Source organism: Chelon labrosus (genome assembly GCF_963514085.1).
Source record: "Chelon labrosus genome assembly, chromosome: 18".
In the NCBI taxonomy this organism is placed as follows: Eukaryota; Metazoa; Chordata; class Actinopteri; order Mugiliformes; family Mugilidae; genus Chelon; species Chelon labrosus.
Genome location: NC_140351.1, coordinates 7,201,929 through 7,274,017, shown reverse-complemented (window position 1 = coordinate 7,274,017; position 72,089 = coordinate 7,201,929). Strand labels below are relative to the sequence as shown.

Genomic DNA, 72,089 nt, shown 5'->3' with positions numbered 1-72,089 from the left:
CGTGTCACATTCTCACATCCATGCTACTGTATATCTCTTGAGTAACCACTCCCCCATTAATAGAAGATGGCCTTGAAATAGAACGGGTGAGTGGGATTTACTTTCCTGAAATCCTCCGTAAGCCCTCCCACAACATCTGACTGTGGTCCCCCCCCCCCCCCCCCCTTTCTAGGGTGTATTAGGGCTGGCTACATCAATGAGTAAAATATCACTGAAAATAAATGATTTGATCTGAGTCAACAACACCCTTGCTATGCTGCAGAACAGTCATCACAGATGCTTTCCAAACAGGCTGCGCTTTATTCCATCTGCATCCGATGAGCTACAGACACACAAGCCTCAAAGCCTTTTCACTGTGTTTGTCATCAGGTTTATTTTCACATTCACATTATTTAAGGCACATTTATTTAGCTGCATTATATTTATTTGAGGTTTGTGTTTCACTTGTGATCTGACAAGGGTGTAACCTGCCTCTCACCCAGTGCCAGCTAGGACTCCATCACTCTGTAGACCTCCATGATAAATGCTCTGCGTGTTCATATAATGGTCTGGTTGCAACACATGTAGGAAACACATATAACGCTAAGTTGCTAGGCAACACAATAGTTGCATCAATAAGTGAGAGTGTTAGAGTCACCTGTCTGAATGCTATTCATTGCAAAGTCATCCCCAATCAGCCCCTGGGTGTCATTTCTCAAACGCCTAAATATAACCAGTCCACCCAACCTCTCAGTTGTCTTAGTGTGCTCAATGATTTCCAACACTGAGCTGAATGAGAGAAGGGCACCTCTGAGACAGAGGAAAGGTTGGACACGCCTCACTGAAGGGAGCAGTTCGAAGTTAACTTAGAAGTCACGGCAGAACCATTTAGCCACACCCTGCATGTAAAACCATCCTGGTTTGATTTGGGTCACTTAGTATGCTGGGTGATTCCTGCATTAAATCAATGATTAATTAAAGTATCTTGCAACGTTTTTAAGCCACACAAAAGCTAATCTTAACCAGGCTGTTCATGACCATCGAATTGTACTGCATTGTTGTGGATTGTTTGTAATTTTCTAACTGCTATCCACCGGTCAGTGAACATTCATGGCATATACACCAATCAGCCACAAGATTAAAACCACTGACAGGAGGAGTAAATAACATTGACCAACTTGTGACAATACAATGTTCTGCTGGGAAACTTTTAGACCTGGCATTGGTGTGGATGTTACTTAGACATGTAGCACCCACCTAGACCAGACCAGGCACCCCCACCCCATAGCAATGACACTCCTAATAGCAGGATGCAGCCTGACACAGACACACACACAAAAACACTTCAAGAACAACTCAAAAAAACATGAAGAACAGCACAAGGTGTTGACCTGGCCTCCAAATTCTCTAGATCCCAAACTGATCAAGTATCTGTGGGATGATCCACAGAGACCCCTCCCCTCCAAGGCCCCCCACTAACGACATCTTGTTGCCAGACACCACTGGACACCCTCAGAAGGCCCATGTCCATTCTCTGATGAGTCACAACTGTTGTTGGAGGCACAAGGGAGACCTGCACAATATTAGGAAGGTGGTCATAATGTTATGCCTAATTGGTGTATAATGGGGACCTACAGGATTTCTTAAATTTGAAAGCTTGGTCCTGACGCACAGTGGGAATTGAGTGACCCATATAAACATGTGTTTATTTTTACAGTATGTTCAACAGGTTGAATTTGACAAAGGAGGACTCCAGTGAAATCTCTGACACATATCATCTCAAATCTTGGGACTCATTTGTTCATAGTTAACTTAAGTTGAAGACATAACCTTCCATTAGTGCGCAATTATGCGTTTCACATTATACAGTGTTTTTTCCCCATTAGTGTGTGCAACTGATAAAAAAAAGAGCTATATCCTTCTCCTCATACTATTCCATGAGGAAATTGCCTGTATAAATTACAGGCAGAGGTACTGTACGTCTTCTTGTAAGATTAAGACGATATCATAGACAAGGCGGTGAAGCTCTGTCCGAAGGACGACAGAAAATAATAAAGAGCTTGTTATTGGAAAAGAGAAAAAGTTCATCCCAAAGATTAATTGGTTTGAGAGAAAGGCACCATGTTTCCGAGTTCAAGGTATGACATTTAGAGCCAACAGGGGAGTGAACTTCATTATAAAGATTTATGAAAATGATTCAGGTGGAAAATTCCATTCACCCTCCCTATTATGAATTCCATCTTGAAAAGCAAATTGAATTAAGTGGTGAATTATTCTCTCTAATTATGATGTCCATATTGGTTCTTTTTAAAAAGAAAAAAAAGCAACTGATGTTGAATAAAAGAGATGCAAAACATAAGGCACTCTAACCTGACCAAATGGAAAATGAATCAGCTTTTGTACTGGTAACTCTTTGTTGTGTGAGTAATACCACATAATTGAAGAAGGAAGCACAGACTATAGTTGTCTCTCTCAGCACAGCCTTGTTTGTTTCTGTAAAGCCAGCTTTGGCCATTAGCACACAGGGGAGATGAGGATTTATTGAACCATTATTGATTGCATGCTAGGAAAAGTCCAGTGATTTATATATATTGTCCTTTTCCAAGGTAAGCAACCAATAAGAACGGCTGAATTCTATACTTTCGTGTTTGTAATTATGACAGTTTATCATTTTCTTTCTTGTGGAGATCGTGTTGCAGCCGTGCAATGAAGATTAGAGGCAATAAACAAAAGTGGAACAACGGTGGAAAGCTGCAAACTTTCCTTTTCGTTTGAGTCTTTTCCGCTTCTAGAATTCAAGTGTTACAATACACATCATTCCAAATTCAGAGGCGGTAATGAAAATGTGTAGTGCATTCAAGCTGTATAAAGTCCCTCAGTTTAGCATGACAGCACTAATGGTAGTACTTAACAAGAAATATAGCAGTGTGCCAGCAGGAGGAGAGAAATCATTATTTGGATGCACTCTGATGCACCGGGAAAGCACAGTGTGCAAAATATTCAGGTGGCAGTGTCCCCAGTTTTAGCCCGGTGTTGATTGTCACTGGTTGAAACAAGTGACAAACGTCAGGTCACATCACTGATGCTTTAAAACTGACTCCATGGCTAATTTGATCACAGGTCAAAGAGAAAATCTGGGACATAAACTCCTGAATTCTCATTTACAAGCTCATCCCTGAAGCCCCAAGGCCATCATCTATCCATGACCTTCCAGAAACACTGCTAAACAACAAACCGACAGCCACCACCCAAAGTTTTCTAGCCCTAAGACCTCACGCACAATCCCGACAGAAAATCTCCTCAACAGGTCAGCAGTCTATCGCAGGGCTAACACAGACAGGCCCCAGTTGGCTTGGATTCAAACCCAGAACCTTGAACCAACTCCAAGTCCCTAAACTTTTTGGACATCCATGGCAAGACCCAGCTTCACGAGTTTAACCACTGCCTCGCCCCTTCAGAAGGCTAGCGGCAGGCTCCAAGTCTACCAGCCCAAAGGACAATACACTTGAGCACAGATTCTGACTGGTTCTTTGGAAACAAACAAAATATTGGACCCAAAGATATAATTTTTCAGACCCTCATATAACAGCAGCACAATCTAACAACACTGGGCAACAATAAATATTCCAAAATAAGCGAAAAACGAGTCTAGTGAAAGCCGACTATGTCAAACTTCTATGTATGCTAATGTTAATTAACAATTACGAACGCCCTAAAATGTTTTTTTTTTTTTGTTTTTGTAATACTAATGCTAAATACAGCTTTTACTTGCATGAATAAAATTCCAAATTTCTGTGTCACAAATGATTCACAAAATGAGCGATTCAATAAAACAAGGACGACAGACTCTGTATGTTGTCTCTTCCTCCAGTTCACCATGAGCCACTGAGTCACTGAGATTTAAATGAAACATAACTGTTGAGCTGTCTGGTTTTCACAAGATATTCTGACTATACAGATAAAAGAACGATGGTTGTGTAGGTAACTGCATTAACATAGAAGTATTTTAGTCATCTTTCTGTGTAAAAAATACCTACAGTGTAATTTAAAATAGTATGTATACAGTAGTAGATTTTACACACAGTGCACATCTGTGAGTCTTATGCTGACCAAGTATATAATATGAGTCATGGAGATGGCAATTAAAACCAGGTATTACCGGATGGAGTGTGTATAACAGTTTACAGTGTCCATGTCAAAAGCACAAGCCAGCATTATTTTCTGCCACACACTATTCAGTGGAAGAACACGTACTTAGACTCATTTTGGTCCATATTTGCCTTAATTTGCCATCTGTGCTTGTTTTGAAGGAGGTATCTGGCGTCAGATGAGTATCCACGAGTCCTGCTTTCAAAGAGCTGGAGGGCCCAGAGAGGGCTGACATGTGGGGGTTTCATGATGCAAGCGATTTCCATTCACACAAAAGCCAGCCGACATTCAGACTTTTTTTTTTTTTTTGCTTTCCCTCTCTGACTGATCTGTAGTTGGCTTTAACAGTTAATATTGAGGTAATCCCCGACCATTCATCCTGAAAAAGGCCTTTACACCAGCGCTATTTGTATGCATCATTTAACAGTGATATAACCAGGAGCTGTGAAGCTAACATTTTTAAAACCTGACAAAACATAGAAAATCTATTTTAGACCACATTTACCTCTAAAATACAAACACTTGGATGCAAATATTGAGAAAACTGACTGTTTTCCATTTCCCAGTTTCAAAGTGAGCACTGTCGTGGAGACATCAGGTTTCTTATTACTTGGCTAAGCAAGCTGCCTTATTAAGGATTCTGGTTGGACGCATCTTCCCTGAGAATCCTAATTAGTGCGACTTAAACAAAAGACGGAGGATTGTGCCAGCTGCCTCACATAACGAGGATTCCTCACTAATTAAAAACACCTAGGAGAGCAGTTAGGAAGTAATACCTGGTTAGGTTTGTAAGGTTAGGGAGATCTAATGAACATGAAAATGAGTAATACAGCAATAAGTTCTCGTTAAGTCCTGCCTTTGTAACGGCAGGCTTTGTCTCTTTGCGGAAACTCGTATGTTGATGACAAAAACATTCTTCCTCCTTATGCTAGGTTGTTAAGACGCCTGAAACTGATTCACAGAAAAATACTTGATGATTTAAAAGCAAGGTGTGACAACTGTGGTTCAAGCATGCCCAGCACACAACTTCAGATGAACACACTCCACACAAAGCCTTGACAAAAGTATACTCGGATCATGGTTCAACTAGTGTTTTATATGTTTGGCCCAATGACCACTACACCTTTACTTTTATCAAAATGTATAAATCCGAAGAAAATGCCATTGTGCTTCTTAAAGGGGAACTACCATTTTTTACAACCTGGACCTTATTTCTGGCATATAATACAATCGTTTACTCACCCATATAACTTTGGTGTCATTTGTAGTCCTTCAGAAGATATTTAGCTCCAGCAGAGCGGCGCGTATATCCATATAGTGGGAGTGATTGGGGCACCGAAACGCAGCGTCTAAATAACACATTATCTGCCGCAAAACTCATTCATTTCACCAATATTTTGTTATGATACGCTAGTGCTATTCCCTGTTGAGTCTGGAGTTATCTGTTATCTATTCCATCTATTGTTGTTCTTTGGCCAGCTGTTCCTCTCTCTGCCTCCACATCCTCCTTTCAACGACCTCATCATCCGTATACTCTGGCTCAAAACAGTAAGGACGTCCATCATAAACAAAGTCGTCTTCCACAACTTCAGAATCGGAAAAAATATTAAGCCATGTTACAAAAAAAAATAGCAGTAGCAAATTACAGGTAAACAAGCCGCGCGGGGTGCATGCAGCGCTCAGAGATGACATCATCCAGGTCAGAGGTTAGTAGGTCAATGTACAGACCCCGGATGATGATAACAGGTAACTCTGGACTCAATGGGGAATAGCATTAGCGCATCATAACAAAATATTGGTGAAATTAATGAGTTTCACAGCAGATAATGCGTTATTAAGAGGCTGCGTTTCGGTGCCCCAGTCACTCCCACTATATTGATATACGCGGATCTAATCATCTCCTGAACGAGTGCAAATGACAAAAGTTATATGGGTGAGTAAATGATCGTATTATATGACAGAAATAAGGTCCAGGTTGTAAAAAACGGTAGTTCCCCTTTAAATCTAGATTATATTAGCATAGCACAAGAGTTACAACTGCAAAGTTTTAGCAATAATTATTCGTGGTACAACCGCATATTCGCATTAACTTCCATAACCCAGAAGGGACTAAAAGAAAAAAAAATAAATTCATTACTCAAGCATAACACCCAAGTAAATTTGCACCCTTTGCATCTTTGAGTGGAGCTGTGTCACCTTTCTGCAATGATCCACATAATGACGTGCATGTGAGCCGACCTCAGAATGATTCCTATGTGGAGGGAGCAAAGCGAATTTCTCGGGCCTTAATTGATAGCTGAGGCTAAAAAGTGTTCCACTTGAAAAGATAATTTGGTAGAAATGAATTAGTCACAGAGTGTTTAGTCCTCTGTGCGTGTCAAGATAAAGGAAACGAGGGTCAGTATCTGTCAGGCCACAGCGGCGTTCCGTTTCATGCCAATTCTACCTGTGTCTAATTGGATAAAAAGAGAGGAAAATAAATCAGAGCATTAAGTGTTTTGTTGGTAATGTGCTACACGGCGCTTTTAACTTCAATAACTGTAAATCTATTTACATATTGCAATGACTATTGAGATATTATAATTGCTGTCATGATCAAAGGCACTTTTCTTTGAGATATCTTTTATCCTGGCTTAAAGCTACATGAATGGCTGTGTCCAGCACACACCCGCACACACACACACACACACACACACACACACACACACATATCATCTCTACCATACACTGCAAATGCCCTCCAGACACAGGTTTCATTTGAGCACATTCATTACCTTTTAATTGCCTCTAAATTGCAATGTGACCCATCACATCAATAACACTATCTCTGTAAGAGGAGAAATGAACCTCAGCAGGGTTCAGTGCATATGTACGCACGTACCTCGTTTGTGTGAATGCATGCAAGCAAATAATTGTTTATATGATATTTTCGTCTGGGCGAGAGGTTTAATTTCTGTGGAACAGTAGCTCACACTGTGTGTCCTGTGTTCTGAAAGGAGCAGATATTACCACGATGAAGGTGAATCAAAATGTGTTTCAATTTAATCTCTTCTGATTACACACTGTTGTGCCCTGGCTAAGCTCGCCGGCAATGCTGATCTTAGACATTCACCCTGACCTTCAGCCTGCACAGACGGGGCGTCCTGCTGGCTGAAAAACCTTACAGAACTCATTAAAACAGCAACAGCATCACTAGACATTTACCTGCAGTATCAGGTTATATGAACGGCAGAGAATATAACACGTTAAACTGAGAGAACTTTTGGGAGTTTGCAACAGACTAGAGGAGTCGTACTCCTGAGCTGTAGCCGTGCTGCATGATGTTAATTCCACATAAACACCACCCTGACATACAAGTTAAACTCTGTGTGAACTCTTCAGGAACAAAACTGCTTTATTTAGCAAATACTTTAAAATTAAACTTGTGGATTTATGGACAGGGTATTATGGTAATATATTAAACATTACCACTGCTACCTCTGTTAAAACTGCTGCCAACAGACAGCAGTAATAACCATCAACAGACCTATAGGCCTTTTGATGTGTCGCAGTCAGAACATAGGTATAAAACATGATATTCGTGATGGATTATATCCCATATAATGATGATAATGTGCCCGCCTGCATGCTGTCACACTGTCATGCCTCACTGGTCCAGAGCTGTCATGAAAGTTATTCATCATTCCTTTTATGATGAATCAAAATATATATATCTACTACTAGTCCTGCTTAAAAATACATTTAATACTGCTACAAATGTTTTTTGCTGTCATTATTACTACATTATAGGATTGGACAATTATGTTAAAGGGGGACTACTGTTTTTTACAACCTGGAGCTTATTTCTGGCATAAAATACAGTAATTTACTCACCCATATAACTTTTGTGTAATTCGTATTCCTTCAGGAGATAATTAGATCAGCGTCTCTGAGCGCCATCGCGGGTGCGCGCGGCGCTCAGAGATGACATCATCCAGGTCAGAAGGCATCGTCCGGGGTCTGTAGGTCAATCTACAGACCCCGGATGATGATAACAGGTAACTCCAGGCTCAGCGGGGAATAGCACTAGCGTACGATAACAAAATATTGGTGAAATGAACAGGTTTCGTGCCCCAGTCACTCCCACTGCATCTAAATATCTACAGAAGGACTACAACTTACAAAAAAGTTATATGGGTGAGTAAACGACCATATTTTATGCCAGAAATATGGCCCAGGTTGTAAAAAACAGTAGTTCCGTATAAAAATTATAACATAGCCGGAGATCATTGGCACAGGATATTATACACCATCATTACTTATTTTAAATGTCACTATAGATGATTTTGTTAATGGATATTTTTACCTAAACAGGAAAAATAAACAAAAATAATGACTTCACGGGGGTGGGCATTACACAGTTGGTGGCGATAAATTAAGTCCAGGTTTGACCATACCGTTTAAGAGACATCCTGAATTTCTCTCGGAGGTTGTGACTTATTACAAGTTGTATGAGGGAAAGTGATTATACCCAAAAGAAGAATACAACTGGGGCAACCACAGTGAATTTTTAGTGTTTCAATTAGCGGGGAGGTTATAAATCATGTCCATCAGTAGAATAATTCATGCAATACTGTTAGAATAGGTAGCTAATGATAAATTTAAATACAAACACAGACAAACCACTCTGAAATTTGCAATGGTCGCTCCAACATTTCATCTTGTAGTCTGGTGACTGTACTCCCCCAGCTGACACACTCTGGGTATTCTCAGTTAGATGCATGAGACCGAGCACAGAAAGTCACCATTTCTCCTTGCAGCGTCACCTTAAATGCAGGCAACTTCTACACTAAACATGGCATGAACTTTCCAGGCCACCCGCAATCCCTCAAATCAAGCTCCTGCAGAATCCCACTCTAAACTCTGGTCATGTTATTCATTACACTGCTGCAGACCTGTGCTGTGAGTTGAATACCTGCATCACCATTACCTCAGAGTATTCCTAGCCACAGAATTAATTAAAATCTAATATAGCCTTGTCTGGAGAATGTGGCGGTCTGAGGGGTTGTTAAAAGCAAATCAAGACTGGAGCACCTTCCTGGATCTGAGAAAATGACTCTTAACAGTAAGGTGCAATTAAACGAGAGAGCAGTGTTACCTGCTATTGAGGGTCTGCAGGGAAATCTTCTGTTAAGCTACACTTTTCCTTTTCACTCTTTCAGCAGTGTCTCTCAGCGCTCATATCTCAACGTTTGACACGGCGGTGGCAGGATGGATTTTCTGAAGGTTGGCCTCCGCGTAAAGATGTTCACCCTGCGATGGAATTTGACAAAAACTCTGGTGAACTCTGCGGGGTCTTGGTTTTATTTCTGAAATTTGGTTTCCGTTCAGTATTTGTCGTGATAAGAACTTGCTGCAGTGATTCCTTCAACTTCCTACCCATCGCCTATCAATCGCTGTGTGTCCTTTCCCTTGAACATTTGATAAAGAATGATTTTCTGCAGCCCCGGCTCAAGCGCACTTATTCTGCTCAATCCAAAACAAACTGAAAACCATTACTTTCTGGCTACAGCTATGGTGTCATTCTAGGGAAAGTCAAAACAGACACTGAGGGGCAGATTTAAACCTTCTTTGAAAGTGCTCTTCACATTTGCGCTGCACCTTTTATTCAGTTTTCAGCCCCAAAGTGCATATAATGAGCACCTGCCAGCTCAGATTCCAAAACATTGCACATTTTAAAATTTATAGTTTCTATAGTCTATTCATAGACAGGATCTGAGAACATCAATTCATATCTATATCATTAAGCTATATCTTGTACGCTTATAGTCAGATGTATGTTTATCTCGTCCCTCCTATCCTCTCTCTTCTCTTTCTTTTCCGTCTTTACCCGGCCGTCCTTAGGCAGATGGGTCCCTGCATATGAGCTGGGTTCTGCTCAAGGTTTCTTCCTGTTTTTCCTTGCCACCGTCGCCTTCAGGCTTGCTCTGGGGGTTTCAGGCCGGGTTTCAGACCGGATGTGGTAAAGCGTCTTGAGACAATTTGTATTGTTATGAACGCTGTATAAATAAAATTGCATCGAATTGAATTAATGCAAACAGGACTCGGTAAATCCAAATTAAAACCAGATGGAACGACATTCAGTAATAAGATGTGCCAACAAAGGAAAGCCGAGCAGAAGCCGTGCAGGAGGATGGATGGCAGCGTGTACATTTTAAAAAAGGAACTGCATCCAAGAACACAGTATACATGTTTTATCAAAAAATTATCCAAAGACAAAATTATCCACAGCCACTTGGTGATGGTAAAGTCTAACTTCAGGGGACACAACTCCAGACCTTCTCCCAACCCGCATTGTTATTTATACTGGACTTATTTTGTGGCGTGCTCACATCAGGGTGAGTTGAATGCAGGTTGCACATGATGCACCTTGTTGAGAGGAAGAGGAATTACAACATACAACTCCCGGCACTTAGCTGCGGTTAAGTTCAATCCTTTATTTCTACTAAATGCACTAAAATGCGACATTTCGGGTGAATGTGGTACACATAAATCCGCATTCAAAATTCCAAAGTAAATATTAAACACACTCTCCTGAGGCTCCGACACCAACCCAGCAACACAGGGGTTTGCTTTGGTGATCCTTGCACCCCGACTGTGCAGCGAGCACCCTGTAGTTCCTCTCATCTCAGCTCAAAAGTTAATCCTCAAGGCCATCCTATTTGTACAGCGGACGCCTTTTCAGCAAGGACTGAAAGGTGACTGACATCAGTTTACTGTATTTAAGTATAATTACGAAGCTCCTCAAATTCACTTCCTTCCTTCTAACGCGTCAGTTATTTCATGGTGTGGCACGAAATAGCTTGTCTAGATGAAACTATGGGACTCGATTAACACGGATGTGGTTGGGTCCAGTGGTTTGAGTTATACTATACACTGATCAGCCACAACATTAAAACCACTGACGGGAGAAGTGAATAACATTGACCATATTGTGACAATACAATGTTCTGCTGGGAAACTTTTAGACCTGGCATTCATGTGGATGTTCCTTAGACATGTACCACCCACCTAGACCAGACCAGGCACCCCCATCCCATAGCAATGACACTCCTTGATGGCAGCAGCCATCCCCAGCAGGATGCAGCCTGACACAGACACACACACAAAGACGCTTTAGGAACAACTAAAAAAAAAAAAAAACATGAAGAACAGCACAAGGTGTTGACCTGGCCTCCAAATTCACTAGATCCCAAACTGATCAAGTATCTGTGGGATGATCCACAGAGGCCCTTCCCCTCAATCCATAGGACCCAAAGGCCCCCCCACTAACAACATTTTGTTTCCAGACACCACAGGACACCCTTAGAAGGCCCATGTCCATTTTCTAAAGAGGCACAAGACAGACCTACACAATATTAGGAAGTTGGTCATAATGTTTTGCCTGACTGATGTGTCCTTCTCTTGTGAGTCACAACTTAGAGGGGATCTTTTATTGAATTAAGACTTAAGTGTCTGGAATTGTGAGACTATAAATCAAATCAAATTCAGTTCTTTTATGCATCATCTTTTAAATCAAATGTGCATCAACAACACTCTCAAGCAACAAGCGTTGGGTAGTACGACGTTTTGTCAGCATATTTATTATTAGAATTTTTCCAGTAAGAAAGTATTATATATTCCTTAGAGTATGCATGTGGTTTTTACCAGAATCAAATATGTCTGACTGCTTAGATGAGCTGATCCATGATTATTAACCTCCTACTAACATGTCATTTCTTCCAATTAAGTCTTAAGACCTGTAATACTCACATGGCTCATAGGGGTATACGTATAAACTGTCATGACATCCATTATTAATGAAAGATGTACCACCGGTCTTAATTTCGCAGAGAACCAGTCATTTTGAAGTAAAAGCATCAGAAGTTCAACTGTGAAATCAGAGTCCAAGTCCTTCGCTTGGCTCCAGATATCCTTCAGGAGCTGATTACCAGTTCAAGGAAGGCCCTCTCTCCTCCCTGGAGCAAGTAAAGGTCACAACCCTGTTGATCCATACAGAGGAGGAAGTGGACTCATCAAAGCCTTCCGAGCTCTTTGAAGACACCTTGTTCAGACCGTCCCGAGTCCTTGCAAGACACTGCACTCAAGACAAGATAAAAAAGAAACAGTTCCCATAATCTCCCTCCTCAGTGCAACACAGCTGCAGTGATTATGTAGGTATTGAGGTGTTTAGACCGAAGGAGAGATTAAAATGTATGACGTGTTTGACACTTTTTTTTTTTTTGAAATAATGCACGGCTGTGTGTGAATGTGGTGCTAGTCAGTTTGATAGAATGAGTAATTTGTGCTGCTTCTTTCGGGGATTACTTCATGGAAAATGTCAGCTTGAAGACATTTCCCCCTCACATTGAGTTGTTGATTACCTCCAAACTCACCTCCTGTTCGTATACGATTCGTCTTTGTGTGGCCCTCAGGTATTAACAAGATTGTCTAATATTTCCATCTTTACTGCTTCAGCCTCTTGTAAACTTAATCACTTCAGGCACCACTTCCTTTCTGTATTCACCCACAGCGGAAACTCTGAAATCACAATTCGGCTACCTTTGCTTCGGCCTGTTCTATGTTTAGCTGCACTGGTTATTTATGGTTACTTGCTTGATAACCCCTCCACCCCGTTCACACTCATTATGACTAAGTAGGCAGCTGAATATTTTATTTATCTACAATTCTTCCTATCATGTAAGTGTAAAAAAAGCATCTCCGGGATCAGGAATCAGCCATGATTCAGGAAGAGTGATAAAAAGGAGGCTATATATAGATGATGAATTACTATCCCAGGGAAAAACAGCTTTTTGAATATTTCATGGGACAGACTTTCATTTCTCTGGTGAAGAGAAAGAAGAATTCCCGTCCTTCTTCAAGAACGGTTCCAATATAGATGAGTTAATAACTTTATCATCCTCTATCGATTCATTAACTCAATACGGACAGAGTCTGAGACACACTCTTCATTCTGTTTTATTATTTTTAGAGTATCCCCGCATGTCCCGCGACTATACTGTTCACTTTGCAGACTGAAACGTCTCCGAATTTGTGGCAAAACATCAAAAGTAAACAGGTGTTTATAAAACTGCTGCCTCTTGGCTCGGTGCAGAATTTCCATAAAACGATACATTAACATTTTCACTGAATATTCAGCTCCTTCTACAAGCACCCACTTGGTCGGGCTTGTTAGTCATTCAAATTACATTATAAAAAATGCAATGTTTCCAAGAGACACTGAAGTGTCCTACACATAGGCGGCATATGGTATTGGGAATACCACTGATTCAAGTGGTTGATTGATTGGTGTGCCATTGCCATCCGACTGTCAATCAGATTTTCTGCTCCGCTGAATGAGACTAGTGGACTCAAAACAATTGTAAATATAAATATTCATAACATGCTCGTGTTTTTCTTCACAGTTTCTCTCGTGTTGTCTTTGATCTGTACGGCACTGACTGCTGGAAAGTGGATGTAGAGAAAACTTTAACTCTTTTGTACTGCAATTCATCTTAGTTTCCTAATTTTTAATGCACCACTGGTGACAGAAATTCCAGACTGTAACAACCATTTGTTAGAATGATTCTTTCTAAATACACTGCCTGGCCAAAAAACAAGTCGCCACACTCTAATATTTCGTTGGACCGCCTTTAGCTTTGATTACATTCGCTGTTTTATTGTTTCAATAAGCTTCTCCAATGTCACCAGATTTATTTCCATCCAGTGTTGCATTCATTTTTCTCCAAGATCTTGTATTGATGATGGGAGAGTCTGACCACCGCACAAAGCCTTTTCCAGCACATCCCAAACATTCTCAATGGGCTTAAGGTCTAGACTCTGTGGTGGCCAATTCTGAACCACTCTTTCACAATTTGAGCCTCATGAATCCTGGCATTGTCATCTTGGAATATGCCCGTGAACATCAGAGAAGAAAAAATTCATTGATGGAATAACCTGGTCATTCAGCATATTCAGGTAGTCAGCTGACCTCATACTTTGGACACATAATGTTGCTGAACCTAGACCTGAGCAACTGCAGCAACCCCAGATCATAGCACTGCCCCCACAGGCTTGTACAGTAGACACTAGGCATGATGGGTGCATCACTTCATCTGCCTCTCTTCTTACCCTGATGCCCCCATCACTCTGGAACAGGGTAAATCTGGACTCATTAGACCACATGACCTTCTTCCAGAGTCCAATCGTTATGCTCTCTAGCAAATTGAAGCCTTTTTTTCCGGTTATCCTCACTGATTAGTGGTTTTCTTAAGGCTACACAGCTGTTCAGTCCCAATCCCTTGAGTTCCCTTCACATTGTACATACTTTCACTATTAAACATAGCCCTGAGTTCTACTGTTGTTTTTCTTCCATTTGATTTCACCAAATGTTTAAGTGATCGCTGATAACAATGAATCAATCACATTTCTTCCTGGAAGACGATGGTTCCCCACTATCCTTCCAGTTTTTAATAATGTGTTGTACAGTTCTTAACCTAATTTTAGTAGTTTCTTCAATCTCCTTAGATGTTTTCTCTGCTTGATGCATGCCAATGATTTGATGTTAGTCTTCTCAAACAGACTATCATCTTTTCCACGACCACAGGATGTGTCTTCAGACATGGTTGTTTAAGAAATGAGAAACTACTCATTGCATCAGTTGGGGTTAAATAACTTGTTGTCAGCTGAAAGATAATCACCCATGCAGTAATTATCCAATAGGAGGCTCGTACCTATTTGCTTAGTTAAATCCAGGTGGTGACTTTTTTTTTGACCAGGCAGTGTTAGATGTTAGATGGAAGGAATAGGTGCTTGTATACTTGACTAGTCTTGTATGGTTACCTGCTATAGCACAAAGCATGGCAACCTGAGGAAGAAAAACAAATAATATAAAAAATAAGCTCCCCTATGATTACCCGCTACAGCATTACTGCATCCCTCTGTGTATATCACTTTTTTTCGAGCAAGTGGGCGACAGCTGGAGGTGCTGTTTGATTAAAACAGTCCTCAACTTCCACCTAACACTCCCCACCCCTTGTGTATCTTGCCCGCCAACATGCAGGTGGCGAACATATGGGCCACAGACTTGATTTTATGATGCAGCATGACGTAACCTGTTATTGCCCACTCCTCAAGTCATTCTAGGAGAATTACAGTCACGTCGCTGTGCACTGCATTTTCTACAAGGCAGTAATCGAAGATAATCTGCAATTTTCTAAATAACATCAAAGCCTTTAAAAGGGTTGCATCTCCTGCCCGTCTGTGATTAACTGTCACTCAAGAGGCATTTATCATTATCCATAACAGGGTTTATTGCGCTCAAACAGCATGAAAGCCACACATGGTTCCATTCTGCTTCAGGTTTACCTCAGCAGAAACAAAACTTCTAAAAGGAAATTATTGAATTTTCAAATTGGTGAATCATCAAATCATGGGCAATTTGTAAGATTAATAAAGAATAAATGTAAAATATTCCAAAATATATCAAAATACAACAGAAGGTAAAGAATAGTAAGTATGCTGCTATGTCAAAGACGTCTGGTCCATCGATCATCACAACAATGTTTCATCCAGAACCTAGATTATTCTGCAGATCACCGTGCAGGTTGGTTGCTTTTTGATTTTTATGCTGCAGCAGTGATAGCCAAGGGTAGACACAACGTCTGTTGCTCCAGTGTCCCTGAGCCACATGTCTATGAAATGACAGAAAGTAAGTTGTGCAAAGAATCAAAAATACTGCAGTTTATGATCCCACTATATCCTTGCCTTGCTGTTAGTCGGTTATTAAAAATGTGTGCATCATGGTGCATCGTGATAAAAGAGGCTTTAGTATCTTATTATTTAAGTGCAGGTATTACATCCTTTTTGTTTTACAAATTGCTCCTTTAACGACAGCTGCAGAAGGAGCTGGGTCTGACTATTCAGAAATGCTCTTTCTGTATTCTAGGACATAAGAGATTGTATTAAGAAGGAAGCTATACATCAATACTAATTCCCTTAGCACATGGCATATGAAGTCTTCGTTGTACAGTTATGTCACAACGGCTGCTTTTGAAATGATGACACCAAATACAAACGAACCGGAGACGCATTTTCAGTTTCAGGAAATTTTAAGCTGTTGGAAAATGACTCACGAATGAGCCACACAAAGTCAGCCACTCATTAATTGGAAGTAGGCTGCCTGTTCATCTTGGCTGCATCACGCATCAAAGTCTTGGCTGTCAACGCTTGGCTTCCTGGCTGCGAATGAAAGTTGCTCATGTCTACAAATACAGATTTGAAAAGGCAAAATAACATGTAAGCTCTGAAACTGAGTTGTGATCGGTCTTTAATGTCGCAAAAAGCCTGAGCTGAGGCATTGTTTCACTGCCTTTAGGTTCCACTTTAACTTACCACTTACAAGCAGGAAAAAAATTAAAAGATTTGGAAGTAAAAAAAAAGTGCTATAGCCTTAAATGGTTAACTTGGGAACTGCCACAAGAGCTGTGAGGACAAACGTTATCCATCACATTGATTAAATTCCTCTTAGCTGGTGTCCTTGACCAAGTAAGTTTGTGTGAGCTGCTAACAGCGGTCCCACAGAGAGTTCGTGGCTTAATTAGAATTGGATCAAATGGCCACTCTTGTAGGAGTCAATCTGCCTCTAGTTATAGTGCATGTGGTGTGCAGTGAATGTTTTTATACAGTATGCAAGATACGCAGGAAAACTGGAGCTGTCTGAAGAAAAGCTTGGTGGAAGAAACCTCAGACTGAAACTACAGTAGACTTGAATGCAAGTCCTGTGGTGGTATGCAAGCAGCTGCCGTTAATTCATCTTATGCATATTCTCAAGAAAGGTTCAAAGAGACGATTTCCTTTACACGATTAAGGCTTCGCCGGGTGTGCCAACTCTGCACTAGTATTCCAACGGCACATCTTATCGTAACCCCAATCTCCATCTTAAGTGCCCCCGGGTTACGTTCATATTGAATTAGCTCACATCAAAGTGATTCCGCACGACAAGCCTTTTAAGACTAAATGCTCTTAATTCTCTGATTACAAACTATTTACTCCATGGGACACTGTTGCTGGGATTAAAAATGAAAAACAATTTCAGCGATGTTTTGAACAAACCGACAAGGAGCATAGTCAGAGCCTCTCCCCCATTTGAAAGAATTTAAACAAGAACATTGTATAAAAGCTTAAGATGAAGACTTTAACATCTCTGTGGAGTCATAAAAAAAGCAAGAACAGCATCAAGAAGCCTGAAACCGCCCCGTCGTATAGATCCCTCTTCGTTTTGATTCACGATTGCAAAAGGCAAGGATTAATAGAAAACCACAGGCTAATAGAACCGTCCCAAAAGGCTAACGCTGTTAACTGCCTATGAGAAACAAATGCAGATGGATGCTAACGTGATCGTCGGTGTCGTCTACAGCAGACGGATCGCTTAGCTGTCCGTTACGAGCCTTGAAAATTTGTCAGAGTTGGTTATACCACGAGTCACTTGGACAGTCAGCATCAGTTGTTCCAGGCATTCACCTAGATTGATTCATTTGGAGGGAGGACTGGGCTCCACTGTTCACCTAATCTTGATAGATGTGACAGTTTTTGGAAAGCAGAAGAAAAGGGCCCAGACAGATTAAAATGGATGATTTTCTTTTGTTTGTATTGCCTTTACAGGAAACCAGAAACAACAGAGGCGCATATATTAAACACACATTTTAAGAAAATCCACTTAGATTACTACAAAATGCCCTGTCTTCTTTTGCCATTCTCCTCCCCTTTGTCATTAAGCTGCCAATCAGAGTCAGGGAGTGGCTTGGGATCCAATCAATCAAGCTGATTGGGAGTGTCAGGAAGTAGCTGCTATAAGCAGCCAGAGGTTGCGCCTGTTGCAAACATCATTTAACCGACACAGCATGTTTAGCCAGCATGATAATTAAGGAAAAGTCCTTGCTCATCTACCCTCTTAAGGTGTAACTCAAGCTGCAAATGGCTACGGTGCTACTAAGAGTTTCAAATGCAAACACTGATACTGTAGTTTGAGGTTTTCTGTTCAGCTAATACTGAAGAAAATAGAGAACGTGACAATATTCAGAAAATAGCATCACGTCAAAGGATAACTGAATATACAGTAAAAGAAAGACAGCCATTTAAAAATTGGCATGTGTCTCTGCACAGAGCCACAACCAATGTAGACTAAGAAATATCATAATATCTTCAGCTGCAATTGATTTAGATGGTCGCAATGTACAACTGTAGCTGCTATAAAAGCCTGTCAATATCATTCAACAGTAAGAGGATCCACCATGTACTCTATAGTCCACAATAACCCAAAGCCCAACACTCCACAAACATCCTGTTCATCCAAGGCGGTATGACTGACAACACTGAGCATCCTAAATATCCAGATATGATTCTACAATAGGGCTTCACCACCCATTATTAAAAATGGCCCATCCCTTTTTGAGCAGTCAATGTACAGAGCACACTCAAGTCATACAATGATATAAGGTCAGCAAGGAAGCTAACCCGCAACGTTTAGCAAGCAAATACCTTAAAGTTCCTAGACCGTATACCCATTAACTTGGTGCTTCCACGTTTTGCATTATTTGTTATCCAGTACATCGATATTTGACCAATGTTTGTTGGTGAAGAGGTCAAAAATTACGTTTCTACAAGCTCTGCAGACCTAGATTTGGGCAGTTCACCTGGTAGTTGTCATATCAGCCCAGTCTCTGAGTCTGATACCTTCAATCTGATGTCCAAACAATTTAGTTTGCCACAGGTGGACTCTAGTCAAGTTCTAGACATGTCTCAAGGATATTTAAAGCAAACCGGATACACCTGATCACAATACAGGGTGTGAAAGCATGGGTTTGAACACTTTCGTAAAGGAGATATCAGACGTTTTAGAAATATTGCTCATTTAAAATAAAGTTTATAACACAATGAAGCAAACCATAAGACAACTGGTTAGAATACATTTTGAACCCAGTGTATCTCTTAACTGCAAAAATGTAATAGTCACCAATAACAACAACATATTGCTTTACAGTTGTCCTATTTTTTGCAAAATTCAACACTTGAAATATCTATAAATATCTATTTCTTTGGTTTACCGGTTTTGACATTTTCACAACTGTAAAGCAGGTACTTAAAACAATAATAGCAAGGTTATGAAGAGAGTTTAAAGCCAGAGGAATAACAGGTTTGCATTGATTTCCAGAGTGGCCAGCTTCAGCAGAGAACCTGACCCAAGCCCCCGAGCCATCTCTCCATCACTCCACCCTCCATTCCCAGCTGAACCAGTGCTGTCTGTCTCCCTGAGCTGCCAATAGAGCCTGATGGGCCTTTTAGACACTTATCAATATTTAACCAGCCACCCCCATTGACTCAGCAATTACTGCCTAATTGATCCGAGATTGATTATCATTAGCACCATAATGGCAGTGTCGGTCAGAGGAGAGAGCTGATAAAAATCCTCAGTGGAAAATTAAATAATATTTTCATGCAACCAGTGTGTGAAGTGCTTATAAAAAAGAAAAGAAAAGTGACTGTACCATGTTAAGATGGAAATGCCCAGACCTCTTCTCAGCTGCATCCAGTGACACGTCCTCTTGGTGATGACAATGAAAAGCTTTTATCTCAGCTTGTTGCTCGCACACACACTCACTCCAGATGTGTTTACCTTCCCTTCCTCTTCAAACACTGAAACACAAATTTTAATGAGAAAAGTTAGTTATCTAGGTGAGAGTGAACCGAGACTGTAGATGTGAAAGACAATGCTTTAGTGACGTACAACACAAATACGGTACTACTTAAAAGGTTTTGCACCCCTCAGAATTTTAAATAAATATTTCCGGTAACTGCTGATCTGCCGTCTACAGCCACTTGGAGGGATTTCTGCCAGTTCCTCAGTACAGAACCACTTCAGTTCTGAGTTGGTGGGTTTCCTTACATGAACTGTTTGCTTCAGGTATTGGGTGTAGTGGAAAGAATTGTCCTTGCCACTCTGCCACACACACCATAGTTTTTCAGTGTTCTCCTGATGGTGGATCCATGAACATTAACATTAGCCAATGTGACAGAGGCCCGTAGTTGCTTAAAGCTTACCCTAGGTTCATTTGTGATCTTGGTTGGTGGACCACTCCTCACTGCTCCATTTGTTCACAATCTGTCTGTGGATTTGTGGATTCCAAACTCTTCGGAGATGGTTTTGTGGCCTTTTCCAGCCTGATCATCAGGCAAATGTAGAAAATTCTGAGGGGCTCTAAACTTGTCTGGGTCAAAAAGTTATATACACAACGCGAAGGCTACAGCAAATGGCCAGCAGGTACATATGTTCTACGCCCGTTATAAAGAACCAGCAACTAGAAAAGGTACTAGCTGCGAGGATAGGAAGATAGGAAAACTCTGGTCCAGAGCCGGCTTCTTCTGAATTAAGCTAATAAATTGGTCTACGGTTTATTAATTAACAATGATCCCGGCTTTATGACAATATTTGTGATTTTGAATGTTAGGATTAGACATGCAGAACCAGCCAACAAGCCATCAACGGGAGTCCAACTAGTGCCAGTGGAAAAATTAAGGCTTCTCACCCAGTGGCCCGACTATGAGCTTGGGGTGTCACAGCCCGTAAATGTGAGCACCGTTTACCTATAGACAGGTCATTTTGTTTCTGAACTTAAAACTTTGTCAAATTACTTGTTAGAAGCCTAACCGTTGCACTTGATCAGCCGACCAGAATTAACCATATCAAACATCGTCTGTCCTGGAGTAGAGATTCATCCTCAGCTTCCAGGTTGCACTGATTGTAAAGCTACTTCAGACTAAAAGAAGACTAAAATAAAATAAGGGAAACTAAGCTGCACATCAAAACCAAAGTATTAAAGCAGTTTTACGAATCGATAACTGAAGGAGACATGTTAACATTTGCTTGATCTTGAGGCTGGGTTGTTTGTTCCCAAATCTACAGAAGCATTCAGCATTTTCCAACCACATTACAGAATGAAGTGGTCCCACAGTCGAATTCAAATGACTAGACTACAACGCATCCTTTCACAGAAAAGCATGGTTAAAGATGCGTCATTTCACTTGTGAGAGCTGGGAAACAGCTCTCTCCTCTTAGGCCACAGAGCTGTGTTGTTGATGCCAGTAAGAGGCCTGAACTACAGACAGAGAGAGAGAGAGAGCTATCCAACTTCTGATTAATCAGAGTTTTCTCTACTCTGTGACTTCTGTCTTATGTACGATCGACAGTGAAAAGCTCTAGCCAAAGCTTTGGATGCGTCAGTGATGTTCCCTCTGAAATCTCTCTGGATGTTATGACTGCTTACGTCTATCATTTCGGTATAAAAAGACTTTCACTTCCCCCAGTTCTTTCTGAAATGCCATGGAAGTGAGTGGAGAATGATTAAACAGATTGTACATTAAACTAAATTCTATTAGTGATTTTAGCACAGGAGAAAGGGGAGGGTGTGACCACAGCTTTAGATAGTGATTATGAGTATGAATAATACCAAAGAGAGATCCACTGACTGCAGCTGCTAGACTTCTCATAAATGAACCAACAACTTTGAGCTTAAATCACATGAACAGACAACTCTTTGAGGTTCTCACTAGAGACGCTGGATTTGTGGTAGAAAGGTAAAATGAACACAAACCAGAAAAAAAAAGACCAATTTCCGTCTCTTCAAATTATACAAATGTTTCAGGACACTTACTTTTAAATAATTTACATACAGTTTAGAGGAGTAATAATGACATTCATCTGGACACAAAAGTAAAAAAAAATGGTTTCAAATTGTGAACATTTTTCTATAACACCAGCTACATTATTAAATAACTACACTATTGAATAATATTCAAAGGTACACATTATATGAAATATTCTCTCTCCCAAGATATAAATGATGCAGACAAAATTATTTGTGGGGGTTAAAAGACAATCCATGCAGTCGCCGCATTTAAAGTCCTGCAAGTATTCATTACAACATTACAAGTCACATTTATTGTATGCACTCACTTGCCAGTTCATTAGGTACACTAATGAAAACAAATGCATTGTGATATAACAGTCACGCACTAAATCTTAGCTTCACGTCTGTTATAATGTTCAGTTTATGTTGACACGACATAAGAAAGGTGATAATCATTCTGGAGGATGTAGTTTGTGGTTCTGGATTGAACTGAACACAGAAGTGTTTGTGGTACAGCCTACTGATTAAAATGGGGTTGTCAAAATAATAGAAACATGTCAGACATCAGTACAACACAATAGTACTACAAACCACACTCTTAGTTATTTTGAACAAATGCCATTAATAATACCATAATCTTCAGGATACGACCTTTGGTGCACGACTGGACTATATTAGAATGCATTCTTTAGTACCCAGTGTAACTCTGCAACATTTCCATCTAGTGAGTTGACTTATAGGTGTGCTTTTCTTAGGGGGATTGGGAAGAGATCCTCTGGCTTGATGAAGTGTATTCCCATCTGTAGCTTCAGCAAGGAGATTATCTTTTTGTTAAATTTATAAAAGAAATAATGTATTAAAGGCTACAGTTAAGTGGGAATCAGAGATCTGCAAAGTTACTATTTAAAAACTCAAAGAGAGTGGGGATAGGTCCTGTTCAATATGTTTCCAAGAGGGGGGAAAGGATCACAACCACTTTAGTGTCCACAACATTGCCTTCTAATTCATTCATCTTCTGTAACCACTTGTCCTGTGAAGGGTCATGGAGGGGCTGGAGCCTATCCCAGCTGTCACTGGGCAAGTAGCAGGGTACACCCTGGACAGGTCTCCAGTCTGTCACAGGGCTAACACAGAGAGACAGACAACCATTCGCACTCACACCTACAGCCAATCTAGAATCACCAATGAACCTAACCAGCATGTTTTAGGAGGGTGGGAGGAAGCCGGAGTACCCAGACAGAACCCACACAGACACAGGGAGAACATTAAAGCTCCACACAGAAAGGCCCCAGTTGGCCTGGATTCAAACCCAGAACCTTCTTGCTGCGAGGCATCAGTGCTAACCGCCATTCTACTGTGCTGCCCAAAAACATCAAAAACATAATTGTGAAACACTGGCCTATCTTTCAAAATGACGCATACTTGCAAGAAACGTCACGTAAATGTAAGGGGCAGGACCTTAAATGTGGAGACTGCATGGATTGTCAGTATACCAAGAACCTTCTGTCCCAAGTTTCCCACAAATAATTCTGTCTGTTGGAAGTGAGCATATTTCATCTAATGTGTATAATAGAGAGGGAGAGAACCCACGCAGACACAGGGAGAACATGAAAACTCCACACAGAAAGGCCCCAGTCGGCCTGCATTCGAACCTGGAACCTTCTTGCTCTGAGGCATCAGTGCTAACCACCACACCACTTCAGCACCACATTTTCCACAGCTAACAGGTGTCAACCGTCAAAGCAGACGAGTTCCCACCAGTTATACTTTAAAACAAAAGCAATTCACAGTAATGACTGCCACCAAAGCATTTTTCAATAACATTATAACAGTTAACATAAGAGAAATGTAAAACAAAATAACTCTAACATGTCACACTCTAAGCTAGCAAGCTAGCTAATGCACAATTGCACCAAGAAAACCAGGAAACTGTCATAACTACTATGACCAGCTATAAATGTTTATTCATTACTTACATGTTGCTACAGCAGTTCCCATTTAAAGAAATACAGAACGGTGCTGAGGGAGAAGAGTTTCTCCTCAAACTTTGCGAGCAGCTTAGCTAAGACGGTGGCATCTTCTCCTGTTGAAGGGGAGCTTGGCGCTGCAGCAGGAACACAGGTGGAAGTAATGCAGCTCATTATAGCCTCATTCTAACTAGACGTGTTCAGTGTGTGGATGTAGCTTAAGCACATTTGGTTGAATACTATAATTGAGCCTCTGGGGCATAGGTTTTACTTGAAGTTTTCGCCCCTTTCTGCTAGTCTATACATGCGCAGCCCTAACATACTGTTAGTCATTTAAATTCTGTGAAACAAAGTGCAACAGTAGTTCTATACAATTCTGCTCACTGGACATTTTCTTTTTTCCACAGCAGACACATGGCTAGTCTCAGTATGTATGTGTATGTATATACACACAGAGTTGTATTAAAGACTGTCGTATCTATAATTATATATATATAAATAATGCTTATACCAAATACATATTATGGAAAGCTTTTACCAACAGCTAATGCTAACGTCAAAAAGGTGTCATGTTTAAAGTGCTCACGAGTAAACTACGTAAACTCTTGATGAACGGCGCCCTTTTGTGGTATTTAGGACATCACTGTGTAGGGGTCAGAGTTCAACGGCTGTAACAAGTTTGCCTTGTTTTATATATTCTATGGTTTGCTGATGTTTTCAGACATGGGGGAGGTGGATGGTAGTTGACATATTGTCGATTTCCTTATCAATTTAATGCATGTATGAGTAAAATGTTGATATTCCCAATTGCCTTTCATTACACCATTTGTGTCACTGCTTATGGGCCAGTATGCATCACAAAAGGCAATTTAAGCCTATGGAGCTATTCGTCATGGCCGCATTCAACTTAGAGGTTTTGCTTCTGAGTCTACTGATGCAACCTTCAAATGGGGTTAACTGTGTTCATGAACATCCTCCTCTTGTGGTATTCACCCGTCCTATGTTGGAACCACAAGCTCACAAGTTCCATGTAAGGACAGCATAATTTCTCGCCGGGGCTCTTAATGGGTCTGAGCCACTAATGCATTAGCACACCTGGTTTCCCTACTGTGACATGTGGAAGTGTGTGCTGTGAAATAGGTCAATAAAGGGACTCAAAGAGACAAAGCCATTTTTAATTAGATCGGCACATCTTCTGACGTGTTCAGGGCGAAAAGGTCTGCGGAGGCGAATGACAACAGCAGAAACAATGTGGCGCAAATAACAGTTATACTGCAATTCTGTATTTGGTACAAAGAGGAAACTGGAAAAATAAAAAACAAACAAGAGGAAAAGACAACATGTGACCAGAGCAAAACGTTACATACCGCATGGGATGACAATTAAATAATCAACATCAAACACAGAAATGTCAGTCCTATTAAGTCTGTTTAACCCGTGCAATCGGAGACAGTCTCTCAAAAAGCTGAAAACCAGAACTTCAAAAACAGGAAAGCACATTCTTCGTCCCTTGGTGCACACACACAGTTGCAGCATAATATATTTACCCACAGAGCCACAAAGAGCAACAAAGCAAGTGCTATTCATTGCCCCTCTTTCGAACATGACAGCTTAGTAGAAGAGGGCGGCTGTGAGGACCAATGCAGGTCATTAGCCTGCCGAAACACCTCCGGCTTAATTTATTTCTGAAGTGATTACGACTGCGTGATGGGCTAATTAGGACCTCTGCTCAACATTTTACAGAGACTGTTTGTAAAGCATTAACTTCCACTGATTAAATGGAGGATCCTTGATGAGTGTTCACCTTCCGCGTCGGAGAGAAGAACTTTCCTCAGCTGCGTTAAAACCCAAACACTGCCTCCACGTGTTTTATTGAGTTAAGAGCAGTCGACCGAAAAACGCGAAAAGATCTTTCAGTTTCGGAGGATTTACGACTGTGTGCATACAGGTAAAAGAGACCAAACCAAACCAAAGCCTTTTATGTTGTATCATTTTATTTCTTAGCTTCATATTTTCTCTCTAACCTTTTCTGCTTAACCTATCTGCTTACGCTGATTTGATTTTGTCCGTTTCGCCGCCGCCGTCCCCCTCATCCTCCATCTTTTCCTTCCATCCTCCCCGCCGTCCTTCACTTATCCATTCTTTAAAAGTCATCTCAGGTTAGCCTGGAATGTCACATCGCTCAAGTTTGCCCTCTGGGGCGGCCCCTGTTATTTTAAGGGGTCGTGTACGTTTATCCGAGCAATGAATAAAGAAGCACCCAGAGGCTGGGATGGGAGGCCCGAGCAGAGGCAAAGACGGAGAGGACGGGGGAAAAACATTTACTTTGGCGGAGCCCGCCTCAACAAGGAGGAGCCTTTTTTTTTTTTTTTTATAAAGGTCAAAGATCATAGACGGTTCGCCGCCTGTCATTAGCTGACTTTAGGCGAGGCTCGGGGGACCTCGGATCCTTGGTGCGGCCCACTCCTCCAGAGACCCAAACTTGTGGCTAGCAGAGATATTTCAATGAGATAATAAATGTTTCACGCGCGAACAGAAATACCACCGTCACACTGAAACTCCACTAAAATCCACATTAACGAATTTCTTTTTTTGTGGGTGAGCAGCTCCTTGAGATGGTCCGACACATAAGTGGAACTCTGGAGAGAGGCATTAAAAATTCGGAATAATTTATACCAGAATAAGACTTGAATCAAGTCATATTATATTATTTCGACTAAAGAAAGCTGTTCAGTCCACTCACACTATTTACAGCATGTAAACATTTTAATTAACTGAACAGGTATATACACACACACACACACACACACACACACACACACAAAGGAAACAGCAAGTGAAAGAAAGTGAAGCTTTTTCGACCATTAGCTGCAGCCTGGAATCCTTGCAGTGGGTGCAGTGCTCATTAAGCAGTGATATAAAGCACAATCTCATAATGACTAAAGATCTGTTGTCTGGTAAGCACTAACAAAACGATTGATTCGTAAGCAGAGGAAGAGAGGAGGCCAAGAGGAAAGGGAGAAAATTATAATGAGAGTGTGAGAGAAGGAGGGAGGGAGGGAAGGAGGGAGGGAGAGGCATTTAGTTGGCAGACAGTTTCCTGATTCAGCCAGGCTGGAGAGCAGGGGTAGCTGTCTTCTTCCATGTACCTCATCTATCACTGCCTATTTCTAGGAGACTCACCCGTTTCCCCCCCCCGCCACACACACACACACACGCGCTTGCGGATGGAAGGGAGGGAGAATTCAATCTCTCCTTGCCTCACAGTCATCTGCAGAAATGCATTCGTTCAACCCTTCGCGGCGGAACCCCAAAACCTGCCAATAATCGTCCACCAGGGCGGGAAAGAATGACTGCAGGTAGCCGGGCTCTCCTCGTGTGATCTGTTTCCAATCTGTGAAGTCCCACAGGTAGATTAGGGACAAGTGGAAACGGGCTTTAAGGAGCAGCGGCCGTCTTTGACAGCGGGGATCCTGTGGCGCTCGTGGAGGGAAAAAAAAACACATTTGGTTTAACATTAAAAAGTCATGTTCGTACTAAAAAAAATACTAATTACAGTTCTACAACTGATATAATGTCTCTTTCACTGAATACAAAGATGTGAAAATATAAATATAGTTTCATAATGTGTAAATGTTGTACAACCTCATTTCTTTAATAAGTTTCCTTCCTTACAAACCAGCTGACCAGGGGGCCTGGTTAAATCTGCTGTGAACGTTCACCTGTTATGTTGATATGCAGGGGCGCATGGTAAGGACAGGACACCAAGCTGATCTGTGGAGGAAAAAAAAAAGGGGGGGGGGGGGTTACCTTTCAGCATATTTTGACAATGACAACCATTAACCACCATAAATCTATGGAGCAGCCTGCAGCCCCCAGAACCTAAGAGCAGCCACAACAACCATCTTGTGACAATACAATGTTCTGCTGGGAAACTTTTGGACCTGGCATTCATTCCTGTGGATGTTACTTAGACATGTGGCACCCACCTAGACCAGACCAGGCACCCCCACCCCATAACAAAGGCACCCCCACTAACAACATCCTGTTGCCAGACACCACAGGACACCCTCAGAAGACCCATGTCCGTTCTCTGATGAGTCACAACTGTTGTTGGAGGCACAAGGGAGACCTACACAATATTAGGAAGGTGGTCATAATGTTATGCCTGATCGGTGTAAGTGTTTACATGTTGCTTAAAAGGCTGTAAAAACCTAAACATTGAGCCGATGGACGCCAAGAGTCGGGTGATAATTTTCCTTCGCACCTAGTTATCATGTGATTCGTTGTAAATATAAAAACACTGCTTGCAGCTGCTTTACCGCAGCACGGAAGGACTCAGTGTTGGTAGGAGTGCACGGACTACCTGGCAACATTTGGGCATTGAAGGTGTTAATAGGACAGCTTGCACCTGCGTTGTATACTTGTGAAAAAACAGTGCTAAAGGGTCTAATATCTTGTTGATATCAATTCACAAGCTCCAGCAGCTGTTTGATAATGAATCTCATGTATGGAGAAGTCAAGTCACTATCCACCAGTTCTTTCCTGTAGCACGTTCAAGAGAAAATCAGAAGAACTTGAGGCCCTCAGGGGAGATTTGAAGACAATAAACTGTAATTTTATCAATTTTTTTTAATGTTTCCACAGGTTTATAACGCTGGTGCATGCTGTCATATTGACATCCGGTGAGTTATGTGGCTCGGTGTGGCCCATCATTACTCTGACAAGCCCAGAACCGTCCAGAACAAAGCGAACCGCGATCACAGCCTCCATCCAAACCCTTCCCAGCAGAAGGTTTCCATCTCCCTCTGGTGAATGCCAACACGAGTTTGCTGACGTCCACACTCTTCCTTCTCCCTTCCCCTCAGATTCCTCTCTCCCGCTCTTTCTTTTCCCGTCATTTGCATAATCCCTGTGACACGTTCCCGATTAATAACTCCCGTGTGATTTGCATATCTTCGCCTGAAATTGAGGACAGACGCGCAGTCCGGCGAGAAACAAACCGTCAGGATGCGGGACTTTGGATGTGGGATCTCCGGGGAGAGGGACGAATGTGGAATATTCCTTGGTTAAAAAATAAATACCACCGCGAACCCGCAGAGACATAAATACACTTACGGCGTACTAACTCTCCATCTCTGATCCTTTTCCTAAGCCCTTGGCCCCGGCCAAACATAGAAGGGCTGGGAAAAAGGAGACCTCACTACTCCGACAGTTCCTGGTGCCAGGAGAAGATACAACCCCCCGAAAATATAACCAAGGCAGCCTGTGATTAAACCGCTCAGATTGGGTTTGTGTTTGCTTCAACAGTGCCCCCTAGTGGAGGAAAAGAAAAGAGTCTCCTCAAGGTTTCTGCTTGATTTATCATCAGATCATTGCACTCTTTGGACGGTATCAACAAGTTAAATGTCCATTAACATAAAACTTAGTGGACGGCAACAACAAATACGTTTGAGTATGAAACATTTTCACATTTGTGAGTGTTTCTGAACTGCATATGTCTCCTTTAAGTCACTAAAATAGGCCGTGTGCTGCAGGTGGATTAAAAAAATCCAGATTTTGTGACCCCCCCTGACTATTAATCTCATGCATATTTGTAAAAATGATTTTAATGCAACGATTCGTTTGTAATTGTTATCACAATTATGTTTTAATGAAGATGTTTCCAGTCCTCTCTGGCCTTCCAAAGGATAATCAGCTACAGTTAATGGATCTTCGGAAATGGATGAAAAGATTTAGTTTGACAAAATCTAAATGTTTCAGCTTAAGTGCTTTTAGTGATTCATTATGAAATCAGGTAACCTTTGAGATTGATGATTCAAAAGAGTGAATCTGTCTCCACTGCGAAGGCCGTGTGCGTCTGTGGTGTGTGTCTTAGCTGGGCGCGCACACACACACACACACACACACCTCGTCGCGCAAACAACTCCTCGCTGTCCCTGGGAGACCAAAGGCTGGAAATGGCAAGCCTGCAATGAGGTAATGACATTTCCTCCTGCGTAATGTGGCCAAAGGCATGTCTCTCTCCCTCAGACGACAAGACGGAGATATCTGGCCGGCTCCGGTGACAAGCCCTCGCTCTAATCGGCAGGTACAGCTTTCACTGCAGCTCAGCACCGAACCACAGAGTAGAGGCTAAATAATTGAACAGGTGCAATATGTTGAGGCAGGGCGGGTGGGAAGGGGGGGGGGTGGGAGTTCGGTCGCGTGTCGGGCTCAACCCAAAACGTCTGCAGTGTCCTCTGCTCGGGGTAGAAGTCATCAAATGTTGGTTCAGGGGGGAAAAATGTCAAAGCACTTGCCTCGCGTTTTGTGCTCCTTCCTTCCACGCGATTCTCCCAGAGGCACCGGCTGTCAGCAGCTGTTCCTTTTCTTTTTTAGCTTTCACGTCTCAGAGTCTCCACCGCACTTGCCCCTTCATGCCAACACATGATCTACACTCATCAGGCATAACATTATGACCACCTTCCTAATATTGTGTGGGTCTCCCTTTGAAGCTCCAAAAACAGTTGTGACTCATCAGAGAATGGACATGGGCCTTCTGAGGGTGTTAAGGGTTGGGTCTAGGTGGGTGCTACACATGTCCACACGAATGCCAGGTTCAAAAGTTTCCCAGCAGAACATTGAATTGTCACAAGATAGTCAATGTCATTCAATTCTCCTGTCAGTGGTCATAATGTTGTGGCTGATTGGTGTATATTGTAAAGATTTATTTTTTTCACTTTTGCATGTTTGCTTACAGGATTTTCATCAAGTCTCCGGGTTGCCACGGCAACAAATTGGGATGTCATACTGGCATTTCACCGTCGCCTTACCTTATGTGTGCAGCGTCTTCACGGTCATACCGATTCCTGATTTCACGGAAAAGGTTGTCAGCGCTTGGGAGCATTGAGGGAGAAAAGGTGTGTGTGTGTGTGTGTGTCTGCGGCAGCTTGTCTGACCTTGGGAGTCTGTCCCTGGGCAGCGTATAGAGAGAGAGAGAAAGAGAGAGAGAGAGGAAGGCATCACGGATGGATTCAGCCGAAGCCGGGTACCCGCTCTCCCTCCTACACATGGCGAGTGCCACAGCAGCAGTCAGCTGAAACCGACGTGGCCTCTCTGTGAAGGCGAGGCGCTGCCCTCTGACACGAACAACAGCGCTCCGGTGTACGGCTACAGGTATCTGTTTGGACAGCATGTTAGTTAGAAGGCTCTTCAAAGATGAAGCGCGCAGGAAAGTTGAGGAAGAATTAACCGAAGAGAGAAAACATAACTTTGTCGCAGAGAAAAACCTACGCAGACACATCTGTGGCGTTGAGATGGAGCAGGTCAGTTTTAAATTCCTGGGAAAAAAACTTTTTCATTGACATATTTTGCACATGGATATTTGCATTATTATATTATATTATCATATATTATTAGGTTAATTGGTGATTCTAAATTGGCTGTAGGTGTGCATGTGAGTGTGGATGGTTGTCTGTCTCTCTGTTTTAGCCCTGAGATAGACTGGAGACCTGTCCAGGGTGTACCCCACCTCTTGCCTGATGACAGTTGGAATAGACTCCAGCCCCCTCACGACCCTTCACAGGAACAAGTGGTTACAGAAGATGAATGAATGAATGAATGAACAATGCATCCAATAACAATCCCTTTCTGCTGTTTGTCAGGACAGAAACACTGGAAATGTCACTTTTGAAGTTATTAATGGACCATGGTAAACATGACCCCGTTTAAAAAGCAGCAAGGTTACTAAGGAAAAAAGTGAAGTCCGTGTCCATGCACATGAATCAGATTAAAAATCTGCATGACTATCTCACAACCGGCTGTGAATGCATTTAAAAACCACGGTGCAGGCACAAAAGACACTGCCAACTGAAATACACTTTTTGCAAAGTTGCGCTATGTGTCAAAACCCCGACCTAAGTCATGTTAATGTCAACAAATTAACAAATTACAGTGACATGTGCACATCCAAAGACGATTAAATCCGCCCGGAACATCATCTGTACCCGTCGTTCAAGTGTCAGACAGTTGTTGAGACGATGTTCCTGCGCGTAGCCCACAGGATACGAAAAGACTTCAGAGCTCAGACTGTGAGATTACTGAATTCATCCTCAAATCCCCACCCTGAACATAGTTGTAATGATTACTACTTGATCATGTATTAGGTCACTTGCCCACTTTTGTATTTTTTGTGTGTAAGTTTGCAAAATTTGCATTGCTTAAACACAATTAAATGAAATGTTGAGGGGAAAAAAATGCAAAAAAATAAAAAAGAGATTTATCATTTGTTTCCATGTAAGCTGCACTTGAGGTATCTGGTACACCTTGAATGTGTAAAATGTGTAAAAATCTGCTTTTTTTCTACTGTTAACTTTTTGTTAATTTGACGACTTCTGCATGTGATTCACTTATTCTATCCACTTTCTTTTAATAACTGCACATGGAAGGTTTGCATTAAATTACACATCCAATCTTTGTGATGGCAGGGCGCACCAGTCCCTACCTACAGGAAGGTGCATTAATGGTAGCGAGTTTCAAGTGTGTTTATAATCTGTTCCGAGCACTTCCAAGAGCCTGAGTGTTGGAGGACCTTTAAATGCGTTTATGATGTTCTCCTGGGGGACTCTTTAGGGCCGTCTTATATCCTGGCCAATGTGATTAAAAAGGGCCGTAATGTTTCTAGCACCACATGAGGCCAGTGACCAAACGCAACCATAAAAAAAAAAAATGTAATTGTGCTTCAGCTGCTGTAAGTGACACAAATGAAAGGCGCTCATTAACAGCTTTTTCTTATTAAACTGGTATTAATGTGGTAATGTTTTCCTCTATCTTCTCCTACAAGTGTGAATTCATTTCAATACTTCATTTTCTGCAACCACTTGCGAGAGGAGGGTTACACCCAATTTAGAATCACCTATTAACCTAACCAGCATGTCTTTGGACGGTGGGAGGAAGCCGGAGTACCCGGAGAGAACCCACGCAGACACAGGGAGAACATGCAAACTCCACCACGCCACTGTGCCGCCCTACAAATGTAAATGTTCTTTAAATTTCATGTGCTGCTGTTGTGTATTACTGACTCTCACTGTCAGACTTGGTAATGGGAATTCAAACTTTTTTGGGGGAAATAGTTCTTCTACCCGGAGTGAGCCTGAATAACACATTCAGTATTCATGCATTTTTCACTGGGACTCCTTAAAAATAAATAAATAAATAAATACGTGTCAAAGTCTTCCATGCCATCTCTCACTCCTGAAAGTTTGACTGTGCCAATCAATCAGATTCGGGGCCCGTTATGGCAGAATAATGTGTGTTTTCTCTCAAGAACGCCCGTCAAAGCTGGCATTGTGCTTGAAACCTCCTCTGGACCCACAAAGGTGTCACAGTAAGCAAGGGTTGTCAGAGGCTTGTCACTGCCGGCTGGTTTGAAAGCATGAAAAATACCCTCTCTGGGGATGGAAGGAGGACGGGCGGCGGCGGCGGCGGCGGTGGTGGGGGTAGAGAGAGAGAGACAGAGGGAGAGAGGAAGGGAGTGCGTTGGCGTGTGAGTGTGAGTGTGTGAAGACCTTAACTCACTTTAGCCTGTTGCATCAACCCTTGTCAATCCTCCAGACAATAGGTCTCCATCCTCACAGCGGACCCTTTTCCACCTCCAGGGGTGTGACGGCTATATTATTCAGCCTGACAAGCACTGCCACGGGGAGATCCGAATCTTTGCCTAATTGAATGCTGACAGTTTAGGCTCGCTCACACTCGGGGCCATGCCGAGACTGATTATTTGACTGAATAGTATTATTATGGGGTGAAGATTCCATCAAAAAAGTAATTTTGGCAGACTGAGGTTTCCGATTCAACGTCACTTATTTCTGACAGGAAGGCACCTTTGACACAGGTGACAATCTTAAAAGCAATATCCGCCTCACGGGAGATTTAGCACGGGCTCCATTCGTCTTGGGCTTTTTAAAACTGTGTTAGGCGGCTTCACATTTTTCACAGCTCAACGTGGCGGCGACTGATGACTACTTCTGTTTCCTCGAACACTTAAAAGCCATTATCGCCCAGGAATGACGCAGCGTCGTAGTAAACGGCGCACGCCCCCCGCTCCACGGGCAGACACGTCTTTTAGGACAACGTGGTCTCGCGGGAGTCCAAGAAATTCAGGCTGTACTTGAATTCTCTGAGTTTTATATACGTTAAAGAAACTCATGTTCTACCTTCAAAGCGCCTTATCTGTGCCTGAATCCAAAGTCAGAGAATGTTAAGAATCTGTTATTTTCACAAGACTGAGCACAAGCTTTGAATGCAACACCTAACATTCATGCCTGTGGATGAAAAGCCGTATTTAAAGCATAGACTGCATATAAATATGGACAATGTATCCCCACTTCCTTGCGTTGGCCAAACTGACAGTATTTTACCGGTGACAGAGGCCAGAGTTTGCGCAGTACGGTCCGAGAGTGGAGCCACGATATTGATGACCCGTTATGGTGTGATTGGCATGGCAACTGGTGGTCGCCATTATGTCACATCCTGTTTTTCTGAAGCATCAAATAACTAACTAAAACAAAACGTATCCAAGTATTGACACTTGAACATGCATCAACGTTATTTTAACTACCTAAAATGACAGAAACCCTGCTTTTAGTTTGGACCAAATCTGATCCACTAACATGGAGGGGGTGGAGCTTATGACCTATACTGCAGCCAGCCACCAGGGGGAGCTCTACTTGCTTTGGCTTCACTTTTGAGGAGCAGTTCCGCCGTCCATCTTTATACAGTCTATGATTTATAACCAAGCATTGATCTTTTTCTAAACCTATCCAAGTGCTCTTTTGTTGCCTAACCTTTAACCAAGAGGAAACTGATACAAAACTTTAACAGATAAATGAAAAAGTAACACCAACGTGTGATTCAGGTCTCCTGGATTAAAAAGTCATCAGTGCGGGACTCCAACTAAAGTCCAACTTTCCATAGCCAATTCTTGTCGTTCCTTCTACCTCCACCTTCGTACAAGTTGTGATCAGTTGTTGTGTTCAAATAGGAACTCATGAGCTTGTTATGACTCTGTTGATTGGATTGAACTTTCTCCAACTGGTTGGCAAATAACAATTTTGATCTTAATAATAAAAGATTAATATCCAAAATCTGAATATATATCTGAATATATATATATATATATATATATATATATATATATATATATATATACCAGTCATTTACTCTCACGGGCAAAAGCAAAGACAATTTTTGAATGCAGCACCTGTGTTTGCCAGCACCCTTGCGCTTGAGTTTGTACACACTGCAGCAGCTTCCACACATCCACCTTATAATTACATAATTACTGTAATTATGACTGAATGCAGCAGTCCCAGACGGCACATGACTAATATCACTATCTATATATGTTTCAGAGAGTCTGCTGTCAGAAAGCGGATGCTGACAACATCCATTTGTCACGTCACTGTGAACAAAGAGATGTTTTAGTCACTTGAGTCTGTATGGCAGCTCTGGCAGCAGATTCAGGCTTGAGAAAAAGCCATTTATGGAAGCGATAGAATTTAACAACAGGCAGTTAAATCAAATATTGAAAATAACCTGTATTAATCAGTTTAATTTGAACTACTCGCTTTGATATGAGTCTCTTCTTTTTACGAGGGAGCAGTTTTAGAGACCACTACCTACCCTCCTATAATTCACAGCACACCGACACCTGAAATTAATTTTGGCTGAGGAGTAAAACGCATCTTAGTTTCAGTTAATTGGGAAGTGATGCTGCTCCTTGTTGCGGTTTCCCTTTCTGATTTATGTTTTGACTTAATTATTTGTGCCTCCTGCAGCTTTAATTTGAATCAATTATTTGTTATCACTACCAGCCTCTGTAAAGTTGCTCCCCTGACAGCAACTTGAAGATGAACGCGTTGTTTTCATTTTTTAGACTCATATACAGGAACGTGTTTAGGCCATAGACTGTACATAAATATGGACAATGCGTCCGCACTTCCTTGCATTGGCCGAACTGACGCTATTTTCCCAGGGATACAGGCGGCGCCATTTTTCAGGTTTGGAGCCAGAGTCTGATCAGTACGGTCCGAGTGTGGAACCACGCTATAGATGACCCGCCCACAATTCCTCCAGACTCACTTTCATTTAATTAATACTGTGTTCTGCTCGACATCCACCAGTTACAAAGAAATGTTGGATTATACACTGTACTTATTTATTCATTTTCATTTTTTCCTACTCTCACGTCTTTACAGAGCGCTTGGCATGGCAACTGGTAGTCATCATGGGGTCACATCCCGTTTCTACAACTTCAAATAACTAACAAAAAGTAAGATGAAACTTGAACATGCATCAACATTATATTAACTAACCTAAAAGAAGAAACTATCCTTGAAAAAAATTATTTTAGTGTTTTAGTTTGGCCCAAGTCCCATCCACTAACATGGAGGAGGTGGAGCTTATGACCTATACTGCAGCCAGCCACCAGGGGGAGCTCTACTCGCTTTGGCTTCACTTTTGAGGAGCAGTTCCGCCGTCCATCTTTATTTACGGTCTATGGTTTAAACAGGTCTCATGCCTCAGGTACACTGTGACGTTTGAACCGTAAAATTGGACTGTCATAGTATCTCCAGATTCGATTTATAACCCAGAAACTAGAGCTGATGGCTAATAGCGCGATGACATTGCACATCCTTGTACGTCAACTCTGTGTAACACGAGCGAAACGATGCCACACGCAGTTTACATACTGAACAGTGCAGCTTGAGTTCACTTCAAAACCTTTGAATTTGAGTTCAAAATGGCTAAAACACAACAACAAATTAACTTGTGACTAATTGCAACATATATAAAGGAATAATTATCTTGTGCAAAATGACAGTGATATTGAGAACACAAATCCTCCTCCTCGAGCCAAGTGTGTGCTATTTCGGTGCGCTTCCTTTTTTTTTTCTTGTCAGTTTTGATAAGAGACCAGTAGAATAGATTATGCTTTTCAGGGGTCTCGGAGGGCTGGCTTGGCTCCGGTTAGAATTCATTTAGTCAGATAGCCTCTGTGGATTATCCCTGTTTTCAGAGGCTTGCATTTCTGACAGGTCATTATTGTACATCACACTGGGACCTACTGCAGAGAGCACCACACAGCGAGGCCCACCATGCATACACAGCTCTGCACAGCGGTGTCTATGTACACACACATTTTCAAACATGCCAAGAAAAAAAGAAAAGAAAAAAAGAGGCTCGCCTGGTGTCCCGGTAGTTCAGCGGCGGACCTGACAGATCTCACGCCCCGACTCTCTCCGTGATCATTACCGCTGCTTTACAGACCCAGGGCCAAGGAGAGCACTCACACGAACAAGCTGCGAGCAATGAGCAGAATGTTTGATGGATAGACTCGCAGCCTGCGTTTAACTAATAGAAACCATGTGTCAATATCAAAGGAGGAAGGAGGCGTCGGGTGGAGGTTGACATCTCTGTCTTTCATGCGTACACTCACAAACCATGCACTGTCAGTCAGGCACAGATAAGCACTAACTATTTTATCCTTTGCTGCAGCAATATGCAGCGTTTTTGGGGAAGATTTTTCTGTTCGACTGAGTCATATCTCACTGCCCTGCAGGTTTGAAGGTAGAACATGCGTTTATTTAATATCTACACTGATCAGGCATAACATTATGACCACTGACATGAGAAGTGAATAACATTGGCCATCCAGTTCAATGTTCTGCTGGGAAACTTTTGGACCTGGCATTCATTCATGTGGGTGTTACTTAGACATGTAGCACACACCTAGACCAGACCTGGCACCCCCACCCCATAGCAATGACACTCCTTGATGGCAGCAGCCATCCCCAGCAGGATGCAGCCTGACACTGGCACACACACAAAAACGGTTTAGGAACAACTGAAAAAAACATGAAGAACAGCACAAGGTGTTGACCTGGCCTCAAGATTCACTAGATCCCAAACTGATCAAGTATCTGTGGGATGATCCACAGAGGCCCCTCCCCTCAACCCATAGGACTCAAAGACCCCCCCACTAACAACATTCTGTTGCCAGACACCACAGGACACCCTCAGAAGACCCATGTCTATTCTCTGATGAGTCACAACTGTTTTGGAGGCACAAGGGAGACCTACACAATATTAGGAAGGTGGTCATAATGTTATGCCTGATTGATGCAACAGTTTCTTTCAGGAAAATGGTTGGAAATTTGTTATGCTGCACATAAACATCTCTCTATAAGGTTTATGATCATGTGTATGTGGGCAAGTCTCTCTTTATAAGTGGATTATCTTGTAATTAAATATGATCATAAGTCTAGCAAATAAAATCTCCAAAAATGCATTTAAATGGGTTTACAGAACAATTTAATAGAAGTTATTTCTAGAAAAGCAAAGGGTGATCTATTTAGCGCACAGAAACATGACCACTTTGGAAGATAAATCATATCTGAAACTGAAACTTCACTACACGAGAGCTCGAGGTTGTCATAAAAGGTCCTCGCCTCCGGGAATCAGCCTGGCGGGAACGTGTTTACTTTTCAGCCTTGCAAAATAAACCGCAATTACCCCCGCAGAGGCAGGCAAGAGGGACTTGCAATTCAGCCAAACACGACTCCACTTGACCCCTCATAAACCCGAATGATTGAGGCTCCGACAAAGACCTGACCTAGCTGTCTGACGGTTGATTGGCAGGCCGACTTTACCGGGGAGTGTGCGCTATCTCCGCAAACTCAGACAGGCTCGAGAACAACGGCAGACGGCTCATAGCATCCCTGAAGTAATGTGAAACTGCTTCTCCTCCTCCTCCTTGCGCCGTGGCTCGGGTTTGTTGGCTTCTAAATAATAAAATAGCAAAGAACTAGGATTTATGTGAAAGCTCAATGGGCGCGCGTACAAGGAAGGCCTTAGTTGTCCTAACAAGGGACCTGACTCCCATTAATGAGCATTAGAGGAGAATTTCCAGAACTGCACACAGCTAATATTCACTGCTAATTAGCGAGTGTTGGCCGACTGTCTATCAAAACCATGACAATAGAGTGGAATAACAAAGAGCTGCCATGGGAATGAGTGGATATCTAGATGGGATTAACATAAACAAGTGAGAAAATGATGATGATGATGAGGTTCCTGCCTGCTGAGGGAACGATCCCTGACAGTGTGGCGCGAGGAATCAAGCAGCGAGAGGCTACACTGTCCCCCTGCAAATCATCTAAGTACACATCCAGGAGCCGAGACGCCTGTTGAATGCTGAAACCAGTCCGGACCAGAGGCTCCCTGCGCAAGGTCACCGTTCCTGAACCTTCCTGGTAATTATTCTTGATACAGGGATTAATATCTAATTCGAGGCGTAGGCCCGGATGACTCCTTTGTTATTAACTTTTCTACAGTGGGGAAGCCTTTCAGGATTATTTCAATTCAGTGATTACTTTGGGCCTAGCAGCTGATTGCGGACTCTGCCGGTAGGTTTACTCACCGCATTGATTTCCTTTGCCAATATTGAGGGTAGAGCTCCCAAGACGTATCACCCTGCTCTCTCTCTCCGCTACACTCTCTGTAAATCTTATTAGAGATGGAAGCTGATGGAGGCGCCGTCTCTGCACGATACAGAGAAGAACACAAGGTTAAAAGAAGAGACAAGTTCGGCGGAGGTTGAAAAGATGCCGTCTCCAACTTACTTCTGCCGTGTGGAGGGATTAATACCGGCACACGGTGACGGTAAACATGCAAGGCAGCCTTTTTTCATGTGTTAAACAGAGATTCAATGATCCAATATGCCCACGTATGACTACAACTATATATATATATATTGAAATCTGCCATGATCCCATTCACAAACAGCTGCCTGAAGACAGAAAAAGACTGGATTATTTCTTATGACAGCACCGGTTACGTGTTGCATCCGCCGATTTAAGTGGTTTGTATTCCCCAGACGCTCCACTGTCTGTTACCTCGAGCAGTTCCACATTTGCTCTTTTTCCAAGTTTCCCTTCCCTTGTCCCACACTGTTATTTATGCTCACAGCGCAATATCTCTATTTCCATCGGCATTCGCTCCGGCTCACAGGAGTCTATGCACACTTGCTCGTGAGAAGGCTGGCAGTCTCACAGACACATTAGCACTCATGACGTCATTTAGTCTTGGTTTTATTTTCTCGCTCTCTGACATGCTACAGTAAACCTTCAAACATCTGGATCTCAGAACCACAAAACCTTCTTGCTGTGAGGCCACAGCGCTAAATGACACCTAGCATTCTGGCACCAGTCCATTTTCTGGGTTAGCTGTCTTGCTACACAACTATGCTAACTTTGCGAGTAGCTAGCAAAACTATATGCAGCCGTACAACTATGTATTGACAATGAATGAGGTATTCTCATATCACATGGGATGTCTGTGAAGGTTCTCAGTCATCCAGGTCATGGTATATCCAAAAAACATCCAAAAACTGGACTTGTATGGGTAGCATGGGACGCCTTCCCCTTACGGTTGAACCACACTAACAACCACAACTGCCATGGGACGTCTGAAGGTTCTCAGACTTCCAGGTCATTGTATATCCATGGTATATCCAAAAAACGTTAAAGAAAGGCTACTGGACTTGTATGGGACGCATGGGATGCCATCCCCTTAGGTAGTAGCCTTATGGGTAAACCACCCAAACAACCACAACTGCCCATGGGACATCTGTGAAGGTTCTCAATCATCCAGGTCATGGTTTATCCAAAAAATCTCCAAAAACTGGACTTGTATGGGTAGCATGGGACGTCATCCCCTTACGGTGGAACCACCCTAACAACCACAACTGCCATGGAACGTCTGAAGGTTCTCGGACTTCCAGGTCATTGTATATCCATGGTATATCCAAAAAAAAGTTAAAGAAAGGCTACTGGACTTGTATGGGACGCAGGGGATGCCATCCCCTTAGGTAGTAGCCTTACGGTTAAACCACCCAAATAACCACAACTGTCATGGGACGTCAGTGAAGGTTCTCAGACATCCAGGTCAAGGTATATCAATGGTATATCCAAAAAAAAAAGAAAGGCTAGTGGACTTGTATGGGACAAATGGGATGCCATCCCCTTAGGTAGTAGCTTTATGGTTAAACCACCCAAACAACCACAACTGCCAACACTTTTGGACTTTATCACTCTTTGTACTTCCTCACCTGTCTAAAAAAATCTTTTTTCTTGTCTTGCGATAACAAAATAATTAAATTGGGATGTCAAGATAACGGCATTGAAATATAATCCCTGCAACCGTGGACCTTCTTGGCTTCCGTAGCCGCTAGTGTCGTCTCATTTTGATGTTTTCCTTCAGCTGTTAAGCCCTGCTTACTGTGTGCACTTCTATCTACAGTATGGCAAAGTTGGTGCTCTTTACACTTCTTTCATAAATGTAAGCCCGAACTTGCACTGTAACTACAATCCCAAAACAAGCCAAGGACGGGGTGCAAACTGTGACACAATCCCACAAATAAACACACTCCATTTGCTGAGTCAGGTCCCTATTGGGTGTTAGCTAATGATACCAGCTCAGGGTAGATGGATAGCCAGGCGGATGCCTCACTTCCGAGGCGAAGGCCAGCTTAGCCATATTAAAAGCACAACAGAGTCACCATAGCGCTGTTTGGCATGCTGCTCGGTCTCCGTGCGTTAGTCACACAGAGTCACCCGGGGAATACTTCGTACCTCTACTGATCACCGGCCTGCACTTCCTGGCCCTGAGAAATCAACAGCCAGGATTTATAGATTTACCTTAGATTGGCTGTCCCGCATTTGTACCCCCATAAATACTTTTACAGCTTTGCTAATGCCACTGTTGGGAATAAACAAGGTTACGGCGGACAAGATGAGGCTGAGATTTAGTTGGCAACTCGGACAGCAAGGGGCAGAGCGATGAGGAAGGAGGCGTAATGTCGGAAGAAGGAAGGAAGCAAGTCGCACGGGGGGAAGAGCACTTTATAGCGCTGCAGGGGTGTACCTTTACATACCGATACAGGCTTTATAGGGCAGTGCAATAACCGGCAAAGATCACGTGGGTTCGCCGTATTCGCTGCATAACTTGAGAAGGGAGTTGTTGCATTCCATAAAAGAAAAAATGAAACCCTTATGAGCTCAAGGGGGCAGAGCTAGATTATTTTTCTCTGCAACTCTGCATGTCCTCCGTCCAAAAGGCCCCTAACATAAACAGACTAACTATGCGGTTAAGAGGAATAAATAACCTCCTTGGCTTAAATAAAACTGATGACCTTGCTGGTACTTCTTATCAAAGACATTATAGATTAATTATTCAAGCACATTACTTCACTCCGGTTTTAAATGCTACTCATTCAGACAACTTCATGAAAATTGCAAGGTTTGAAAGCATGAAATATGCATGGTCAAGCCATCACTCTCTTCATAATGAATAAGCATACCTTAGAATCGACACATCTGCGCTGAGACGGACTCGTAAGGCCGACGACACACACGCACACACTCTCCGGAGTTGACTAAGCAGCGCGTGTCTTCCCGCTATTTGCTCCATCAAAGTCAGCAAAAGCTCGGCGTTAAGTTGGTCCAGGCAGGAAGTAAATTCAATGAGGGGGGCATCAATTGTTTAAGTGGGTTTCAGTTCAAGAGGAGGCCAACAAGAGGGGAGGAAGTGATTGTTTCGGAGAGAGTTTCGTGCTGATGCAGTGATCTAATTTGCCTTGACAGACAGCTTGTCGCGTCTGCCCGGTTTTAATTTATGCTCTCGGAGACGTAAACACGATTAAAAAAAAAAACATAGCCGCGGTTATGAAACGTCAATAAATGTCTGGAGAGGCCACGTAAAAGTGGAATCATTACACTGTTTTAGTTATTTAGCCGACACTAGGCAGCTAAACAGACAATCAGTTTGGTCTGGAATAAACACTGATCAGGCATAACATTATGACCACCTTCCTTCTGACGGTGTCCTGTGTTGTGAGTGGTGGTCCCTGTTTGGGATGCAGTGAATTTGAAGGCCAGGTCAACACTTTATGCTTTTCTTCACGTTTTTTTGAGTTGTTCCTAAACCGTTTTTGTGCCATCAAGGAGTGTCATTGCTATGGGGTGGGGGTGCCTGGTCTGGTCTGGTCTGGTCTGGTCTAGGTGGGTGCTACATGTCTAGGTAACATCCACACGAACACCAGGTCCAAAAGTTTCCCAACCACCTGCTTGAGGAAAAGTATTCCTCATTAGAAGTTGAACACCGACATTGGTGTTCTATTTATTTAATTCTGTTTGGAGCTGGAGGGCCCACAACTATCAAGGGGATTATAAAGAAAACACAGATTACTTTTTTTTTTATAGCCTTTAGAGAATGTTTAGAAATCTATCTACCTCCAGCTATATATTTTTATTTTTTTTGTGCTTCCACACCACCTGACTGTGAAGAATGTGGTCCTGTCGTTAAACACTGGAGACCTTGGTGATCAAGTCAGGCTTCAGGTAACAAGCCGAGTGCAGGTAATCCCTGCCTTAAAAAAAGAAAAGAAAAGGGGGATTAGTCTTGAAGGAGGAAAGGTGGAATGTGATTTTTTTTTGCTGAGAGTCAAATGAGAAGATTGCTTCGCATGAAACCACAGCCAGCAAGCGGTACGTTTAGCCTAAAGCTAAAGAGAATAATATCATCATCTCTAAAGCTCACTAATAATGTGTTCATTAGTGAGCTTTCTACAGATCTTTTCATGTGCTGGGCTACATATTCACAATAATAATCTCAATCTCTATGAACTGACTGCATATTATAAAGTGCAGCATGCAAATAAACAAAATCAATGTCATTGTTGGAACGATGACAAATAAATGACTTAAATCTGCATTTAGCATCCAAACGGTAAGTGTTGGCTCAAACTTGAACTGCGCACAGTCTCATCTCATGTTGGCGGTTTTCATGTATTTGCATGACGAGAGAGGAGGCTGTGGAAGAGGAGGCAGATGGCAAATTTAGAAATATTACATCCCGAGCTGAAAAAGGGGGAAGATGCAAAGAAAAGGTGGCATAGGCGCCATCAAACGACGAGGCACGACTGAAAGCTTACAGCTATAGGGAACATAAAATCTGGAGTTTGTAATTACGTGCCGAGGGTGTTAGTTTTGTTCCTGCCTCGCCACGAGCTCAGAGGAACGTCGCACTCATCTTACACGTCCCTGCTTTTCTTTTACTTTGTTTTTTTTTCTCTCTCTTCTTTTGAATGAATTTCCAGCAGACTGAAGTGCTGCGGGTGATGCGTCTTAAGGGAAATTGTACCATTTAATTGGTTAAAACCAAACAAAACAACATTTGCTCTGATATGTATGCAAATCAAGCTGTGGCTCATAAGAGGCCCGTGCTCCGCAACAGCTCCGGGCTATCAGTCGCTGCTAGTGAATGCTACATTAATTCACTAATATTAATTCTCTTGGGAAAGGAAAGCCCTTGTAACGGAGGTTCACTGTCAGTCCTAATGTTATCCACCTGCTAAGTTACCAGTAACAACATGCTGACATTCAGAGGTGATGTCTTATTTTTTTATTCTCTCATTTTAAATGCCAGAACAGGTCTTTTATTTTTACATGTTGACTGTGCACAGCAGAAACACCATCTTGCATAATGGTTCGATCCTGCTGGTGGCTCTTAACATACGCCGATCAGCCACAACATTAAAACCACTGACAGGAGAAGTGAATAACACTGACCGTCTTGTGACAATTTAGTGTTCTGCTGGAAAACTTTTGGACCTGGCATTCATTCATGTGGATGTTACTTAGACATGTAGCACCCACCTAGACCAGACCAGGCACCCCCACCCCATAGCAATGACACCCCTTGATGGCAGCAGGATGCAGCCTGACACATGCACACACACAAAAACGGTTTAGGAACAACTAAATTAGATCCCAAATTCACTAGATCCCAAACTGATCAAGTATCTGTGGGATGATCCACAGAGGCCCCTCCCCTCAACCCATAGGACCCAAAGGTCCACACTCACATCATTCTGTTGCCAGACACCACAGGACACCCTCAGAAGGCCCATGTCCATTATCTGATGAGTCACAACTGTTTTGGAGGCACAAGGAAGACCTGCACAATATTAGGAAGGTGGTCATAATGTTATGCCTGATCAGTGTATAACCATGTTTTCAGCAAGAATTAATATTATTGTATATATAAATATAAGGCAGTATAGTTCAGTGGAAATCAGTCATCCTCTGCTATGTGGGAAGTTAATATGTGTGTCCATGTGATGTCGCAGTAATTGGAAAATTGAATATCCCGCTGTTAAAAAAGCCCACCAGGTTGGAACAACAACCTGGGATGTCAACAAAAAAGTGTGTGTGCGCGACTTGCCGACGTCATGCGCGCAGAAACACAGCTCTGCAAATTATTTTTACACTTGGACGCTGATTAAACGTACTTCCCACAAATACAAATGATGCATATGTTTGAAATGAGTCATAGCTCTGGCGTGGACCCCCATTTGCTTCCGCTGCCATTTCCAGGAAACAAATCCTTCGCTGATATGTTGAATGCTCAAATGAAAAAAAAAAAAAAAAAAAAAAAAAAAAAGATCATCCGGTATATAGGAGCCAGGTCGGTACCTCAGATGGTCTCATTTCTCGAAGTCTTTTTAAGACTATGTTGTGTATGTAAACGAGAATGTGGAAACACTGCAAACTAGAAGTCTTATATTAGTGCAGCTTGGACAAAATACAAACAATCTGCAAGCTGGGTCTGAGTGTCCGCGTTGTTCAAACGTGGGGGTGGGGTTGCTGCTGAGAGTTTTCAATCAGAAAGTCTTTGAACACATCAAAAACACATGTACACATCAAAGTTGGAAAAAGGACTTCCCGACCATCTGCACAAAAGGTTTCGTACAAAAACGGGTGTTTTTTTTCCTCAACTCCAACAAACTGAATCAGTTGTTTGTGTGCGTTCTTGGCACAAACATCAAGAAGCCGATATCTTGAAATCTTCAGTCTGTGAATGTGAAAGCATATTTGATTAAGTAATATTTCTGAAATAAAATTACACATAAAGCCGAATTAGAGAACCGATGATGAATCAGATGTTTCCTTTCACACATACTTCACATCAGAGTCCAACATGCAGCAGAAGGTCAGTTGCACACTAATTTGATCTGAGTCATCAGAATTCAATCATCACAGCAAGCAACAAATAATTCTCAAATCTTTCTGGACACGAAACTAGTCACACAACATTGAGTAGAAGGCTTTTTTTTATTCTAGATGAACAACATGCTGAGTAGAGGCAGTCATCAATCTGTTCTAATTCCCCCGATGAACTAAGAAAGGCATGTAATTTTTGATAAACTGTTTGACAGGTGTTCAGATTAAAGGGGAACTACTGTTTTTTACAACCTGGACCTTATTTCTGGCATAAAATACGATTGTTTACTCACCCATATAACTTTGGTGTCATTTGGAGTCGTTCAGACGATATAGTGGGAGTGAATGGGGCACCGAAACGCAGCCTCTAAATAACGCATTATCTGGCACGAAACTCGTTCATTTCACCAATATTTTGTTATGATACGCTAGTGCTATTCCCCGCTGAGTCCGGAGTTACCTGTAATCTATTTGTGGACGTGCAGCGGTTTGTTATTATTTGGCCAGCTCTTCCTCTCTCTGCCTCCGCATCCTCCTTTCAACGAGCTCCTCATCCGTATACTTTGGCTCAAAACGGTAAGGACGTCCATCATAAACAAAGTCGTCGTCCACAACCTCAGAATCTGAAAAATATTCAGCCATGTTACAAAAAACTAGCAGTAGCAAATTACAGGTAAACAAGCTAAAACCGTCACGGGTGCACACGGCGTTCAGAGATGACATCATCCAGGTCAGAGGTTAGTAGGTCAATCTACAGACCCCGGATGATGATAACAGGTAACTCCGGACACAACAGGGAATAACACTAACGTATCATAACAAAATATTGGTGAAATGAATGAGTTAATGCGTTATTTAGAGGCTGCGTTTCGGTGCCCCAGTCACTCCCACTATATGGATATACGCGACGCACCACTGGATCTAAATATCGTCCGAACGACTTTGAATGACACACGAAGCTACGCCACCAACCATCTCGTAGTAACTGTGTGCAGAGGAGAACGGACTAACTTGTTTAAGTATTAGGATTCAGTTGCAGTCAGAACTGAAAGTTGCGTGGCACCAGGCCAAATAATACTTTGACAGTATCCCAAAGAAGCTGTCAAATAAATTCAGACAACGATGCTGCGTTTGGAAGTGTCTGGAGATACCTCGTGGCCTGAGGCATGCTGAGGTTGCCTTGAGTTTTACTGGTATTTTTAGTTTAGTTTTAAAAAGATTACGAGCAAACATTGCACTCAGTATGTATAAGGAACACGCGGTGCAAGGCCAGACATAAAAGTTGACCATACATATTGACTAGAATAGGACTTAAATGCTTAAAGGCATCCAAACTACACCCTGCAACATTTGCATCCAATAGTGTGTACCCAGCAATCCCAGGGTTTGGCTCCATCCAGCAGACAGACTGCACACCTGGTTGAGCCCAAAATATGAAGCGTATTATCATGATATTACTCCCGGGGAGTCGCAGTATTAAACCGAGATGGAGCCTGCGCGGAGGCAAGGCAGAACATACATCTTTATCTGCGTCCACTTACAAAAGGTTATCTTTCATATTGCTCAAATGTTACCTGATAAATGTCCTGGTAACTCTCAATATTTCCACTGCGGGTGGCACATTTGTCATCGTTGGGATGGCGGGCAGACTAGGGCACAGATGGGGACTCCTCCCTCGCGCTGGCGTTGACGTATGAGCCGCAGGTCGAAGCAGGCGAGCACACGTGATTGATAACGCCACGCTGCCTGGGTCTCAACCAGGGAGAGGCTGGGAACCGTAGCAGGTCTGACATGCAAAGTTACAGAAGGCAAAAATCACTGAATTAGGACAAACAGGAAGCTTATAAAACCTTAAATCAGACCTGCCTCTACTTGTAAACCATACATTTGCATCTAATCAGCTTTATAAAAGTATTTGGCAAAAATCACACAGTGGCACACTTTTTCCTCTTGAATCACTGTTAGGCTAACCACCCATAATTGTTTAATTATGGTGATTTTCCTCTCTGGAGGATATCGAGGTCAATCACAAACATTAGCCTGCCGCTGTTGCGTGAGAAGATTTCAGCTGCGTTAAATCAGCTGGTAGCTACACCATCGCCACGCTCTCACACAGGGAGCTCAGATGAAACAGGACTATGCATGTGTTAGGTATTTATGGTCACAGGAGTGACAGTGATCTAAATGAAACTGTTCTACTGTGGTACCGTCAAATACAATAATATATAACACTTATTTTACACGGCACCTTTCTTTAAACGAAGCTGGATGGTGAACGAAGCAGACGTTTAAATACAAATCTGACACAAAACAAAATCCAATAACTCAACTATCCGACGATCAGGCATAACATTATGACCACTGACATTAGAAGTAAATAACATTCACCATCTTGTGACAATTTAATGTTCAGCTGGGAAACTTTTGGACCTGGCATTCATTGGTGTGGACGTTACTTAGACCAGACCAGGCACCCCCACCCCATATCAATGACACTCCTAGATGGCAGCAGCCATCCCCAGCAGGATGCAGCCTGACACAGGCACACACACAAAAACAGTTTAGGAACAACTAAAAAAAAAATACATGAAGAACAGCACAAGGTGTTGACCTGGCCTCCAAATTCACTAGATCCCAAACTGATCAAGTATCTGTGGGATGCACAACAACATCCTGTTGCCAGACACCACAGGACACCCTCAGAAGGCCTATGTCCAAAACTTTGTGATCTGAAGAAACAAAATATGAACAGAAACCTGGTACAAAATAAAAACATATCATGCTAGTATTTCCAGAAATATTTTGCACCAGACAAGTTATTCAATCAATCAATATCTTCACCTTCGGCAGATGAATATGGTGATATTTCTACATATCAATACAGACCTGGAGAAAGATCAACTCCAATCCTACTGTGTATAAATGTATAAATAATTAAATGTTTTTTTGTTTGTATGGTGCAGTGTCTGTTTAGGATTTAGAGCAAACTTGCACTGAGTGTGACTGTCATTTCTGCTTCCCAGTTTTGACAAAAGCAATTTTGAAAAACAGATAAATACCATGACAGTTTGAGGCTTACTTTATCACGGCAAACTGAGAAGATGTTAACGTAGGACCTGGCGGATGCTAAAAATAGGGATCTGCTCTGAGTCTACCTTCAAACCACTCCAGCCACTCCTTCCAGCGTCTTAAATTTTACATTCTTTCCCAGTGATTGACATGCCCCAACTACACCATCAGTGTTGCTTCCGCGTAATCAGGACAAAACTCAATTTTTACTTCCAAATCCTGAGACTGGCGGCTGCAAAGGGGAGCTGTTCACCTGCCAAGGTTTACTCTGTAATAACAGAGAGGAGGCCAGCCAGGGATTTTGAAGGTAAGCTAACCAAGTCCAAGCAATTTCCCACAGACTGCAGTCTGTTTGGTTTGTTTGCCGTCTCTTCAAGACTTTGTTTTTTTGCACTGTTTTGACAGCCTACCATCTGCTGCAGAGCCAATCTCGATCTCATATACCTTCCCCCTGTCTGTATCTACCGGGCTGACAGGCCTTTAAGGTTGGAACTGAAAGTAATCGGTTATGATAGCGCACAAATGTTGACACGTGTTTAATGCTGTGATTGGAAGAAAAACATGACACGAGTTATTTTAATAAAATATTTTATTTAATAATAAAAGAATAGAAGAAGACAACCTCTGACAACCACCACCTGAAATTCAGTCAAACAAGGTAAAAATCAGTGAGTTTAAAAGGAGTATTAAAATAGCACAGTCTGCACTAAACGAAAAAAAAAAAAAAAGAGATACAGTATACTACTCAGTCCTTTTACACTTCAACTACAATACATGTTGAGTTGCTTCAAGTTCCTGTTGTGCGTCAATAACTACATTTAAACAAAGGATATGCCATAATAAGGATACAAATGGTTCTGCTGGGCCACAATATCAAGCCTTGGCATCTTGAATAGATAAAGTGTAAACACAATAGTGAAAAGAAAACACCATTACAATGATAATATAATATAATATAGCTAGTTGCACTGTGACACTATGAGAAATCAGTTGTGATTTTAGCATTCTCTTTTTCCATGACCTTAAATGCTTCTGTGTCTTACTCACCTGTTGAGTTCATCGCTGTTTTGGCCCTTTCTTGGTATCTGTGTTATCTTGTTTTGGTCTTGCAGATCTGGCAAATTGCTGTGAATTTATAGTTAAGGGTCTGTCGCCACGATCGTTTCTTTTAACAGATTCACCATCGAAAATACGCACCAATACGCCAATTGTCATTTAATCCTAAACTTGCAAATAGCAGCTTCAAGCCAAAGAGGCCCCTTTCTCCATGTGACACTCACTTCCTCATATGAATTTAATTTCAGAAAAGGTTGCAGCTGTTTGTCCAGAAATGCCAGAAGACTACTGGCCAAAATTGACCTTATAAGAGCTCGGGTCTCTTGCGTTCCTGAGGTTGCCTCACTTACTCAGTGACAGCTTCTGCCTGTCATACAGGTTGATAAACTGTTTGCCCTCGTGACAGGTTAAATAAAGAAGGTTGGGCCGGATGAGTGAAAGGCTGTAACTGTGATGCTGTCAGGTTAATAAACTTCACACCTCAGTCTGCTATTTAATCTATACTGCTGTCTTCAAGCTCCTAATTTTTGTAGCCAGCTGTTCAACGACTCACTGGCAGGTTCTATGCTGGAGTCTGAGGCAACCACTGAAAAGGGGAACTACTGTTTTTTACAACCTGGACCTTGTTTCTGGCTGTTTGCTCACCCATATAACTTTTGTGTCAGTTGGAGTCGCTCTGGAAATATTTAGATCTGCGTATATCCATATAGTGGGAGTGAATGGGGCACCGAAACACAGCCTCTAAATAACGCATTATCTGCCGCGAAACTCGTTCATTTCACCAGTTTGCTACTGCTAGTTTTTTGCAACATGGCTGAATATTTTTCCAATTCTGAGGTTGTGGACAAACCATAGCAGTAGCAAATTACAGGTAAACAAGCCGACTGTTGCGGGTCCTCAGAGACGACATCATCCAGGCCAGAAGACATCATCTGTAGGTCAATCTACAGACCCCGGATGATGACAACAGGTAACTCCGGAGTCCACGGGGAATAGCACTAGAGTATGATAACAAAATATTGGTGAAATGAACAAGTTTTGTGGCAGACAATGCGTTATTTAGAGGCTGCGTTTCAGTGCCCCAGTCACTCCCACTATATGGATATACGCAGATCTAAATATCTTCTGAACGACAACAAATGACACAAAAGTTATATGGGTGAGTAAACGATCGTATTTTATGCCAGAAATAAGGTCCAGGTTGTAAAAAACAGTAGTTCCCCTTTAAGACATACCTAACTTAATCATATAGCAAATACACATTTCTTTTTACAACTGTTTTAAGAAAATTAGCCAATCCAAAAAATACCTAGGGGTTAAAAGAGTAATTCCACATTTGTGAAAACACTTATTCACTTTGTTGACCCTAGCTGAAAGAAAAAGTTGATGCCAATCTTACTTCTTTGAGGTAAATCTGTAGCTAGAACCATCATTTAGCTTACAAACCAATGCTAGAATGTAATTTTTACCTGGATTGAGCTTGGCAAGCTAGTATCTACCGTTGTATGCTAAGCTAACTAGCTTTTGGGTCCAGTGTCATATATTATTATTTTTTTCTTTTTTTTTTTTTTTTTTTAAATGAAAGTGGTAGCAATCATCTGAGCTAGTAATTGCCAGGAGAACCAACAAGTTGATATCCCAAAATGTCTGAGGTCAAGCAAATTTTAAAAGGAATACGAAGGGGAAAGATAACGTTAGTAGATCATAAAACATACGTTCGAAGATGATCTAACATCTTTGAAAGAGACAGCAGCATTTGCATGCAAGATACAAAGCCCAACAGTCAAAAAAAGACTATTATGGATGTGCCTAAAACTGTATTAGCAAAACAGAAGCTCCTTAACATAGAACACATCTAAATTCACAACAACATCCCAAGTAAATTACACTGCAGACATCTCTGTTCATTCTTTGGTCTGAAACACTAATACGCTGCCACCGAGCTAATTGGCAACCGGATGCATCCATTAAACCCACCATCCAAATCAATAACCTTGTTCCATTAGACAAGTTCAAAAGTTGATGCACAATATCCGCGTTGAGAGGAGGAAGGAAGAGCAGGTGGTGGGTCCCCCGCTCTCACGAAAACACCGTGAGCCAAAGCCAGCAACACATCTGTGAAAAGGGGCGCCTGTTTGATAACCACACGTCACCTCTTTACTGACCTTTTAAAATCCATTTTATAGATGTTCAGTAAACATGTCACGGCCACGACCATGGATTCATTTATTAATTAAAACCGCCACATATGAGGTATTTTGTTTCCATTTGAACAGTACGTGTCAAAAAGTCTCGGTGTTTACAGCTGACCATGGCTTCTTCTTTTAAAATACCCGTTTTAAAGTGGTGTTAGGTTCAAGGTTTATTTATTTATCATCTGTGCTGCTGTTGCAAAGACCAGATTCGGTTTTCCTTAGCACCGAGCTACAACCAACAACACATACAAAACAATTAACACCTCTCTGAGAGGAGAGAGAAGCATGTCATGGTTCTACTGCAGGGCTGGGAGCAGGAGAAAACCTTAGGAGGATTGGTTTATTCCTTCATCGCCTATAATGAAGACGATAAAGCAGATGGACAGTCCTTTATATCACGTTTTTCACCAAATCAAATTAACGTGACAACGGAGGAGGTGATAGTAGAAAGTTGATCATATAAAAAGCACCAAATAGAAAAAATGTTACAGGTGCTAGCCTGACTGAATGCATGGCTAATGCTAGATATGCTAGCAGCTGTATATTCATATATTTTATTGTATTCCTTGTAGCTCCCCATCCAATTTCTGGCTGCTAATGCTGGCAACATAGCAACAGCTATTAGCCTACTGTCCAAAGCCAGAATGAACTACTAAAGTGCTAATTGATCTAAATCTTAGCGTTAGCATAACATAACACTCTCTTTGCCACCTCACACAACAGGGCTCTCTTTCTTTTGCTGGTTACAGTTTGCACAGTTGTTGTTCCACCATCTACTACCAATAGCTAACAGAGACACATTCCCTTTGTGATGTAAATCAAGCCCTACTTTTTCTAGACTTTCTGTCTGTTGGTAAACAGAGCTGCAAGGGTTATAAGGAGCAAATTAAAATATAGTATACTTCTTTATGGTTATAGCAAATAAGTGTTTCACTTCAAGGAAATTCAAGCCCCACTTAAACAGCATAGCTACCATACCCTGAGTGGGTCCATAGGACAAGGACACTAAACACACCTCTAGGCTATGTAAGGGTCATTTGAAGGAGAAGGAGTAATCTGACGACCTGGCCTCCACAATCACACTACATAAAACTGATTTGGGATGAGTTGGAGTGCAGAGTGAAATCAAAGCAGCCAACAAGACCCTCAATAACTCTGGGAGTGTGCAAAGCTGCCATCAAAGTAAAAAGCTGAAGAATCTAAAATATAAATCATATTCTGGTTTGTTTAACACTTGTATTTCTTCATAATCTTAATGTTTTTAGTACTAATCTACAACATAGGAAAAAATAAAAATGCAGAAAAACCTTTTAATGAGAAAGTGTGTCCAAGTTTTGCATCTACATGTGCGTCTCTTTACAGACCAGCTGATTAAACCCTTCCAAATACTCACAGCCTCCTTACGGGACCCATGTCTTTGCTTCATTTAGCAAGAAGAGCAGATAAAAGGATACAACAACGAGGGGTTTGTCGTAGAGAACGTAGCCGTTGGTCTCCCGCAGCGCCTTCTCTGCACTCTGCTCACTGGGGAGTCCCACGAAGGCCTGCCCTTTCATCCGCCCCTCCTTCATTAACACAATGTCAAACCTGAGGAACGAAGCAAAGCGGGGACACATCATTATCACGCCGTGCTTACGGCTGGGACGAGTCCAGCGTCGTACTGTGGATATTCAGAAGATGTTATTTCCCTCTATGAGAATATAAAAAGGCAGTTGTTGCTCATGTGTTACCCGACAACCTGCAGGTTTATGTCTTCCAACCAGCTGAGTTTAATGGGTAGCAATTTAAGCAAGATAATAATACATCTGCGTGCATCGTGGTAAACTCACTTTTTCCAAAAAGGTAAGCAGTGTATCAGAAATCCAGTCATTTAAATGTGAAAACGCCACAGAGGCGGCTGCACTCACTGACATGGCTTCTTTTCTTTTCATTATTTCAAATCATTAAATTCAAATCACTATTTTATGACTGGCAAGATCAACAATGGCTGTGTGATCAACTTCATTAACACACTAAGACACTTAAGAGACAGCAGAAAGTCGTCTTAAACCCACCCCGCCTCTGTGGGATCAGCTTCACTGTGGTTTAATTCAGTGCAATTCACAGTAAAGTTGTTCCTATTTACATATTTATGTTTCTTCTGTCAGACAAGAAATAATGATATGATCTCGACTCATTTGTTCTAGGCGTCATTCTCAACCTATATTTTCCCACGGCAGTGTCATTTGTCTAAATTACCATAAATGCAGGTTAATGAGAGCAGCTGCGCCGTGCGTTCAGCTGCACTGACATTTAAAATGAGATATCACAAGGAAGGTTAGGTGTGACGGAAAGTTGTTCTTCACTTTTAATACCGCTCAGCCGCCACACTCGGCAGGCTGACTTATATCATTGTTTTTTTAAAAAGCTCTGAATTTTCAGTGCATAAGCAGGTGTTTTAAGATTTATCGGGACGCGTTATGGAAAGGCTCATTTATTTATTTTTTTTGGGTGAGAAAACCACAGTTTTAGTGTTGATTGAGGGCTGGAAATAAATTGGTGTAATATCAGTGTACTGTTGGTTAAAACCCAGTCCCTGTATATGAGAAGCCTCAGCTTTAAAAGTCGGGCAGACATAAAACTACCGCCATTAAAGGCCGACTGTAATGTTGTCTCATGTTGCCTGTGTTTGGACCAAAAAGTTGCACTTGAACACAAAGCAAAGACTCATCAAAACCATTCACACCTATGGGCAATTTAGAATCAGCGATGAACCTAACCAGCATGTCTTTGGACGGTGGGAGGAAGCTGGAGTACCCGGAGAGAACCCACGCAGACACAGGGAGAAGATACAAACTCCACACAGGAGCCAGTTGGCTAATGGAATCGAACCCAGAACCTTTTTGCTGTGAGGCATCACCACAGCACTGTGCCACCTATGTCTCGATTTCTCAACTGAAAAACTGCTAGCGTCAACAGTGCAAGACGTCCCGCAAAAACTAAGCCCACAAACAATCACCGACGACCCAACGGCAGTAAATGGCCTACCCGGATTGGTGCGTCACAGTCTTAAGACCATTATGCTGTTTAATCGATTAAAGCAAATGTCATCTTTGGGATTATTTGTTTTCCACATCGTTCATACGTAACATCTTTTTGTCAGAACATGTGCAAGTATGTACATTTGGGTACTTGCCAATACTGGCAATACTGACTTAGGTTTCCAGGTAGGAATAGGTTATGACGACTGTCCCGCTACCGTATTTGAAGTCTAAATGCCACCACATCAATAAACACTCAAGAAGATGCTCGTCAACAGCCAGCTAGGGGGTGGTTGCATCAGAATAAATATGCACAGTATCAGACCAATACCTGTTACGGGATTCATGCATCCCTTGGACCAGTGATAATTAATAAACTTAATAAACTCAGTAAAATCAGCTTGTATTTGTTTGAAGCGAAAACCTGCAGGATTTTGAATTATGATCGATCTGGATTTAACCAACTTACTGCAGTGACTCGAAACCAGACAGAAAATAAGTCCCAATCTAGAAGTAGGTCACGAAAAGGACAAAATAATCCACCAGCCCCTTCCTGTTCATCAACTCCATCTGTGTTCAGAGCCTGGCCTCAACTTAAGCTCAGCTTGATGAGTCAGGAGGTGGAATATTCATTTGAAGTACTGCTGATGCACAAACATAAAAAAATGTCCCTCATGATCTCGACATCGGTTTGGACACTTAATAATAACCTGAGACACAGTCAGCACGAATTACCAAAAAACTCTCAAGAGAAAGTGACAAACTGCCCGAGTCAAAAATAACTCATGGAGATGATGATGATGATGATGATGATGATGATGATGATGATGAAGTGAGAAGCAGTAGTGTCAATAAGAAGTAAAGTCAAGATAAAATGGATGTACATACATGTTTCTCTCAGCTTCTGATGAAGGGTTAATGTATCTCCCGTAGATGTACTTCAGGTCCTGGAAGAGAAATAAAAAATATATGCAAAAAAAATCTATATATATGTATATGAATATGAAATATATATTCAGAATATGAAATATAACAGAGAGAACTGCTGACATGTGTTTGTCTCAAGCAATAAATTCCCATTTAAGCATCATATCCAATAAACCAAACAAACACACATAAGTGGGTCAAGTGCTATAAATGGACCTACCTTCTCCTCCACTTGTTTTGCTATGTTCTTCACGTACAGCCTGCAGGTCGGCTCGCCCGGTTCATAATTTTTAAACACAGACATCCTTTTTATCTCTGTTATAAAAGAGAGTGGAGACGAATAAAAAAATAAATAAATAAATAAGACTTGGTACAAGGAGAATTTCAAAAACGGGTACAAAGGATCTCTGAGCCGCCTATACCAACATTTAAATAAATTCAAAGTCACGGCAACTCAATGCCGTCACCTCAATGTTTTATTTAAGACGGAATAGATGAAGAACTAGGCTAAGGGATGCTCTGACACATTAAAGCAATGAGAGGCACCTACCACACAGTTTGTTTTAGATGCTACTTGGACATTTTACGGACACTACAATCTCATGTTGTTTTGATCCACATTACAGGAACACACCGATCAGGCATAACATTATGACCACCTTCCTAATATAGTGCAGGTCTCCCTCCCTTGTGCCTCCAAAACAGGTGACTCATCAGAGAACGGACATGGGCCTTCTGAGGGTGTCCTGTGGTGTCTGGCAACAGGATGTTGTTAGTGGGGGGGCATTTGAGGGGAGGGGCCTCTGTGGATCATCTCACAGATACTTGATCAGGTTCACCTTGGGCTGTTTTAGTTGTTCCTAAAGCGTTTTTGTGTGTGTGTGTCTATGTCAGGCTGTCTAAGTAACATCCACACAACAAATGCCAGGTCCAAAGGTTTCCCAGCAGAACATTAATTGTTTATTTGGAGACATGTTTCTTGACAATTAGCGTATAAATCCAAGCTTTTTTACTAAAAACTGATGCAAAATAGTGACGAGAGAAGATCCAAAGCAAGCTAAACTTCCCTTTAAAGCTGAGGAGTCCAGCAGACAAGGGTGATATTTCTCTGTTGGTTTGTCATTGAAACCATGTTTAATAAAGTCTGACGACTGACCTGCAAACTCAGCAGTGCGGGCTTGGACCTAATTCCACCTGTAGCTGATATTATTTGGCCTTTTCCTAGATATCCAGTGGGGCGAAGTCATTTGATTTCCTGCAGTTTGCAGTTTTTCCTTTTAGTTTCATCGTGATGCCTCTCAGTCGACTGCAACTTTATTCTAATATTTACCGGATTGCTCCAGATTCTGCCGATTCTGGAACCGACTACTGCTTGACTGGGAACGTGAATAGGTTACTGCTGTTCAAAATAAATAAATAAATAAATATTGGACGTACATTATTATTATCTGTAACAATACAAACAGCATGACGACCTGAAACGTATTCCTCCCGGCTTTTTCAGCCTTCAGCTTCTTTTTCTTTTTACACTGATTTTGAAAACTTTTAAAGGTCTGGTTTTTCTTCCCCCTCCCCCCTCCGTCTCTAATCACCAGTTTGTGACAGGTTCTGTTGATGTTCAAACCGAGGACGCTCCCTGCTGCGTGTTGCCAGTGCTACCCACTGAGCCGCCCGTATAGGTTATATTTACCGTCTCTTGACAGCCGTCCTTTCTCCAGCTCCTTCCTAGAGATGATGCCTGACGTGAGATCACATTCGTCGTCGCTGTGTTCCTCCTGCTGCTCGGTCGTCTGGGCGCTGGGGTAAAGCTTCCCAAAACCTTCGGTCTCGGCGGCCTCTTGCTCGTCGCTGGGGGCGACCTCACTCTCGTCCACTTGGAGGAGGAAAAGATCAAAATGTGGCATGCTGAAACCAATTCATCATGTGTTGCAACAGAGTTGGATTCAAACCCCTTCCTCGGACACTTAAGAAGTTTCCACAATGTGCACCACTAGCAGATGGTGAAATAATCACTTCCAAAAATGTTTATCCTCTCGAGTAAACAGCACAAGCTCAGGATGAAAAAGTGAAAGCAAATCCTCTTGGTCACAATTAGTTAACCGTACTGACATTTAGAACTCCTCACAGGGGCACCGGCACAATTTGACAGAGCTGAAAATAATAAGAGCTTAATGTGATAAACGAATAATAAGCAACGAGAAGCTGAAAGAAGACGTAGGCCCGTTCCGTCTGTGTCAAATAAAGGAGTGTAATCGGGATCTCCTGTTTTGCAAACATGAGTTTGACAGGGCAGTGGGAAGGATAACTCATCTGAGGAGTGCATGGATGCGCGCACACATGTCGGAGATTACCGAGAGCAGTGAGCCTGTACAAATCCGACGGAGGGGGGAGAAAAGAAAAAAATAAAATAACTTGTCATCCACATAAGGTGCATGCGTGTGTGTGCGCGCCGGAGCGAGAGGCGTCGGGGAGCTTTTCTGATACTCTCTCTGCAGTGGACTAGATCACTGCCTTCGAAATTATCCTCCTCCTTATCTACCCCTCCCACCTTCCCTTTTCATTTAAATGGCTTGTTTATCGGATCCCACAACCCCACTCCCCCAAAACAAGACTAATCCAAAAAAGCCACCTGTCATGGTTTATCTTTCCCCTGCCTTTAGGAAATCTTTTGTGTTTGACTTTGAGATCTATTTTACTTCTCGGAGACTTGCCGGCGAGTGGAGTTGCAGCTAGAGAGAAGGGAGATAAGGCAAAGAGGGAAGTGCACAGCTGACAAGTAACACAGACTGTGCCCTCAATGACATTTGCTCATACAGATAATGGGACAACCTTCTTGGTACGAGTTTCTGCTGTGATATACCGCTGTGGAGAAACTTGGCTCCGACTTCGCCCGTGCTAAGAGCTTTAACTTATGTCGGCTGCGGTGTCACCACCACCTCCTGCTTCAATGTGATAATAAACAAGATGTATAGAAATAATCAAACAGGTACGGTGTTTTTTCTGCACAGATAAGAACGAGCAAGCCCCTATTTTTTAATGTGGACTCCTCATTTTATCGTCATTGTGTAAGCATCTGAATACTAGTTGATGTAAAACAAAAATCGACCCATTCCTCTGCTATTTCAAAATGCTGAAATGGGCTGAAAAGCTGCCGTCAACTTGAACGGGACACTCTAGAAAAACTGGAGATGCTCAGCAATGGCCCGACACTGGAAAATGGCAGACCACTAGCTTGTTGTGTCATGACCCTTACAATCCTTTGTTGGAACTGCACTGAGTGGCATAATAAAATGTAAATAATTTATTATGGGAAAACGATTTAATGATGTTCAAAAATACTTCACAATTCTAACAGGCGGCTGCAAGCTTGTACGTACTGTGTACTACAAGCTAAAATATGATTTTGCAAACCTTGTATTGCTGGTGGACCATCAACTTTCTGTCCATTTAACACCTCATGTAAATGTAGGTGTGGTTACAGGTTCAAACCGAGGAGATCTGTGTGATAGCAAAACTTAAGACGAAGAAGCAGTGCGGTAAATCTGTTTAATGCTAATGTCGTTCGTAGAATAGTAGTAGGTTAGTATAGTGGACAGTATCGTCACCTGTCACATCTCATTTGCATTGGTGGTTCAGTGGTAGAATTCTCGCCTGCTATGTGGGAGGCCCGGGTTCGATTCCCGGCCAATGCAACATACTTTACTGTAGAAAACCCTGGCTTGTTCTATATAGAGAGCCGAAGTCCCGCCCCCTCTACTTCCGAAAAAATATGAACGGCAGTCTATGGCGAAAGATAAATTATTTTCTGGTCCCGATCGACTTGTGCCTTGGATTATACATATGTTGTTTTTCAGAATAAAAAATGTTTTTACATGTCAAGAATGTCACAGTTTGTCGCAAGATAGTTAAATAAAACGCTATGGAAAATACGTAATTAAACGAACTACAAGTCCCGCATGCTGGCGCGTACAGAACCGACCAAAACTCCCTTCATGTAACTACAGCTCTCGACATGACCCGATTTATAATGATTTTCACCTCGTTTGATGCTTCTGCCTTCGTCCTGGAAGAAGACGGTAAAGCTCAACAAGGAGACAGCCATAGTTCTCTAGGGATCTCTAGAGAGATGTAGTTCACTAAGCGATCTCATACAAAACCTAATGTTGTTCAGCTTATTTACGTCAAATAATTTATCTCTTGACGTGAAAAATTATCTTTTAAATTCACATACATCATATGTGAAATTCATGCCACAATTCGATCGGGACCAAAAAATAATTATGATCTCTCCATAGACTGCCGTTCATATTTTTTCGAAAGATAGGTCCCATAACCCGGAAGTAGAGGGGCGGGACTTCGGCACTCTATATCTGCTCTTATTCTATATTTTTATTCTATATCATGTGTGTAGATTGAGATTTTGTTTATTTTATCTTATTTTTATTTTTAATTTTCTTCACTTATTTAAGTTTGTGCGTTATGTACAAGAGAGTAAAGCTGCCGGAGTCTAATTGCCTGTATGTGCACATACTTGGTCATTAAAGCTGATTCTGATTTTGATGTGCTAAACACCAAAGAGAGATGGTCATGTGTCCGTGCAAGAGGAAACGGTAAGACAAATCCAAATAAGAGGATAAGAAAGGGTTACGATGAGGAAAGGTGAGAGTTGTGCTAATATCGGTAAGAGGCGAGACCTCAAAGAGTGTTTCTGCCTGACAACTGCACTCCTAGTCCTAAAAGGAAGACCAAACAAACACCTCTAATAAAATCTTTTTGACCAAAAAGTAGTGTTTCACAGAACCGATTTGACGTCCCTTCCGTCAGCTCGAAGCTTATGAATGCATCTCTGAGTTTAGTACGTTTGTATAAATATGCACATCGAGTCCTTACCTTTGCCTTCATCATCAGGCTGAACTGGCCCACTCCCTTCCAAGATAGCGGCCACCTCTGGACCCGAAATGTGGAATTCAATTTTCCTCGGCCCTGCAGGGTGGGGCTGCTCGAACACGTCAGACGGCTGCAGTACTGGAGCACTGAGGACAGCAGAGAAAATCACTAGTCCCCTCAACAGTAAAAACAAAAAAAAAAACACAATAAACCTGGCTCCTGAACTGCTTACGGTTTGGGATATTCTGTTCTGGTCACCTGGAGATATTTCCCAGTCTGCAAACATGCAGCCAGGAGACTCTGTGTGTGTGTATTTATAGCCTGGAAACAGAGTTTGTGGTCTGTCATTAAGGGAGTGTGCGCGTGTGTGGTGCTGAAACAAGAAGTCTCCAAGCCACACAAGGCTGTCTTTATGAGGGAAAACTTATTGTCTGGAGGTTTTTGTCCTCTGTTTTTAGCTGCCTATGAGTACTGTCTCCAGATGAGCTATGCTAGAGGACTGTGACATGCATGAGTGCCTTTGCTGTACCTCTGAGAGTCTGGTTTGGGAGCAAAGAGTAGATCCTTGATCTTGGGCTTCTTTCTCTTTGAAGCTCTTTTTGGTCTCAGGGGTCTCTTGCATGCTTGGTTGACCAGGCCCATCAGACGAACAATCCTGAAATAAAGCAGGCGTTGGGAATAAGGGAAAAGCTTGGACAAAAAACAAACCTGCCCATCCACAGGATCTTAAAGACATTTGCTGTCAAGCCGCTGTCTAGAGATATTATTACTGATGAGTGACACATTAACACGCAGCCTTCAGAGAAATGTTTGTAGAAAATTAGTTGTATGGAGTCCTGCAAGACTGTCTGCTCCTCACCTCTCTTTGTCTTCATCGTCTCCACTTTCATACTCGGACTCCTCCCCACTGGACAGCTCCATCTCCTCCTCTGGTAAAGGTGGGTATTCGGGAGGGAAAGGAGGGGGCATAGGCATGGGTGGAGGCTGGTGTTCAAACTGCAAGAGACAAAAGTACATGGCTTCATTTTTGGTTTATACTTTCATGTCGTGTGTACTCACGAAATTTTCATCTAATATGTGCTCTAGTGGAATACAACGACCTATTCCGCATCAGCTTAACCGCTTGTTGATGTAATAATATCCCATACTGGTCTGTGTTCACACAGCAAACAAACTGCTCCAGGAGCGACTGCATGCGGGGTTGAGACAGCCCCCTCTAACCGGTCTCAGCTCGGTTGATTTGTTCCTGAACAAAGTTTGATTGCTGTGTTCCCATCAGCCCAAACGAACCAGACCCGGTGGGGAAAATCCTTTCAATACCCATTACTCTCGTATTTTAGAGTTCACGTTTTATTCACTGCCAGAGAGACTCTGGTCTCATCCTTGTAATAAAAAAATTGTGAGCTTTTTCAGCTGCTGGCAATGGATGGGGTAATGACTGTTTGGAAGTTACACTTCACCTCTCTTCACGTTCATATAACCATGAATCTTGTGCCATCGCAGATAGTTTAGAAGCAATCACACAAGTGTGGTGTTTTTCTTGAAACCTCCAGTTTCATTTCATTTATTATTTCTGAGGAGAACCCACAATAAACACAAATTATCCAAATACAGTATAAATTCCTTGCTAGAAGGAGTTTATACCACATTTTATTCCTGGTATATACCGAACAGCCACAACATTAAAACCAATAACAGCGAAAGTAAATAGCATTGACCATCTTGTGACAATTCAGTGTTCTTGTGTGGATGTTACTTAGACATGTAGCACCCAACTAGACCAGACCAGACCAGGCCCAACCCATAGGACCCAAAGACCCCCCACTAACAACATTCTGTTGCCAGACACCACAGGACACCCTCAGAAGGCCCATGTCCATTCTCTGATGAGTCACAACTGTTTTTGAGGCACAAGGAAGACCTACACAATATTAGGAAGGTGGTCATAATGTTATGCCTGATTGGTGTATATGTAAACGCAGATGTTTCAGCAAAAGAAAAGTTTCAAGTGGCACAAAATTTGAGTTAAAGGACACACAACCCAAGCAGCAAGTTTTTAAGGATGCTGTGTTGTATCTGTGTACGCTTCAGTCAGATGTATGTTTATCTCGTTCCTCCTGTCCTCTCTCTTCTCTCTCTTTTCTGTCTCTACCCTGCTGGCCTTAGGCAGATGGGTCCCTCCATATGAGCTGGGTTCTGCTCAAGGTTTCTTCCTGTTAAAAGGGAGTTCTTCCTTGCCACCGTCGCCTTCAGGCTTGCTCTGGGGGTTTCAGACCGGAGGTTGTAAAGTCCCTTGAGACAATTTGTATTGTTCTTATATAAATAGAATTGAATTGAATTTTGGTGCTAGTTAGTTAGTTTGGTTCTAAATTAACATGTTAACAGCACAACAAAGTAGCACCCAAACAAACTAAATGATCAAGGACGTGAGATAAAATGACTGCTTTTGTTGGTGGCATCTGGAGGCTTTGAAGAGAGCACTGATGGATTTAACGGCTACATCAGAAAAGGCACAAGTACCTCCTACAACCCCACTTCAGAAAACTAAACCATCCGTGCAACCTTAGAGGTTAAGTTCTCTCCTTTTGAATAAAGTATGCCCTGTGACACGTCTGACAACCGGCTTCCTCACAAAAACAGTTTGTCTTGTTTCATCATCTAGTAAATTCCATCTAAACCAAGCACAATTCATCAGGGACGTGCCGAGGCTTACCAGGGGCGGTCTTGCAGTGATGGGGCCAAAAGGACTCGGTAAATTCATCTTGTTCATCAGATGAAGGACCTGCACAATTTGAGACACGAGTGTGAGAACAGTGGCAGTATTTGAGGTGCACAACCCAAGCTGGGTCGGAGCTGGCAATATAAATACACTGGTGTTCTCAAACAGGGAGCCTGTAACTCGGGATCCATATGTTAAACAGACTGCAAGGCTTTTCTGCATACAAATACAAGGATCAAGGTGAGTCTGAGGCTGTAGGGAGATACCTACGGTGAGGCCAGGTTACTCTGCAACGCTCTAGCACCACCAAGATGCTAACACGGGAAGCAGCAGTGATACAAAAAAAAAAAAAAAAAAACAGGCAGCGAGGCTCCAAGGGAAATGTTAAACCCATAACTCATGCCTCCCACTTACGGTTTATTATTAATACTTGCTCCCCCAAATTGAAATTTAAAAGGCAAATGTTTGCTGTTTGATCTTTAAGAGCTTGGATGCAGTTCAAAAACCTTTTATTCTTGAGTCATATTTATATTTTTACAATATTCATCTGAAGGCTAGTGCGCAGATTTGTATTTCTTTCCACTACTGCATACAGGGACACCATTTACGGACACAGGCGGCCAACATCTGCCTGTCGAGGTAGAGGGTTGAACGTATAAAAAGCAGTATTTTACTCACTTGAACGTAAAACTTTGGCACACTGATGAGCGCGTGCGTTATATTGGTCAAAATGCCATGAGAGGGTGGAGGGTATAAATACTTCAACGTGGGATTTGATTGGAATTTCAACCTGTAGGAGAGAAAAAAGAAAAATACTTAAACTCCATAGCAACAACATGTACTGCCTTAAATACAAGCCCTTAAAAAAGTGTGAGAAAAATAAGTACATCTCAAGAGGAAAAAGCTTTAGTAGTCATTACCACGATTCATTTAATATACGAATAACAAAAAAGTCACACAGAAAAGTAAGTAAACCTCTAAAAACTGGAATACCAATTACAACAACAGCGAGTAGATCTGCCTTGGGGAGTGACAGATGGGACGGGTATTATTTAAACAAGCGTGACACAACACAGCCGACACATGTGCTACACAACGCGTCTGACAAACTTCTGACATCCAGTCAGATGTCTGGTGTTCTCTTTTGCGACTGAAACAGAGTGACGCCTTCATGCTAACATCTGAGGGGATCTCAAAGGGCTTCACGGACAAAAAAGGTTGTAGATGCCTCTGAGTCTGGCAGGGGATTTAAAAATATCTTTAAACGTTATTTGAAATAAATCATTCCAAATCTACAAGTGGAGCAGATTTGAAACACCTGTCAACAAATTTGACTGGCCCAACAGCTTCAGCCCAAGAGGAGAGCAGATTGTTATAAGTGAAATGTTTCAAAGAAGTACAGAATAACAATACAAAAAATCTAAACTATGTGCAGTTGAATACAAAAGAATACGAGATAAATAAATAAAAAGTGGAAAAGTAAGTGTTTTTAATCTTTTCTAATTAGTTAGCATTAACTTTTTCCTATGCTGATAAATTGCTATTCTCTGGTTCTGGACTCCTCATCTTCTGCATATGTAAACTTTTTGAATTTGAATACTGCTGGCCTAAACTGTACGAATATTACATGTGAAATAATGCTAGAGGGGATATACACTCACCTGCCAGTTCATTGGATGCACCAGTGAAAATGAAGGCGTTCTCATCCTGCACTAAATCTCAGCTTCTTGAAGGTTATGGTATTCAGCATTTCTTTAAAATAACTGTCAGAGCTACTGATTCAACAGTTTTCGCTGATTGAGTGCATTTTAATTTTGGAGGCTGTGGTTTGTGGAGCTATTGAATTGTATTTTGTCGTACCTACACATGTTTTATCCCATTTTAGTCAGTGGGCCAGGCTAAATAACCACCCTCCTCCACCACACATCCTCTAAAATGATCAATGGTTTAGCGCAGGACTGTTAAATTAGAATGTATTCTTTTTTACGAGTGTACCTAATGAACTGGCAAGTGAGTAATACACATCTTATACACCCTGGACAGGTCGCCAGTCTATCGCAGGTCTAACACAGAGAGACAGACAACCATTCACACTCACACCTACGGCCAATTTAGAATCACCAGTTAACCTAACGAGCATGTCTTTGGACGGTGGGAGGAAGACACAGGGAGAACAAGCAAACTCCACACAGAAAGGTCCCGGTCAGCCAGTGGACTCAGTGCTAACCACTACACCACTGTACCGCCCTACTTATTATTTTGATGTCCTTTACTATTGGTCATTTATTGTTTAGTCTATATTATGTCCAAAACAGAAAAATGCAGATCTGAGAAGAAGAAAAGAATCAAAGCGTTTTCTTGAAACATAAACAAGAAGTGCAGTCAATAGGTCACCCTGAGTCCTTTCTCACTGAATCCATTTTCTCAGTGAAAGTTTTACCTAGACTGTTCTGACTAGAATGTGACGCTTTTGATTGTGAGAGAAGGCAGACTTGGTTTCTCTAGCTGCAGCAGGACGGACTGTCAGTACTGGAGCGAGAGGTATCAAAGACCACCTGGTTCCACCAACTGGCAGGACAGACGGCCTGTCAGGTGCTCTGTGGCGCCTCGGTTATATCTAATTGGACGCAAGGCCTCTGACAGCTCCCAGCTACAGCTCTCGGATTCTCAGATCCAGGTTTACTGTCAGCGGTAAAGCCTCAAGGCAGCTTCTACACAGGCAAACTGACAACACTGCGGCCAGGTTTGGAGGACATGTGTCACGCATGCATATTTAATTGTATAACGGGTAGTTTGAGCAGGTCATGATTTATGCATTCACACAAGAAGATAGGGCTTGATATCAAAAGGCAGGATGCAATCTTTTAACTGCTAACTGTAGGATTTACCAACATATCAAAAGAATCATATATATAGTACCACCTGGGATTCAAACAATACATACGCTACAGAGACACGCTTGCACGGTGTCCACCAACAAGCCAAGAGTGCGCTACACCTGTGTGCTGTAGCTAGGCATACGTCCAATTCTGACTGCCTGAAAAGCTGGCTTGTACCAGAAAGGGAACGTCCACAGCATAGTTCAGCACAAAGGGGAAGAAGTGACAGAATTGCTCGACAAAAATACGAGCAGTGCAGTAGGCCTTCCAGTAACTGCTGTCTGACATTGATCTATTAAAGGTTAGTTTCAATCCACTGCCAAGAAACTGTCACGACACAGGCAAACAGCACAAACACAGACAAGAGCAGCCTATATGTATTTATACACAACTGGTACGCATATTTCTGACAATGCCACTTTTGACTAAGCAACAACAGACGTGTAACATAACTGAGTAACACTACTGAGAGAGCGGCATCTACCTTTCTTGACCGCTTAATTTATTCCATAACATACCAAAGCTATTTCGCAACAGGGCTTGAGACCAACATCTTTTTCAAGAACCAAATCTTAACAACTGTGCATGCATAGATGCAAACAAATTGTGCAAAGTGTATTCTTCAGGCTGCTGTTACTAACTGTGTGTGTGTGTTATGTTTAAAATGTATAGTAAACTAGGTTTGCCCCTGTGTGTTTTGAACATCGAGAGAAGAAGATGCATTTCATGGTGAGTATTTCCCATATCTAAGTCATTTAAACTGCTCAGCCGGTCAGAAATTTTGTCGTCTCGCCTTTTTTTGCCACAACGCCTTCTCCTGACTCAACAGATTTTTCCTTCTAAGCAATTGGATGCGGTAAAATTACACCAGTAGTTCGCTATGCCATTGTTGCTGTTGAGTGTAGATGACGTGGCCCATGCAGTTGACTAATCACGGCAGTTCCATCTACAATGGAGAATACGGTCCGTACTTTCTTTTCAACATGAGGTTTTAAAAAAATTACACACACATCCTCAACTAATGCTCATAATGTCTCAAAAAACGGTTGCAAAATGCTCGAGCTCTGCATGACAGCTATAAAAAAAACACGTATTCATTCTTACCCCAGGCTTGGAGCAACGCCGGTCTCTACGAGAGGAATATTTGGTGGTTTGACCTCCTGTTTCTTCTGCTCTTCTTTGACGCTGCTGTAGGAAAGTAAAGTAAACTTTAGACCACTACAAAAGATGCAAACACCTGACTCTATGTCACTGCATCTCAGAGAGGTTGACAGCACAAGTAATGAGCAAATTTATTACAAGCAACCTACCTGTCTGACACAGGTGGGTCCTTTAACTCGGTGATGTGATCTTGGCCTTTCGCAAACTCTACAACAAGCGTCCGATCAAGAAGCTCCAACTGATGGAGCCTGCTGAGAGCCTGGGAGAGACGGGGAGTGAGCAACATCATACAGAACAAATCATATAAAGCCTCTAAATCTGAAGCTTTACAAACAGTGAATGGAGACTCACGTTTGCTGCAGACTTCTCACTAGTGAATGTTGCAAAGGCTGCATGTTTCTGTGGAGGCAGAAAACAAAAATAGGTTCAGACTGGACTCGCATGGATTTCTAAAGGCTCAGGGAAGGAGTCAGCGAGGTGCAACCTACCAGACGACCTCTGCTCGACAAGACTCTGACTGACTCGGCTCCGAAATACTTCAAGAGGTCCTTCTTCTCCTCCAGGCTGAGCTCAGCCGGTAAGTGGCGGACAAGCAGCGTCTTACTGCTCTTAGTCTGGGCCGGGTCTTCATTCTTGTCCATTTCCCTGGAAGACAGTTAAACAACACAGCCAATCGTAATGAGGAAAAACACAGCTTCTGTTTTTTAAAAATATCAATATCTAGCTTCCAAGCACACCTCACTGTCGTTTACTATCATTGTAAAGACAATGTTTACGGGTCGCTACCAATATCATATAGGTGAGGTTTAAATTGGATATGTTCGAGGTTATCATCCGTATAGTTTCTGAAATAGAGTCAAATTGGCATTTCTTTCAATAACCGTGCTACTCTACAGTGGGCGAGCCGCAGCTTTAGCTTCTTGCTAATGCTAGCGTTGCTAACCTGAAGTAAATTTACGACTTGTCGAAACCATTTAACTTTACCGGCTCTTAGTTGGGTCGCAGCAAAGACACTGAATTAATACAGGTTAAAGCAGAGCCATGACCGTAAGCTAACGCAAACAGTTCAAACACCAGTGAGTGTATTTGTTAGCGCACCTGCCTCCTGCAGCTGGTAAACAAACCCACTTCCGGTCGCCTGTTCAGTTCGTGAGCGCAAGTGAGCTGCGCATTAGCATTAGCACCACCTAGCGGACTGGAGGGTAACAAATCTAATTTTTGCCACTAAATTTTAATATTTTTGTTACAGATAAAGTGAAACAAACAAACATGTGAGCATGTAGTAGGCCGTAGATGTTCTAAAATTTAAATGTTTTATTAAACAAGGTACAGCTGTGCATTGTGTCGTTTAGTCCAGCAGCAGCCACACACCAAAATTGTAGTTCTTTATTGTCACCAGCAGGTGTCAGCCTCACCACATGAAATTGCAGCTACTGCTGCAGTAATGACTTTTCTGTGTTGGTTCAAAAATGACTTTCTTCATTGATGAATGAGCAGTCAGAAATAATTAGAACTAAGAGGATAAGATATTATGACTAAAGAAAAAATGTCCATAGCAACTGGCTTTTATTAAGAGAATTTGAGTGGCCCTGAATCAGATTTGGAGATTTCAGCAAAATGAGAAAAAATCCAATCAGTGTCTTTTGGTGATTTTCAATTTAATGATTGCTCAGTTAGAGATGGCCTCTCCTTCTCCCGTGCAGCCTTATGAAGGCCTGAAGATTCCCATCCCCACCCCCGAGAAAATCTCCCCTGCTCTTCTCGAGATGCCTCCAAATTCCTGGCCAAATGAAGCCTTTTCTTTGACCGGCAACGCAAGGGCATTCCTCATCAGGGGGACACAATACCCCCTTTCACCGTGGCCTGGCTCTGAAATTTCACAGGTGATGGGAGGAACGGTGGACACTCGATCCTCCGTCCTCCCTCCGACGTCACGCACCGGGCTGAGGGAGAGGAAGAGGGAGAGAGATGCTGATCGGGGAATGTTGGTGGGTGTGGAGAGAGAAGGAGAAAGTGAGCGGTGCAGATGCAGATACATGACATTTTATGCCAGTAAAATAGTGACAACTTTCATGACAAGCTTGCTTGCTGACAAAAATTCATATATGCATGCATATATGGGTTTATCATGTTTACTCTACTTTAACTGGCTGTCATTAAAGCCAGGAAACCCAACTTTGGTTTGTTAAAGGTGAAGCCTGGACAAAACCAAGGAGGAACAAGGAAACAACAATAACCACAGCTCAGTGCGACATTATCAGAGTCCCGACTTTGTGCTTTGATAGAGATGCCACCACTTAACTGATCCAGAGAGGAACAGGGGCATCTATTAGCCCTCTGGGGTTCTGCATCCTAAAGGGACGCTCAGGTAGCCAGCTGAATCTGGCTAAAAATAAAAAAAATAAAAAATCGGCACACTTGGCTGTGTTCAGGCAGCCGCTCACAACAAACGACTCTGGCTCCGGGCGAGTAATTAACGGCTGCCAGATTTGGCTATGTTTTTAGGTGTTTGGACTGGAGGCAGTTTGGAGAGAGATTTGGCAGGTTTAGTCACATTTGGACCGACTATAGACAAGGTGTGTTGACCTGAGTTTGGAAAAGCTACGGGCTTGGTGGAGTTTCAGCTCCTGGGTTGGGCCATTCATACCGAGCCAAGGTATTTCTTGTCAGGTTTGGTGGATTTTGGGTCCAAACCATTAAGGCTACCTGGATACTCAGACATTTTTGAGTATCCACTTATTTGCTGTCTACATGTGAAGATGCACAAAAAGCTGTAATCGCAACACGGACGCATTTAACGTTACCCACCAGACGCAGGCGGTTTTGTGAATCTTGCACAAATCCACCCCGGCCTTATCACCCCTTAAGGTGGATACAGCTAGCCTTGCATACTGTGATGTAAATCTGGAGTTTTATATCAGTCCACCTGTTGAATATGCAGGTACCTGGTTACACTTGCTCCCAGCTTGTTTGCAGAGTGTGTCAGACACACGCAAAGGTGTAGTGACAATCAAGCAGGGAACTATCTGTCTCTTATGTAGTCCGATGCTTCGTCCTATTCACCAGCTGGTTGCTGCTTTGTTTCTGCTGGATTTGATGTTGGGCTAACAGCGTAGGATATGCAGAGATGTTTTTGTTTTCCCTGAGGTTTTTGCCTACTTTTGGATTAGACGTGAGTCAGGCTAGATGGCGACTGCCAGAGCCACCGCAAAACCTGTGGGTGACTTCAAGTGCCAAAATGTAAAATATAGTCAATGGCCTTGTTTTTCTATGGCGCCTTTCTACCTGTTGGTACTCAAAGCGCTTTACAATCACAGACCCATCTACCCAGTGTCTTGCTCAATGATATTTCGGCGAGTGGCACGTTCTGGAGACAACCCGCTCTACCTACTGAGTCACAACCTTAGGGTCGGTTAGTGAACATGGGCTGGGGGTGGAATCTGAATCATGTCTGCTTTATTCCTTCCTGTTACAACAGCTTATTTTAACTTGTGAAATACTGACAACATGCTTCCCAGGCCTATAACAGATATTAGAGGAAGCCAGAATAAAGTTGGGGAGTCTAATATGCTATACTTGGTAGGTCCAATTGGAAGAATACTTATTCTTATTTATTGTAAACTGATTTTGCTCAGATGTGTGTTGAATTATTTCTACCCTCACACTGACTGATCTGGTAAATCTACCAGGAACAGTTCCCTACCTGCTCGTTCAAAATGGCTGCTGTAGGAATAAGGTCAACTCTTAAAATTCTGCTCACGTCTCTTCAGTATTTCGACTCCTTTTCAAATTAGTCCACAGAAATACTTTACAGTTAGGTTCAAGCCTCAGGAGAAAAAACACTGTCAAACTACACACATCCATTCCTGTTTGTTGGGATTTGAAGGATTCACACATTTAAAAAAAAAAAAAAAAAAAAAAAAAAAAAACTACCTAAAGAGATGCACCCAGGTTTTAGAGCATTTGAACTGACAGAGAATTATTCAGATTAAAACTATTGATACTAACTTTGTGGGGGTTGTTTTTGCCCTGAGACTGTGACTTATTTGAGAATAACACTGGATCTTTAGCAGAGTCCTAGAGTCTCTATCAACTCCCAAATGGCCTGTGTATTCCCTGACTGGACACAGGATGAAGGCTAATACCCTCTAGACAGTAAAGTCAGGTCATGCCCAGCCTCCGGAGCTTTAAATGGACTCTTTCATGGCTGGGGCGGCCCCGGGGCCTCTGCGGTGGGTAAAGTGTGTATTTCCAGTAGCGCAAATGGAAACTC

At 42.2% G+C, this 72,089-nt stretch overlaps 2 protein-coding genes across 5 annotated transcripts in view; both read right to left on the bottom strand.

Annotated features, from left to right (window-relative positions):
• Window positions 1–7,296, bottom strand: part of ntng1a (netrin g1a) — a gene marked incomplete at its 3' end in the record, with an annotated part of 261,620 nt that extends 254,324 nt beyond the window's left edge. The window contains exon 1 of the mRNA XM_084565608.1: window positions 6,805–7,296. Coding sequence (XP_084421734.1) covers window positions 6,805–6,885 — 81 coding nt within the window. The 5' untranslated portion in view covers window positions 6,886–7,296. The remainder of the gene's footprint in view (window positions 1–6,804) is intronic.
• A 42,247-nt stretch (window positions 7,297–49,543) lies between these two features.
• Window positions 49,544–68,982, bottom strand: rnpc3 (RNA-binding region (RNP1, RRM) containing 3). 4 transcript variants are annotated; one of them, XM_084565604.1, is made up of 16 exons: window positions 68,915–68,982; window positions 68,305–68,461; window positions 68,168–68,215; window positions 67,966–68,075; window positions 67,760–67,843; window positions 64,455–64,566; window positions 63,771–63,839; window positions 61,917–62,053; window positions 61,587–61,712; window positions 61,061–61,203; window positions 57,861–58,043; window positions 56,391–56,485; window positions 56,132–56,190; window positions 53,678–53,810; window positions 50,020–50,097; window positions 49,544–49,610 (listed from the first exon to the last, which is right to left on the bottom strand). In XM_084565604.1, the coding sequence occupies exons 2-15, from the start codon at window positions 68,455–68,457 to the stop codon at window positions 50,029–50,031; spliced, it is 1,521 nt and encodes a 506-aa protein (XP_084421730.1). In that variant the 5' UTR covers window positions 68,458–68,461; window positions 68,915–68,982; the 3' UTR covers window positions 49,544–49,610; window positions 50,020–50,028. The 4 variants fall into 4 exon arrangements, with proteins under 4 accessions (XP_084421730.1, XP_084421733.1, XP_084421731.1 ...); XM_084565607.1 differs by having other exon boundaries at window positions 67,760–67,840; XM_084565605.1 differs by lacking the exon at window positions 68,915–68,982 and adding an exon at window positions 68,801–68,905.
• Between the last annotated feature and the right edge of the window lie 3,107 nt (window positions 68,983–72,089).

What these genes read in the sequence shown, in the direction of transcription:
- rnpc3 (XM_084565604.1), bottom strand. Translation starts at nt 68,457, where the DNA reads ATGGACAAGAATGAAGACCCGGCCCAGACTAAGAGCAGTAAGACGCTG. An exon ending in CCCAAACCAGACTCTCAGAG is followed by an intron (nt 61,204 to 61,586) that starts GTACAGCAAAGG and finishes TGCTGTCCTCAG; the next exon opens with TGCTCCAGTACTGCAGCCGT. An exon ending in CAAAACAAGTGGAGGAGAAG is followed by an intron (nt 56,191 to 56,390) that starts GTAGGTCCATTT and finishes TTTCTCTTCCAG; the next exon opens with GACCTGAAGTACATCTACGG.